The sequence below is a fragment of the Oryx dammah genome, unplaced genomic scaffold (assembly GCF_014754425.2).
Source record: "Oryx dammah isolate SB20612 unplaced genomic scaffold, SCBI_Odam_1.1 HiC_scaffold_25, whole genome shotgun sequence".
Classification (NCBI taxonomy): Eukaryota; Metazoa; Chordata; class Mammalia; order Artiodactyla; family Bovidae; genus Oryx; species Oryx dammah.
In genome coordinates this window covers 97547594-97617128 of record NW_024070209.1, presented here as the reverse complement: position 1 = coordinate 97617128, position 69535 = coordinate 97547594, and the positions used below count along the sequence as shown (strand labels likewise).

General features: G+C 51.5%; 3 protein-coding genes across 12 annotated transcripts; 2 read left to right on the top strand and 1 right to left on the bottom strand.

The window, feature by feature from the left end:
- Positions 1-4091: 4091 nt before the first annotated feature.
- PTGES2 (prostaglandin E synthase 2) lies at positions 4092-10523 on the top strand. The gene is made up of 7 exons (XM_040225200.1): positions 4092-5023; positions 6350-6547; positions 7438-7496; positions 7862-8011; positions 8277-8477; positions 8761-8878; positions 9872-10523. Exons 1-7 carry the CDS (start codon positions 4577-4579, stop codon positions 9992-9994), a joined length of 1296 nt encoding a protein of 431 aa, XP_040081134.1. The 5' UTR covers positions 4092-4576; the 3' UTR covers positions 9995-10523.
- A 10642-nt stretch (positions 10524-21165) lies between these two features.
- On the bottom strand, positions 21166-54505 carry SLC25A25 (solute carrier family 25 member 25). Of its 7 annotated transcripts, none has more exons than XM_040225193.1 (11): positions 53378-54505; positions 27948-28074; positions 27770-27857; positions 27073-27108; positions 26686-26797; positions 25254-25412; positions 23849-24001; positions 23410-23517; positions 23143-23310; positions 22407-22557; positions 21166-22303 (listed from the first exon to the last, which is right to left on the bottom strand). In XM_040225193.1, exons 1-11 carry the CDS (start codon positions 53630-53632, stop codon positions 22119-22121), a joined length of 1542 nt encoding a protein of 513 aa, XP_040081127.1. In that variant the 5' UTR covers positions 53633-54505; the 3' UTR covers positions 21166-22118. The 7 variants fall into 7 exon arrangements, with proteins under 7 accessions (XP_040081127.1, XP_040081129.1, XP_040081131.1 ...); XM_040225195.1 differs by lacking the exon at positions 53378-54505 and adding an exon at positions 37220-38234; XM_040225197.1 differs by lacking the exon at positions 53378-54505 and adding an exon at positions 30438-31586.
- Positions 54506-54596: 91 nt separating this feature from the next.
- NAIF1 (nuclear apoptosis inducing factor 1) lies at positions 54597-59580 on the top strand. Of its 4 annotated transcripts, XR_005718454.1 has the most exons (4): positions 54597-55340; positions 57273-57799; positions 58724-58954; positions 59039-59580. XR_005718454.1 is itself a non-coding variant. In XM_040225224.1 (2 exons), the coding sequence occupies exons 1-2, from the start codon at positions 54830-54832 to the stop codon at positions 57743-57745; spliced, it is 984 nt and encodes a 327-aa protein (XP_040081158.1). In that variant the 5' UTR covers positions 54597-54829; the 3' UTR covers positions 57746-59580. The 4 variants fall into 4 exon arrangements, 1 of the variants encoding a protein (XP_040081158.1); XR_005718452.1 differs by having other exon boundaries at positions 58724-59580; XR_005718453.1 differs by having other exon boundaries at positions 57273-58954.
- Positions 59581-69535: the final 9955 nt, after the last annotated feature.

Genomic DNA, 69535 nt, shown 5'->3' with positions numbered 1-69535 from the left:
TTTGATTTACAGAAAAATTGTAAAGAGTTCTCATATACGCTGTACCTAGTTTTCCATATTATTAACCTCTTATATTGATACGGTACATTTGTTACAGTTAACAAACCACCAATTATACATTATTAACTGAAGTCCATGCTTTATTCAGACTTCCCTTGGTTTGTCCATAATGCCCTTTTTCCTATTTCAGGATCCCATAGTACATGTAGTTGTTATGACTCCGTAGGTTTCTCTCTGCTCTGACACTCTCTCAGATTTCCCTTGGTCTTGATGACCTTGACAGATTGGAGGAGCACTGCTCCGGTAGTGTTGAATGTCCCTCCACTGGGATTTCTTACCTGTTATCCTCATGGTTAGACCTAGTTTAGGGGAGGAAGAGCAGAGAGGTCAAGTGTCATTTTTGCATCACATTCTATCAAGGGTATATACTATCAACATGACTGATCACTGTTGATGCTGAGCTTGGTCACCCGGCTGGGGGGTGAGTGTTGGGCTTCTCCACTGCAGTTGCCCTTCATCCTCCTTCCCACACAGTCCTCATGGGAAGGAGTCAACCTGCACAGCCCGCACCTAAGGAGGGCGGAGTTTTTCTCCACCTTCTTGAGGGCAGGATGTCTACACAAATTATTTGGAATTCTGCACAAGAGATTTTTCTCTTCTCCTCTATTTATTAATTCAATCATTTATATCAGAATGGATTCATGGATATTTATTTTATACTTTGGGTTATAATCCAATACTACTGAATTTTGTTGATCAAATTATTCCAACTTTGGCCGCTGGGAGCTCTGAAGTCCTCTTGCTATATCCCATTCATTGTGGTTTTTGAGCAGTTTGCTAAGTTATGATATATATATAAATACCCCATGGAACCACTGAGGAGGGCATGGCAACCCTCTCCAGTATTCTTGCCTAGAGAATCCCATGGATAGAGGAGCCTGATGGGCTACAGTCCATGGGATCACAAAGAGTCAGACACGACTGAAGTGACTGAGCATGCGTGGAACCACCACCACAATCAACAGTGAACGTATTCATCAACCTCCTCCCCCCAAGATTCCTCATGCTCCTTCCCTCCTGCCCTTCATCACACACTCCATGTCCCACCCCCAGGCAACCTTCAATATGTTTTCTGTCACCAGAGATTAGCTGGCATTTTCTAGCTGTATATAAAAGTGGAATCAAACAGCATATACACCCTATTGCCTGGCCTCTTTCATTCAGCATAATTATTTTGAAATTCATCTCTTTCCTAGGTTTTGGGTGAGATGAAGTGGGACACATTGGTAGAACCCACTGGGGTGGCAGAGAAGTGTAACTGGTGGGGTCAGAGGAGGTGGCAGAGCAGGGAGGGGCTTGGCAGTCGTGGAGGGTGAAGAGGTTGGCAAGACTCTTGGGTTTTCCCTTGATGATAGAGGCAGGAACAGAAGAGGAGAAAATGGTTAGGTGGGAGAGATAGCCAGTTGGGTGCTTGTGCCAGGATGAAGGTGGGGTTCCTGGGGGACATCCTGGTTGTCCCAGAAGCAGGGACAGGATAGAACTGCCCTGAAACCCCAGGCTGGGCATTCACGACACAAATGGTAACAGAAACCAGGGGAGCAAAGAAGCGGCCGAGGCCATATGCCTGGGACCTAGAGAAGCCAGCAGAGAACCTTGAAGAACCAAACTCTTGCGGGGGCTGCTGCAGAAGAGAGGGTGAAGAAAACAGAAAGGGGTGGGGTCTCAGACCCACAAAGGGGCATGTGTCTATCCAGAAGACTGGTCACTAGGGTCAGATACCAATGGGAGGTCATGGAGGCTGGATCCTGGAATGGGGCTCCTGGACTGGCAGGATCTGGGCTCTGCCTGAACAGAGGCTCTGTCTTCTCTGCATGAGAGGCCTGGGTCTTGGCTACCTGTCCCCAGATGTTCCACAGCAACAAGGAAGAGTAAGGCTGTCCCTGGGACTTGCTCAGACTTGGGCTTAGGGACCCATCCAAGTAAGTGACAGAGAGGAAGCTTTTGGCTGGAATGAGATAAGGAAGAGGCAGTATAGGGACTCAGGGCAGACAGCACTGGAAGACGGGCCATGAGACGTGGGTCTGCCCTTACGTCCTGCCCAATCTTGGCCAGGAGAACAGAGAGAGAATTTGCCAAATATTTTGGTGGAGGACTGGGTTATTGGGTTTCCTTCTTATATTTGGCAAAGGTGGAACAAACTGCCAGGTGGGCAAAAAATGCTGCTACTGCTAAGTCACTTCAGTCATGCCCGACTTTGTGCAACCCCATAGACAGCAACCCACCAGGCTCCCCGGTCCCTGGGATTCTCCAGGCAAGAACACTGGAGTGGGTTGCCATTTCCTTCTCCAATGCATGAAAGTGAAAAGTGAAAGTGAAGTCGCTCAGTCGTGTCCGACTCTTAGCGAGCCCATGGACTGCAGCCTACCAGGCTCCTCTGTCCATGGGATTTTCCAGGCAAGAGAACTGGAGTGGGTTGCCATTGCCAGGGGTCTCTAAAACACTGGCCTCTCAAGCTTCCAGCCTCTTCCTATTCATTTCCCCATTGAATCCTGATACATCTCAATGCAGGAGACACTAACCATTATCCTTATTTCATAGATGGGGGAACTGAGACTCCAGAAGGTGAGAAAGGAGCTGATGGTTCTCTCTCCTGACTCTCCCTCCTTCCCTTCCCCTGCAGTGCTATGCAGGCAACAGGATGCTTTGTAAGCAAGTCACTTTTGCCAGGGCTCCAGACCACTACCAGCAAAGGAATGCTGATGCCCACCCAGATAGACGCTCTGGCCAAGCCAAAAGGGTCCACGGCCAGCCCCGTCCCCTCAGGAGCCTCCGTCTCCACCGGGGCTGAAAAAAGTAGCTGAAGCAAATCCCAATCCCAAAGGGCGAGTGACCCTGTAGCGGCCTCAGTATCCCCAGCTGTAAAACGGGGCCGGTTCTCCCATGCTGCGGTTTCCAGGGACCTACTCGCAAGTGCTCGCCCCGGAAACCCCAGAAGGGCGCCGGCAGCCCCAGACCCACCCTGGGGCGGGGGATGGGAGGGCTCTGGGGTTCTTTCCCAGCCTCGATTCCCCTTCCCAGGAGGGCATCCCCGAAAAAGCAAAAGTCGCTTCAGCAGCACCCACGCCCCCGCCTCGAGTCACAGCCTTCCCTGAAGCCGTCGTCCTCGCCTTGCGCGCCCGCCTCCACCGGCGTGCCCAGATCCCGACATTGTAGACACGGGCTCCACAAGGGCCCCGCGAAGATGGGACACGGCGACTGACGCACGGAAATGCCGGCACGGGGCGGAAGGTGGGGGCTGTGGACCGAACGCTGGACCGGAGGGGCGGGACGCCGTAGAGGGGCCCCCGGCCCCGCCCCCACACGCTGGCAGACTCTGCCCCGGGTCGCCACCCCACTCAGAGCCGCGTCCCTGTCCCTCCAGCGCTTTACCCTGTGAGCAGAGCTCTCTGTGCAGCCCCGGCCTTCAACTCCGCCTTGCCCCTCCCACAAGCTGTCCAAGCCCCGCCCCTTTCCCGGTCCCGGGGAGGGGCTATCCCCGGGCTGCCTGCTGAGAAGCCTAGGCGATGGAGGCTCCAGCCCTCAGCTTGGGTGAAAGAGCCCGATAGAGGGGAGGGACAGCTTGGAACCCCCCATTCTGCCCCATCTTGCCCCTGATGACCTGGGCAAATCGGCGACTCTGCACCTCCGGCTGGGCGAAATCCGAGACACAGGGTTTCTAAGGCCCCAGATGTGTATGGAAATTTTTATGGTTCGGGTCACAGAAGAAACAGTGCATCGGCGCGGGAGGGCAGAATAAAAAATCCTGGGGGCGGGGGAGGCGGGGTGCGGAAATCCCGAGTCAAGGGCGTTCGCCTACTACTTGTTGGGATGGACAGTTTCTGCGGCTCTCAGGGACCGGATGCCACGACGCTTTCCCTGACACTGTGAAGGGTTCAGTCTCTTTCGATTGGGTGCCTGTTATGGGTGACACTAAGGGCCACATATTAAAAAGCAGAGATATTACTTTGCCAACAAAAGTCCGTCTAGTCAAAGCTATGGTTTTCCCAGTAGTCATGTATGGATGTGAGAGTTGGACTATAAAGAAAGCTAACCGCCGAAGAATTGATGCTTTTGAACTGTGGTGTTGGAGAAGACTCTTGAGAGTCCCTTGAACTGCAAGGAGATCCAACCAGTCCATCCTAAAGGAGATCAGTCCTGAATATTCATTGGAAGCTGAAGCTCCAATACTTTGGTCACCTGATGCGAAGAGCTGACTCATTGGAAAAGACCCTGATGCTGGGAAAGCTTGAAGGTGGGAGGAGAAGGGGACGACAAAGGATGAGACGGTTGGATGGCATCACCGACTCAATGGAGACGAGTTTGAGTAAACTCCGGGAGCTGGCGATGGACAGGGAGGCCTGGCGTGCTGCAGTCCATGGGGTTGCAGAGTCGGACACGACTGAGCGACTGAACTGAACTGAGGGCTGTATGCCTGAGTTCCTGCATTCGGCTCCGGGTCACTACCGAGACCAGTTACGTCTACACTCTAGAAGCCGGCGGCAGTTAGCAGACAGCCTCAGGTGTTTCTTCGGCTCTGATGGATGTTTTAAAAGTCCGGTGCCGAGGACTCAAGCTCAGTCTCATGAGGGCTGCCCCCGCCCCACTCGGCGTCACCGTCACCTCTGGCAACCGGCTGGCCCCGCCCCTTCAAGGGGAGCCAGAGCCAAGGCTGTCTTTGTTTCTCGCGCCCTTCCGCGGCGCCGGCGGAGCAAACATGGCCCACGGTGTACGGGCGCTGTGGCCCCACGGGCGCGCTCTGGCCTGGAGGCTGGGCGATCGGCCGGCGCTGGGACTCCACGCGCAGAGCCGGGCCGGCTTCACCGGGGCAGCGGGAGGCTCAGGCCCCGCCGCTACGGCCCGCAAGGGGGGTCCACGGCTTCTGGGGGCGGCGGCGCTGGCTCTGGGTGGCGCCCTGGGGCTATACCACACGGCGCGGTGGCACCTGCGCGCCCAGGACCTCCGCGCAGAGCACTCGGCCACACAGGTAAGCCCGAAGTAAGGGCTTGGGTGGCAAGCCGCGCAGGTAAGGACCGAGCCTTGGGTAGGGCCCCTGGGGTGAGCGCGGAACCTCGGGACTTCTGGGAACCGGCGGCGTCAGAAATCACCTCCTCTGTCGCCTCTTGACCTTGAGCGAGTGACCTGGTTTTAAGCCCTCCAGCCCTCAACGTCCTCATCTGTAAAATGGAGCCTTACTGATGCCGTTAAGTGGAACTGCCTCTGTTTTCAAGTCGTTTTACAAACGTGTTTTAAGACTTTTTAATGGGAAGATTTGGAAATAACTAAAAAGGGAAAGTCTCTTGCACGGTTTATCACTTTCCAAACATTTTCCGCCTCCCTCCCCCTGTCTCCAAATCCCGAGGTTGTGTATTTATTAGTATTATTAGTGTTCTGTTTTTACGAAACTGATGGCTGGTAGATTCCAGGCCCTGAGATGAGGAGCAAGGGTATGTCCCTCCAGGCAAGGGGATGGCCCAGCTGCCCTTTGCTATGCTTTGTGCACAGCGCCAGCCCCGCCCCCACCACACATCTACAGGCGCCCCTTTCCTGAACCCCTGGGAACAGGATCGGGTAGATGGGGAGTGGAGTTCTCTGTGTCTCCCTGCCCACCCACTTCCATGGCCCGGCCTCAGTCTCCCATCTCTGAACAATGGGGGAGGGGGACCGCAGCTGTGACTTTCAAACGTGAATATGCGGCAAGCTCACCTGGGGCTCTCCTGCTCTATGAAGGCCAGGGGCCCAGATACCACCCTCTCCTGTTGGCGCTTTGTACATGAGTTTGTGCAAACTCTGGGAGATAGTGAAGGACAGGGAAGCCTGGCGTGCTGCAATCCATGGGGTCGCGAAGAGTCTGACACAACTGAGCGACTGAATGACCACCACCACCACCACTCGGAAACGCTGGGCTCTGCCCCCTCATCCAGATATGCCTCGGGTCGAGGGAGTAGGGGTGGGCACTCCCGAGTTGAAACAGTTGCATCTGGGGGGCACACACCTGCCAGTGTCTGACATTCCCTTGGGACTGGAAGGAGCAGAGAGATGTCTATCTAGCATTGGACAAAGATGAGAAGATCCCTCCTACACAGAACAGACTTTCTGCCTGGGGAGCCCCCTGGATGGGCACTTGAGCCTGACCGGTCTGCTGCAAGAGCCCTTCCCCACCTACCCACCACCCATCCCCCATTCCTCCCGAAGTTCTCAGACACACCCTGGAAAACTCCCCTGGGAAAGGTTTGCTTGGGGGCCGGCCCTGGGCCTGGGAGCAGGGCCTGGGCACCCAGCTTCAGAAGTTCCTTCTCTGCTCCTTGTCCAGCTCTCCTTGTCCAGCCGCCTGCAGCTGACGCTGTACCAGTACAAAACGTGTCCCTTCTGCAGCAAGGTCCGCGCCTTCCTCGACTTCCACGCCCTGCCCTACCAGGTGGTGGAGGTGAACCCTGTACGCCGGGCCGAGATCAAGTTCTCCTCCTACAGGAAGGTGCCCATCGTCATGGCCCAGGAAGGAGAGAGTTTGGTGAGCCTTGGGGAGCTGCCCCCGGCCCAGTGTCCTGGGTTGGCCTGGAACACCCCTGAGTTGTGCCCTGCTCTGCAGCCCCGGGAGGAACATGGGCTCTTTGAGTTTCTGCTGAGGATTATAAACCAGTGAGTCTAAGGGAGGCAGAGCACCACAGAGCTCAACAACGTGGGTTCTGAAGTCTGGGTGGACTGGATTCAAGGAGGGACTCTGCCACTCCCTGGCTGTGTGACTTAGGACCAGTCGCTTAGCCTCTCTGACTTGGCTTCATTGATCAACATAGAACCGTACCCTCCGGGGTGTAGGGCTTGGCTCCTAGTCTGTAGCTTCTGAGTCTACCCAGCCCCTCAGAGTCCAAGAGGCCACCTGAGTGAGGGGGCAGGGCTCAGATCCTGGGTCCTTCCCACTTCCTCCTGTCCATTAGCCACACTTTGTCTCCCTTACACAGGACAGGCTTCCCTGATAGTGGTGGTGGCTCAGAGGTTAAAGCGTCTGCCTGCAATGCAGAAGACCTGGGTTCGATCCCTGTGTCGGGAAGATCCCCTGGAGAAGAAAATGGCAACCCACTCCAGTACTCTTGCCTAGAGAATCCCATGGACCGAGGAGCCTGGTGGGCTACAGTCCACGGGGTTGCAAAGAGTCGGACATGACTGAGCAACTTCACTTCACTTCACACAGGACAGGCTTCCCTGATAGTGGGGACTGCGACCTCGGGGGAGGTAGAACTCAGTGAGCATCAGTTTTCAGGGCAAACCCCCAGGGACAGGGACAGAACACCCAGAATCCCCCTGACCAGTCCCTGAATGTCAGGGTGTCAGGATTGTAGAAGAGCCCCTGGTGACCCAGCCACTGCCCCTCCCAGCCCTGATCTAAACCATCCTCTTCTCCAGCAACAACTGAACGACTCCTCTGTGATCATCAGCGCCCTCAAGACCTATCTGGTGTCAGGGTAAGGAGCCGCTGCAGCCCAGGCTGGCACCGTGACTCATGCCCTCTCCTGTCTCAGGGAGGCCTCCCCTGGGCTCCTCCGTGGGAGTGGGGGCGGGGCTGCAGCTTAGATTTCCAGAATGGGTTGTGGGTGTCACTCTGAGATCCCCTGCTTCCTCTCCTCCATGCATCTCCCTCTGTCCTGGAGGTGCTTCCGGAGTCTGCCCCAAATTCCTCTTGCTGCAGGATCTCCTGTGTCACCCACAAGAGGGTGGGACGCTTCTGCGGGTTGACTCGGGTCGGGGAGGTATTATTCATCCAGAGGAGGTGAGGGCTTAGTCTTTGAGGAAGAGGGAGTCGGGGTAAAACTCTAGATGTCTCCCAAAGGCAACCCCTGGCGGACATCATCACCTACTATCCACCCATGAAGGCGGTGAACGACCAGGGCAAGGAGGTGACCGAGTTCTGCAACAAGTACTGGCTCATGCTGGATGAGAAGGAAGCCCAGCGGATGTATGGGGGGAAGGAGGCCAGGACGTGAGTGGGGCCGGGGCTGGCCCTGGGGATGTGGGGAGGGGGTGGTCTCCCCGCCGAGGGGACCAGGCTGAGCGAGATGCTGTAAGCCAAGAGGGCTGGGGCTGGGCCACAGGCGGGACTGAGTCCCCTTGTGCCTCCCCTGGCCCTGGGCGCTCGCACAGGGAGCCCACCAAGCCAGCCCTCTGCCCCACTTGCCTGCAGGGAGGAGAGGAGATGCTGGCTCAGGAAGCCCACCTGGCCTGCTCTCTGTCCCTCTTGCCCGCAGGGAGGAGATGAAGTGGCGGCAGTGGGCGGACGACTGGTTGGTACACCTCATCTCCCCCAACGTGTACCGCACGCCAGCCGAGGCCTTGGCCTCCTTTGACTACATTGTCAAGGAGGGCAATTTCGGGACTGTGGAGGGCGCCATGGCCAAGTACATGGGCGCAGCTGCCATGTACTTCATCAGCAAGCGGCTCAAGCGCAGGTGATGGTGCATGCATGCGTGGGTACGCGTGCGTGCACCTGGGGGCTTCCCATCCCCCAACATTAGCCCATCTGAGACTCAAACCCCAAAACTCCTGATTGCCTCCTCCAGCCCAGGGGAAGCAGGGCTGGCCTTGGAGTCCAGTTCTGGGCCCCTGTCTTGTACCTTCCTCTGTCCCCCTCCCCGCCTCGACAGCCGCGCTGGTCCCCGGGCCTTCCCATGCTCCCCACCTGTGCCAGGGTTCGGAGTCCCCGTGATAGACTTCTTGTCCATCCCTGCCCAGGCACCACCTCCGGGATGACGTGCGGGAGGATCTCTACGAGGCTGCCAACAAGTGGGTGGCAGCTGTGGGCAAAGACCGGCCCTTCATGGGGGGCCAGAAGCCAAACCTGGCAGATCTGGTGAGTGTGGTGGTGGCAGGGGGTGCACATATTGGAGGGTCTCTCCTTGGGGGCCCAGGCTGGGAAAACCCAGGTGTGGGCAATACCTGCATCTCACAGCTCCTCCATCCCAGGGGCACCTGGCTCCACTGACTGTCAAGGGCCTAAGGAAAACAAGCACTCCAGGCTTCTACCTAGCAAAAAGTACTGTGACAGGGTCTTGTGAGCCTGACCTCAGTGCCAATCCTTGAAGTAATTCTGCCAGGGTAGAATATGTGGCTTGCAAGGTTCAGGTCTTGGAGTAGGTGATGGGGTCGGTCCCCTCTTCTGAAAGCTCAGGAACTGAGGCGGGGGGGAGGGCATTTTCTCAAAGGAAAACTCTGAGTCCGGGGAGGGGGGTGGTTTGTTGCCCAGAAAAGGGGATGTCGGTGCAGGACAGGCAAAACCCACAACCAGCCCACACACTTCATTCAAAGCCCCACGTGCAAAGCTAGCCCATCAGTGGGTGTCTCGCTAATCCTGCTGACTACGCCAGTTCTATCGCTGATCCTGTTCGTGACGCCAGTTGTCTTGTTCACACTGCACTGTTTGCTGAACCCAGGGGAGACAAGGCACAAGCTGAGAGGCTGGAAGTAAGCTCAGGGAGCCGTAGGAACTGCAGACGCGGTTATTCTCTCCTGGCTGGCGCGGCAGCCCTAGCAGCAGACAGTAACATAAGCTCACATCACGCAGCACAGCCTCTGGGGCATTCCAGGTGGAGCTTGTATATGCTTACAGAACACAAGTAGCCCGTGGCCCAGCGAGTGCCTCGTGAGGCTCACGCGGAGTGCTGTAAGTGATCTCGGCCATTACATATGGATTATTCACAAAACATGGGGCGAAGGCGAGAGGGCGTGGGGCGAGAGCCTGACCACACATCTTGGCGAATTTGCTGTTTCCCTAGAGTGGGTCATGGGGCTCTCAGAGAGGGGAGGTGATGGGCCAGTGTGGACACCCCTCTGTACCCACCCCTAGGCAGTCTACGGCGTGCTGCGTGTGATGGAGGGTCTGGAGGCCTTCGACGATCTCATGCGTCACACTCACATTCAGCCCTGGTACCTGCGGGTGGAGAAGGCCATCGCCGAGGCCCCACAGTGAGCTGAGCCTCGTGATCCCTGCCGGGGGGGCGGGGGCGGAAACAGCAGAAGATGCCGGCTGTGAAGGACCAGGGCCGCTGGGCCAGCACTTGGCGACGCTGAGACACTGTGCAGCGGGGGACAGGATCATTCGGCCTCTTGCGCACCCCACCCCGGCAGCCCCCTCGCTTCTAACACTGGACGTCTGCTGCGGCCCTGGGGAATAAAGCCCAGACTTGGTTTCCATCCACAGGGCATGGAAGGCTACCTCCCTCCACACCAGCCCCAGGGGCTGACCCTCCCCAACTCCCTCCTGGGCCTCCCTACTCTCAGCCTTCCCTGGGGCTCTTGAGGCTGTCCTGTCTGTGCCACGTGGTGGGAGTCAGGTCGGGCTCCTGCCCTGAGCGAAGGAAGCAGGGACCCTTTGGTTTTGGGAGACCCCGTCCTTGGCTCCCTCTGGGTCCTGCTGTTCCCAGGTGCCCCCCACACACACACACACACACTGGGACTGTATATCATATTTGCAATAAAGAAAATGTTTGTGGCTCCCCGCGTGGTGGCACTGTAGTGGAGGTCAGTGCAGGTTAGGGAAGGCCGCCCTGGCGGTTAATACTGTTTGTCCAGGGCTTAGTGAGGGTCAGGCCTGGGTGAAAGGCTCAGCGTGCTTTGTGTCCTGGAATCCTGTGTTTGTGGCCACGGAATGCTCAGCAGGGAGGTGCAGAGATGGCCTGGGGCATGGATCCAGTTTTGCTCCCCACTGACTGTGGGACTCTGGGCAGGGCAGCGGCACCCCTCTCTGATCCCAAGTCTCCTCCTCTGTCAAGGGGGCTCAAGGATGGCCCCCACCTCCAGGGACAGTTGTAAGGGCTCAACCACAAGACGCAGGTCAGTGTGTGGAAGGATGCCCGGCCCAGCTGGGGCTGGAGTTGTTCCAGTTCTCTACAGACCAGGAGACCAGGGATCAGAGGACACGGGGCCCTTCGAGGCCCTCTGGCTGTGGATGGCCACCCAGGGCTTCAGTCCCAGGCCTGGGACTTCACGGGAAGGACGGTAGGACAGGAGTCTATAGAGAGAAGCGGCTCTGGGAACAAGGAGGGGCTGTGGGGTCCCTGCTCTCCTGGTTTCAGCAGATGATGGGCACGCTGGTCCCCCGAGATTGCCCTCCAGAGGCTAGACAGCCAGCCAGTGAGCTGATCACTACGTGCTGGGGCCTCCCTGTCAGGGAGTGACAGGCCAACTCCCTCAGAACCCCCAGGAGAGTTTAACTTTTTTCTTTAATTTTTTTTTAAAACATAGAAATAATTCATGGTCTTTGTATTAGCACACATTCAAATAAGGTTGGTGATGGACAGGGAGGCCTGGCATGCTGCAGTCCATGGGGTTGCAAAGAGTCAGGCATGACTGAGTGACTGAATTGAACAGATGAGGCGGCACCAACCTTAAGCCCTCCGGAGGCAGACCGCGCCACGTGGGGAGGCAGCGGCCCCAGCTTCTGCAGGGCTGCCCGCCACCTGCTTGGTTTGGTTCCCGTTGTGAGCATCTGCCCTTGTAACACTGGCTGGGTCTTTGCGTCTGCGGAGTGCTCCTGTGGGAGGAAGGAGGGAAGCTGAGGCCTGAGGTCACACCGCTGAGGGATGAGGCACCATGGGAGCCGCCTCTGAGGGGCCAACAGCCATTCGGGTCTCCAGAGTCACTGCTGGCCGGGACGCTGCTCCCCCTTCACTGATCAGCTTTTAAGTCCCCGAGGGGCCTGTGATGGTCCTAGAGCCTCCCGCAGCAGAGCAGGAACTAGGCCAGAAGCGCCATGGCGCGCTGGGGGAGGCCTTCCTACATCCCTTCCCCTGCCCGCTTTCCTTCTCTTCACAGACGGCCTTTTCCACGTCACCCGCCCGGAGTTACTTGGTACTTTTCCAGCTGTTCAAGGAGGCTGGCTGGCCTTTCTCTGTCTCAATCCCAGAATCACCAAAGGGAGCGTTGGATGTGACCTGCTCGGGATCAGGCGGCCACCTTCAGTCCATGATACTGTGGTCCAGGGAGGGTCTCACGCCTCACAACCTCACCATGTGCTCCTTACCTTTACTGCTGTTCCTGCTGTATCCAGTGATTGAGTCTCCCAGCCTTGGCTTCCTCGGGAGGCCTGGCCTAGTTAAGGAGACCCCCGTGGTGCAGGCCAGACCCCAGCTGCTCATCACCACCCATCTCCTCGTGTTCACAGAGATGTTTTCTTCGGACCTTACGTTTCTCACAGGAAGATACGGTTAACGACAAAGCAGCCATCCTGCAGATAGGGGCCTGACTCCTCACTGGGGTTCATCCCTGAGGTTGCTGCAGGTGGAGAGCCTGTCCATACCCTCCTACCCTCACCCACCTCCACTAAATGGTCACCTTCATGAAAAGTCCAAGTTCCTTGGACTTTTAGAACCACTGATTAGAAGTTCCCTGTAACAGGGACTTGCCTGTGACCGGGACTTCACTGTGACGGGGGCTGGATAATGGCCAGTCAACGCAAGGCCACCAATGCAAGGGGACCCGAGTCCTGCTTCTGTCAGACTATTCCCCCCAGAGGTGACAACCTTGCCTCAGTCACCTTTTCCCATAATCGCCAGAGGGCGGTTGCTGCTGCTAAGTCGCTTCAGTCGTGTCATACTCTGTGCGACCCCAGAGACAACAGCCCACCAGGCTCCCCCGTCCCTGGGATTCTCCAGGCAAGAACACTGGAGAGGGTTGCCATTTCCTTCTCCAATAGAGGGCGGTAAGAGGATGCAAAGCCTAGAGGAGCAGGTCACAAGGCCTGGTGCTGCCACCTTGTGGCCATTTCTGGGATTGCATCTTTGGGCCATCTTCCTTCTCTGAGGACTCTTACTTGCCCATCTGTAAAACGGGCTTCCTGGGTAGTTCAGATGGTAAAGAATCTGCCTGCAATGCAGGAGACCTGGGTTTGACCCCTGGGTAGGGAAGATTCCCTGGAGAAGGGCATGGCAACTCACTCCAGTATTCTTGCTGGGAGAATTCCACGGACAGAGGAGCCTGGTGGGCTGCGGTCTGCGGGGTCACAAAGAGTCGGACAGGACTGAGCAACTAACACACACAACAAAAGTGGGGTTAACCTGCAAGGGTCTGAAGATGAGTGGGTAGGGAGAGTCACGCGTCTCAGGGGAAAGAACTGCAAGCCAGGAACCCTTGCCCCATTTTGGTCAAGCTCAGGTCATGGCGAGTGCCCTGTGGCGGCGGTGGCAGCAGCAGGTTTGAGGTGGGAACTCTCTGCTCTGTGGCCTTGGGCAAGCCCTTGGAGGTCAATTACCCTTCATGAGGTTGTTGTGATCGTGGATGGGAAGGTTGCACAAAGTTGATGTGCCCTGTTGATGGGTGAGGGATGTTTTTCTGCAGCTGGTGAGGTTCGCTGTTTCTTCTCAGAGCACACTCCAGCTCTGTTTCCATCTGGGCTGCAGTTCACACCTGAGAGCTACTGTTTCCAGACAAGAGCTCCAGGAAGTAAGAAGGGGAGAATTGTGAGACTGTGCAGATCAGGAGGGCTCCCCAGGGAGAGAGAGCCACAGCAGAGGCTTTAAGGATAAGGATTCTGGGTTGCTCTTTTGTTAGATTGTTAAATTTTAAAATTTCATTTTCATTATACAAATAACTGTGTATTGTGCATAAACAGATCTTGCAGAGAAGCAAAAATATGATACCAATTATTTATAGACCCATCACTGAGATTTAACATTTTTAAAAACAATTTAAAAAATTCAGGGGGCTTCCTTGGTGGTCCAGTGGCTAAGACTCCTCACTCCCAATTAAGGGGGCCCAGGTTCAATCCCTGGTCAGGGATCTAGATCCCACATGCTGCAATTAAGAGTTCAAAGATCCTGCCTGCCACAGTGAAGATCCTGTGTGCTGTAACTAAGACACAGCAAAGCCAAATAAATATTTTTAAAATAAATACAATAAGAAAAGCTTAAAAACTTTTTTTTTAGAGAATAGCCTTCTAGTTATCTTTTTGTAGGCTGCATTTACTATGTGTATATAGAGACATATAAAATATCTTACATTTTTACATATAATTTATATTTTACACATAAGTATTTATATGTAAATGTTGGAGAAGATTCTTGAGAATCCCTTTGACTGCAAGGAGATCAAACCAGTCAATCCTAAAGGAAATCAAGCCTGAATATTCATTGGAAGGACCGATGCTGACGCTGAAGCTCCAATATTTTGACTACATGATGCCAAGTGTCAACTCATTAGAAAATGCCCTGATGCTGGGAAAGATTGAAGTCAGGAAGAGAAGGGGACGACAGAGGATGAGATGGTTGGATGGCATCATCGACTCGATGGACATGAGTGCATAAGCTCCGGGAGATGGTGAAGGACAGGAAAGCCTGGCATGTTGCTGTCAATAGGGTCACAGAGTTGGACACAACCGAGCAACTGAACGACAACAGATGTACCCCACAGTTGGTGGTGGTTTGGTTGCTCAGTCGTGTCTGACTCTTGTGACCCCATAGACTGCAGCCCGCCAGGCTCCTCTGTCCATGGGATTCTCCATGCAAGAATACTGGAGTGGGTTGCCATTTCCTTCTCCAGGGGATCTTCCCAACCCAAGGATCAAACCTGGGTCTCCTGCCTTGCAGGATTTCTTTACTGACAGCTACAAGGGAAAACCCTCCAATAGTTAAATGGGGCCTATTTTGTGGGCCCCATAGGGGCCCCACAACTGTGTAAAGCACTGTTTTAAGCACTTTACACAGCCTTTCAATATCTCTCTGAGGTAAGTACAAGTATTCCCATTTTACAGATAAAGAAACTGAGGCATCAGATTAAGTGAATTGCTTGGTGTCACACAGTAAATAGCACGGAAAGGATTTGAACCTAAATTTCCTGGGCCCAGAAACAGTGACCTTAATCAGAATATTATAATATTCCTCTCTCTAGAAATATTTTTTTAAATAAAAATTCAGATCACAATGTATTCCAGATCAGCAACCATTCTCCCTCACTGTTTCAAATGACTGCTCCACTCTATGCCACTGCTGCCTAACTTATTTAACCAGTTGGATGTGAAGGGTTTGGACGGACAGAAATGTCTAACAGAGAACAGGGCTGATGGTCGGGTGGGGGGTGGGGATGGTGTGGTGGGCTAAATAATGACCCCCAAATATATCCAGGACCTAATCCCTGGAAGCTGGGAGCATTACCTTATGGTGCAAAGAGACTCTGTTGATGTGATTAAATTAATGATTTTGAGATGGAGAGATTTTCCTGGATTATCCAGCTGGGCCCTATGTAATCACAGTCTGCTTATAAGATGGAGGCAGAGGGAGCTTTGACTAAAGAGATGTGAGAACAGAAGTGAGAGGCTGGAATGACGCCAGGAAGAGGTCACAAGCCAAGGAGAGCAGCCGGTCTCCAGAGGCCGGAAGAGGCAAGAAATGAATTCTCCTTGAGAGCCTCTGGAAGGAAGCAGCCCTGTGGGACACCTAGATTTCAGTCCATTGAGGTTGATTTTGGACTTCCGGCCTCTAGATCTATTGGGAATGAATATGTGCTGCCTTGGGGCGCCACGTTTATGGCGATCTGTAACAGCGGCCTTTTGTTGCTCAGTTGCTGTGTCCAACACTCTGCACCCCACAGACTGCAGCGCACCAAGCTCCTCTGTCCTTTAACATCTTCCAGAGTTTGCTTAAATTCACGTCCACTGAGTTGGTGATGCCATTTAACCATTTCATCCTCTGCCTCCCCATTCTCCTTTTGCCTTCAGTCTTTCCCAGCATCAGGGTCTTTTCCAGTGAGTCGGCTCTTTGCATCAGGTGGCCCAAATATTGGAGCCTCAGCATCAGTCCTTCCAGTAAATATTCAGGGTTGATTCCCTCTAGGATTAAGTGGTTTGATCTCCTTGCAGTCCAGGGAACTCTCAAGAGTCTTCTCCAGCACCACAATTGGAAAGTATTAATTTTTTGACACTCAGCCTTCTTTAAGGTCTAACTCTCACATCGGTACATGACTACTGGAAAAACCATAGTATTGACTATATGGACCTTTGTCAGCAAAGTGATGTCTCTGCTTTTGAATACGCTGTCTTGATTTGTCATGGCTTTTCTTCCAAGGAGGAAGTGTCTTATTAATTTCCTGGCTGCACTCACTGTTTGCAGTGATTTCGGAGCCTAGGAAAATAAAATCTGTCATTAGGACACTAATACAAACTGTACAGTCAGGGAAGACTAAACCTTACTACAGTATAGTCAGGGAAGAGAAGTGCCAAGTGTCAAGTCTGGCACTTGGTTACAGGGAGCCAAGTGCCAGAGGCAAGTCCCTGGCTCTGTGTCAGTGTATTCTCAATAAGCTGTATTCCCAGCAATCAATAAATGGACACACATTAAAAAAAAAAATGCAGGGTAGAGGTTGGGCTCTTTGGTGCAGTCAGGGGCCCCCACCAAACTGGCGGGTGTGGGTGGAGCCAGCTCAGGGCCTTCACAGCTGCTGTGGAGAGATAGTCCTTCCTCCTGGGCCACAGGGACATGCTGAGTGGTGATGGCAAAAGGCCCAGAGAGACCATTCCTTGGTACCTCCCTTCCCCCTTCTCCAGTCCCAACCTCTGTGTTATGGAAACTGAGAGTTGGAGAGGCCTGGGGGCATAGGGCAGCCCTCTGGCCCACCTCTGGCCTCAGTCTCCTCATTCCTGGTTCCTCCCTGCCCTCCTGCATCACTGCCCTCCCACTGGCCTTCTTCCCACCCAGCACTGGCAGCCTCTCCAGCCCCTCTGGCCGGGCCTTGCTGGTCTGCTCCTGCTTCCTCGCTGGCCCTGGGAGGCAGAGACCAAGGTCCATGCTTGGGCAGTGGGGCCCGGCGTGCAGGCTGCCCCTCCTCTCACCCTTCCCCTACATTCCAGTCCGCTGGAGTGAGATGGGGCTTGGGGGCAGCCTGGCCGTGAACCAAGGAGGAGAACCGGGCTTGGGGCTTCAGTCAGCAAAGCTGTTTTGAATCTTGGTTCAACCTATGCCCTTTAAAAAAGAAAAAGAATATATGTATGTTTTAGCTGAGTCGTGGTTTGCAGGATCTTTGTTTCCTGACCAGGGATTGAACCCTGGGCCCTCCACATTGACAGTGCAGAGCCCTAACCCCTGGACCTCCAGGGAATTCCCAACATTTGCCCTTTGGATGAATCTGGCGTTCCACCTGGCCCTGAGCTGTAAGGCAAATACCGTGCCCATCTTCCTCATGAGGAAACTGAGGCTCAGAGAGGCATGAAGCTTGCCTAAGATCACACTGCCAGGTGCCAGGATTCAAGCACAGCCCTGCCTCACTTTCCCCCAGCTCTCTGGGGCCTCCTGGCCAGGAGAGTGGCCAGGGACCAGGTGTCACCTACCTGAGGTCAGGCAAGGAGCCCCTGCCCCTCAGTGAGGCTCCCTGCAGGTGGGTCGTGGAGTGGGTCCAAGGCTGCCAGGCCTCGTGTGGGGGCAGGGCCAGCCGTATCCTCACCCCAAAGCACACAGCCAGAGTGGGTCACTCTGATCTGCTTCAAGGTCTTGTCACCTGTTCCCAGGGAGGCCCTGGGCAAGCCCCTGCCCCTTCCAGGGTCTTAGTTTCCACCTTTGTAAAATGGGGACAGGGCGGCGGCAGCCCTTGTCCCCTCTGTGCACAGAATTGCAGCTCAGTGATGGCACTCCCGGGACTAAGATGAAAGGGTCTCGCTCCAGGAAGGAAGTGCCCAGAACATGGGCCAGGTCCCCCCACCCTCCCACCCCAGCCTCCAAAGCCAGAGATCCCAGACCTCCTCAGCGGGGGCTGGGTTGGGGGTCGGGTGGGCAGGGAGGCAGGGGAGGAGTGGAATGAAAAAGCATTTAGGGGAAATTACTCCGTGTTTGGAATCCAGGATGGGGCCTGGGCACTGCAAGTATTTAAGGACTGGCCATTTCCGTTTCCTGTCTCGTTTCAACGTCCCAACAGCGCTCCCCAGGCGCGTCTGGAGGTCAGAGGTCTGGAGTGTGTCTCACTGGGCTAAAGTCAAGGTCGTCCTCAAGGCAGTGTTCCTTCTGGAGGTTTTCTGGAAGACTCGACCTTGCCTTTTCCAGTTTCTAGAGGCCACAGGAATCTTTGACTCAGGGCTCCTTCCTCCATCTTCAAAGCAAGCAGACCCGGGCTGAGTCCTTTGTCCAATCTCCCTGGCTCTCCCCCTGCCTTCCTCTCCCACAAGGAAGCATCTTGTGATCTTGGGTCCACTTGGATAATCCAGGCTACTCTCTCTCCCTGTTTGAAAGTCAGCTGATTGGCAAACCTAATTCCATCTGTTACCTTAATTAGCCTTTGTTTGCCTTGCCACCTGATGCACTGGTTCTGGGAATTAGGACGTCCATGTCTTTGGGAGGGGATGTAATTCTGCCTCCCACACGACAGGACGTGTGCATGGATTTTATCCAGTGACGAACTACTTGTTAGGCCTGTAGTGGGTGCTGGGCACCTACTGCGACAAGCATATGAGAAAGTTGATCCTCTAGTTGGTGGTGAGAAGTACGAAGGAGAGAAATAAATGGGGAGGGGAAGGAACTGGGCTGTGGAGGGAACAGGGCTGCCCCTGTAAGTAAGGTGGCCAGGGAAAGCCTCCGTAAGAAGGTGACATGTGATTAAAGACTGGATGGAGGAGACTCCCCTGGCCCAGGGGCTGAGACTGTGCTCTCAAAGCAAGGGCACTGGGTTTGATTCCTGGTCAGGGAACTAGATCTCACATGCTGCAACTAAGACCTGGGGCAGCCAACTAAATAATAAGATTGGAAGGAGGGAGGAAGGAACAAGGAGGCAAACTCAGGAAGGTTGGCTTGGTGACCACAACATCGACACCCGCCTCCCAAAACGAACTTCTGTGCCGGAGGAGCCGCTCTCCCAGTGAGTGGGATGGAGCACCTGGGACCCGGCCACCGTCCCAAGAAGCCTGGATGGGGCGGCCGGGGCTGCCCAGTGGTTGGGAAACGGTTTATGCCCGTTGCCCTGGTAACAAGGTGACGCAAGTGGTGTGTTACTTTCCTAGCTGTAACAAACCACCCTGAACTTGGATGGTGAAAACAATGGAATGGAATTTTCTCAGTGCAGGAGGCCAGAAGCCAGAAACCCCTGGCGGCAGGTTTGGCTCCTTCCGGAGGGTCTGAGGCAGAAAGCGTGGCTGCCTCTCCCCTCGCCTCAGGCGGCTGCCCGCAACCCTTGGTGTCTGATGTGTGCGTTCATTACGTCATTCATTCACATGGCGCTCTCTTTCGTGTCGATTTCCCTCTTCTTCAGTCCTTGGACTTAGGGCCCACCCTCACCCAGGACGACCCCATCGTGACTTGATCACTTCTGCAAAAACCCTGTCTCCAAATTAAGCGACGTCTGAAGTTCCCAAAGGACATAAATTTGGGGGGTGTGGAGTGGTGCATTTCACACACTCTTGTGCCCCCTTACGGCCTCTGAAAGCCAGAGCCCCCTGGCACGTTTCCTAAGCTGCTTCATAGTACGCTGCCCCACCCCACCCCTACCAGTGGCACCCAGGGCTTGTTGGGGGACTGGGGTGTGGAGTTATTTAATGAACACTTCTTTACATTGGGCACGGTCTTAGGTGCTGGAGGTACAGCTGCCAACATTCCGTTTCCACAAAGCAAAAAAGTGTTGGGGGGCTCTCCAGAGGGACGGAGAGGAACCAACTCTGCAGCTGGAGAGGGGCGGCCTGCAAGTTTGAGAGGAAGAGGAGTCAGGAGGGGCTTCTAGCAGCATTGAGGGATCAGCTCTGCCCTGGAAAGGCTGAACCAGGTGAGGGCCGACGAAGGACCCCCGGATGCAGCAACTCCCGGGGAACTGGCGACCAGTCGGAGCACCCCAAAGCCAACAAACATCCACTCTAAGGAGAGGGTGTCTTGAGAAGCCTGGAACGGGGAGCTGCTCTGAGTGAGGGAAGGGGCAAGTTTTCTCATGTCCTCTGAAGAGACAAATGGATTTGTACTCTAACACGTGGCCTTCCCTGGTGGCTCAGTGGTAAAGAATCCGCCTGCCAGGGCAGGAGATGCAGGTTCGATCCCCGGTCCAGGAACATCCCCTGAAGGAAATGCCAACCCATTCCAGTATTCTTGCCTGGAGAATCCCATGGACAAAGGAGCCTGGCGGGCTACAGCCCATGGGGTCACAGACAGTCGGACACGACTGAAGGGACTTGAGTGACACAACATTCTAATGAGGAAACAGCCCCCTGCCACCCAAGCCCAGGTCAGCAAAACCATGACTCTGTCATCAGCTCTTAAACAACTTTATTAGAAGGCTGTTTTAAATGACAACTCCCAATTCTTTCTTAATTTGCTTTGTCACCAATTCCAGTTACAACTCTATTTATATATAACAGTAATTTTTGCATTGATCTTTGCATCATATTTGAATTGTCCTCATCGGGCCATTCCGGTGAGTGGAAGTGGCCGTGCACGTGCACGGAGACCAGCATTATTGAGCAGGGGGGGAGTGGGTTGGGGGGGTGGTGGCCGGGACAGAGGGAGCCTGCTTCACAGGGGATGGTGGGGGGAGCTAGTGGCCTTCTCCTCCGGCCCTCACCCCCAAACTCACAGTGATAGGTACCTCACTGCCCTATCCTTCAAAAAGGGGGGAAAATAAAGAAATCCCTCCCCAGTCCAAGAAATGATTTGGACTTCCATCTTCAACAGAGTGGGAGTTTCCCGCCCTCTTCCCGCCCCCTGATCAAACCTTCAGCTCCTAAAGCTTCCTGGGTGCTGGCCCCCTCGCCCCCCAACCTGCCAAGGGCCCGTCTCTCTGTGGTCAGGGCCCTTCTGCCTTCTTTGCCTTCCTTCTGTCACCAGTTCTGAGAGGAATTTCTTTGGACAGGCACAAGAGTCACGCCCACGGCCCCCTGCTTCCTCTCCCCACCTCACCTCACAGGGGCCGGGAAGGTACAATCCACCAGGAACATAAATATGAATAAAAAATGAACTTGAAAATGACAGGCTATTAATTAAACGAATCTATAAAAATAGTTAGGACATAACTCTGTTCAAATAAATACAAAATAAATAGGCTCCAAGCAGTGTGACACATTGCATCAGCGGAATGTGAAGTGGTCCCACTTGGCCCCCCGTGGGGATCGGATGCGAGTCCCCAGGGGCGTCAGAAACAGACTTAAATGCTGTCAGCCAAGCCGCTGGCTCTCTGTCTTCCTTCTGGAAGACCAGAACCTGCATGTTTGTTCAGCTTCTCTTTCTGAACAAAACCCTTCTTCCAACGATATGTAATTATTAAGGCCTTGAACACCTTTTCCTTCTCTTGCCAGGGCATGCAGACGCAGGGCAGACATGGCCTTTCCTCCTTCGATACCATGCCCACTGCCCTCATGCCAGCGGGGCAGAGGGACTTGGTTCTGAGCTGGTGCCAGCCCTGACAGAGTCCGGGCCCAGCTCAGAGGCTCATGAGCCCCGCTCAGCGGCAGGGAGCAGAGGCCCTCTGGGTTCCAGACCTGTGAAGCCATGCACCAGGATGCCAGGCAGCCTGGCCCCATCATGCACACGTGCATCCAGGTGCCCGCCTGCTGGGCAGCTTGGAAGCCCTCTTCCCTGCACCAGCCAGCCAGCGGCAGGGCGGCCAGTTGGGAAGCTGGGCTCAGGTTTCAGGTACAACTACCCTTCCCCATGGACTGAGGGGAGAGGAGCAGCGTGGGGAGAGGGCCGGGGGCCCTCCTCCTACCATTGAAAACAGCAGCGAGGAAGGAAGCGAAGTGGGCCCCCTGGGGAAGACACTCAGCAGGCCAGGAGACGGCCCGCGCCAATGGCCCAGCTGCGAGGATGCGACGAGAGGATGAAGCCGGCCTCCCAGCCCTGCTCTTCTGCAGGCAACCCTGGGCAGTGTTCAGCCCCCACGCGCTCGGGCCCATGTCCTGCTGAGCCCTGAGCCCTGAGGAACACTCAAGTCCTCCCTGGAATGGACACGCAGGTGGGCCGGGGTCAGCAGGACGCACCCGGTGGGCCTGCCAGCTCTGTCCCCCCCAACTTGCGGGCGCACCCCAGGGTTTTCACAGCTTGGCTTCAGTCAGCGTAGTGTTGGTACATTCACAGAATGAGATGGCTACACATCCCAGGGCTGGGAGCCAGGGATCAGCGAGTCTGCGCAGGCAGCTGGCCCCACGCCTGTCACCGCGACTGCACGCCCAGGGTGATCTTCAGGTTCTCGTACACCACATAGCTGATGCTCACGGCTGGGATCACCTTCATGAAGTTGGGGGCCAGCCCCCGGTACAGGCCAAAGGCCCCCTCGGTCCGCAGAATCTGTTTGAAGAGGCTGCTCATGGTCACCTCGGGAGCGCCCTCCATGGAGGCTGCAGTGAGAAAGGCCATCCGTCAGGAGCCTTTCGGTGGCTCCTCCCTACATCCCAACCTGCCCCCAGGGGAGATGGGGCCCTGGGGGCCGACTGGCCTTACCTTGGGCCTGCATCCGGGTCCTGACCAGGGCCAGTGGGTAGCTGGCCAGCTGGCCACAGGTGCTGGACATGGTGCCACAGGCCAGGAGCACAAACACACCAGGGTCTGCACTGTTCACTGCATAGCGCTGCAGCCAGGCATTCTTGAGAGTCTGCAAGGGTACAGGGGGGCGGGAATGAGCTGAAGTGTCTGCAGGCCCCAGGAGGGAAAAGCCTGAGAGGCAGGGAGAGACTAGGGGGGTGGGGGGTTGGGGGTAGATATTGGATCCTCATAGAAGGTGCTGCCCAGTCACATGGATGGGATCCGCAAGGCCACAGTAACCCAACTCGCTTGGCCTGGGCTGGCCCTGGGGGCTGGCTGAGCTCCTGACTGGCCTGCCCTTTGTTTCTGCTGTCACTGGGGATTCCCAGATAGGATGGTTGAGGCGGGGCAGGAAGCAGGGGCAGCAACCCCGTCTTCTCCTCAGAGGGCTGGACCCCTGTGCTCTGGAGCCTGCAGGGGCCCAGGGAGCCCCCAGGGCACCGCGCTCTCCAGATCTGTTAGCCAAGCCCCTGGGGTACAGACCCTGGGGGCTTCCATGGGCAGGCAGTATGGCAGGAAACCCCTTGCAAGGGACAAAGGAATTTGGAAGGAGACAACGCGGGGAGGGGACTAGGGAGGGATGACACATGGCCAGGAAGGGGGTTCTAAATCTCTCCTGCTGCTCAAGGGGCCTGAATCCTCCAGGGGGCCTCACCTCATAGACGGCCAGGTCTATGCCAGCGTAAGGGATGATGCCCAGCATGTTGGGGACGTAGCCTTTGTAGAAGGCAGCCATGCCCTCTCGGGCCAGGATCTTCCTGGCACAGTCCAGCATGCCCGAGTACTGGCCTGTCTTGCGGAGGGCCATCCGAGTCTTCAGGACCTGCAGAGCCCAGGGCGGGTGATGGAAGCCTGAGTAGGGCCCAGTCCGCCCGCCCACCCCCACACGGGCTGCCCGCCCCAGCACTGACGTGGCCCTCACCTCCATCGGGTAGATACTACTCTGGGCGATGGCCCCTGCCAAGGACCCTGCCACAAGCCTCTCGTGAATCCTCAGAGTCTCCTGGTCACTCCCAATGAGACGTTTGATCTGGAATAAGGAGCCAACAAACTGAAACCCCTCTGCTGGAGACCAGCACACCTGTTGCTGCCCCGCCTGTCCTCCTGGAGCCGATCAGGTTTAACCGAGACCTGGTGTCCCTTGGGCTTTCGATGCAGCCCACAGAAGGCAGGCACTGGGCCCCAGTGCAACAGGCGGGGCTCAGACCCAGGCCTCTCCATCCCCAACCTCGCCCGGCTGTCCCTCAGGTTCAAGGCCTGGCTCCGGGTTCCAGGGATCAGCAGGGCAGGGACCTTGTCCCAGGGGGCGTTCAGGATGCAGGTGCCGAGGGGTGACTCTCCCTGGAGAGCCGGGTCCTCACCTGCTCATAGGCCATGAATTTGATGGCCGACTCGGGGGCGATTTTGAGGACGTTGATGCCGTTGCCCCGCCAGAGTGATCGGGCTCCTCCTTCTCGAATCATCTGGGTGAACCCACCCACGATGCACATGTTGTTGCTGCGGGAGGCGTGGACCTGGGGAGGGAAGGACAAGAGGTCGGGAGGAGCCACAGGGAGCCACTGTCGTCTGACCGAGAACCAAGATGGGAGGTTGGCAGGCAAGGCTCTGCCCTCTTGTGCCTGAGACCGACTCAGCACCCTGAGAGTCAAACGTGGCTGTGGGTCCAACCAGACTTTTTGCTGTGCACCCAATGTTTATATGCCAACACCATGCTAAACACCTCTTACACCTCCATGAGGACTACTTAAAAAAAAAATTGAACTTTTATTATGGAAAAACTTTCAAGCATATATAAAAGTACAGAGGAGCTTCCATGAACCCATAATAAGGTTCAGCCATCATCAGACCAGCGAATCTATGTGCTCTCTACCCACGACCCCTCTCCTACTCCCATTAATTGAACGCATTCCCAGCCTAGTCATTTTACCCAAGGACAGCCTTTCATCTCTACAGCATTCCCGGGGATTTGGGGAAGAAAAACAAACTGACGAGGCAATTGGTTCGAGCCTCTTAGTTTCCAGAGGAATAGAAGTGCTGGGGGTGAAGGAAAGTGCTCACGGTCACCCAGATGGGAGGGAGGGACCCCGGATCGGGCCCCAGGCCCAGAGCGCCTCTGCCCAAACCACTCCATCTCCCTAATCTGGCACCTTTTTCTGTCCATAGGCCTTGAACCGAGGCAGAGAAAGGAGGGCAGGGAGAGGCTGACACCTTTTCTGAGCAGGGTTCCTGGCATTAAAAAAATGCCAGAACACCAGCCAGGGAACAAGAGGGTGACTGGCCACTGTTCAGATTACACTGAAGTCCAGTGGTGCGTCCTCAGGCAGGTCGATTTCACAACCCTGCCCCTGACGTGCGTTCAGCTTATCTCTGCCCTGTGGACTTGGAATCGGGCACTCGGCCAAGGGACTAGGATCTGGGCCAGGTGAGGATCAGCTTGCACAGCCCCCCATGCAGTGGTCTACATAAGAGGTACATAAGGCGACAGGTTCCTGCCACACCCCAGTTCTCACCGGGGTCAGCTGCCCACATTACAGCCCTGTAATGTGACTCCTGGCTTAAGAGCCTCAGATAAAATTAGATCAGCAATGCGCAAAAGGTCACCTGGGCCAGGATCTAATGTCACCCTGGTCTGAGCAATAACTCCAATCTGATTTAAGAAAGGTATGGGCCCAGAGCAGGGCCCTAGACAAGGGCAGGGAAGCCAACCGACCAAAGAACCCCAAGGAGGAAACAGGCGGCTCAGGGCCCGTCTTCCTTCGTACATACCTGCATGAGCACCTTGAGTCTGTCCAGGGGGGCCGTGCAGGTTCTCGATACGGCCCCCGCCCCACCGCCGGCCACCAGGTGCCTCCACCACATCCCCGTCTGCCTCTCCTCCACCGTGAACTCATCGGGGACTGTCAGATTCTCACCCACATCAAAGATCTGTGAGGAACGCCAACACCGATAAATCAAGCAGGTTCCCAAAGCTTCTGGCTGAACGATGCCGCCAGCTAGGTCTCCTGCCTTCCACTGTCTAAAATGGAACCACCACTATTCTGCACACCCCCCACCCCCACCCTGTGGAGGTGGCAAAGCTCTGAGCCGTCTATAGCCTTGAAGAGAGAGGCCGAGGTTAGGGTCTGAAAGCAGAGCTGGAAAAATGCGGGTACAAAACCAGGAGGACAGCCCGTCCAGATGCCACCAGGGGCTCCTGCAAGAACAGCTTACAAAGGCATTTCAGCTGAGGATTGCCAGCCTGGCTGTGCTCAAAGGATCAAGTCGGGGGTAAAAATTCTTCTGAAACACGATGTGTAACCGGGGTAAAAATTCTCCTGAAACCCGAAGAGTAACCGGATCGCGCCGGCAGAGCATTATGCAAGGCTTCTGCAAACACGAGGGCTGTGCTGCCTGAGAGGCGCCCTCTCTCCTGGGGCGGCTGGCAGAGCCAGCTTTGCTCCAAGCCCGGGAGGCACAGGCCCAGCCTGGGGGGCAGCCAGCTCCTACCTATGGCGGGCCCACTTAATTTCACCCCACAAAGATGCCAGGCGTCCCCTGAGGGCACTGAGGGAGACGGAGGAGAAGGGGTGCCTGTGGCCTCCCCTCTTAGAGCTGGTGGCATGGGATGGTGCTAGGACTGCGACCAGGGGGCACTCAGCAAGGAGGAGCAGAAAGGGATGCTTGTGCACGGAGGGGGCACGCGGGCAGGAGGGTCAGTGGGGCCACCACCAGTGCGGGTGCTGTGTGCCTCTGATCAGAGGTGAAAGAGCTATGCGTGTGTGGCAGTGGGGAGGTATTCTTTTGCCACAGAGGGAAATGACACAAAAACTGGGGTGGGGCACGGGGAAGACACTTAACAGCTCGGCTATTTGCTCTTTATCAGGCAGCTCCCACTGCCCCCCAGGAGGCTTTGCGAAAACCAGAGGGCTCAACGAGAGGGGTGGACCCTGAAGATTGGGCAGCAACGGGGGCGACAGGAGGGTACCCTTTCTGGCAGAGGGAATCCGTGTTTGGGGAATGGGCGGGGCCGTTTAGGTTGGCTGGCACGTGGGAGACGGAGGGAGCACCTGGAGGGCTGGCAGAGGAGTGAACAGCCCTGCTGCGCAAGAAGGGGCAGGCCGGGAACCCCCAGCAGGATGGGGGCTGATGCTGGGCGGACGGGACCCTCTGGACAGGGGGAAGAAGAGACCGCCTTCCGGCCCTGGGAGGCGGGACTCACCGTGGAGTGTTTCCAGTAGAGGATGATCTCGGGGATGTTCTCCACGGGGTGCAGGAGATGGTAGTCTCGCCACTCGTTCCAGTCAATGGTCATCGTGCCGTTTTTGTCCATGCTGCAAGACACACGCACGGTCACCCACGTGGACGCAGGCCCCCTCTGTCAGCCGCAACCCCCACCCCGCCCCGACCTCCAGGGGAGCCGAGGGCAGGCGCGTGGCCACCAGGAAACCACGGAAGGTGCCCCTGCCCCAGAGGAGAAGGGGCCAGGTGGCTCCACACCCCACCTGGCACAGACACGGGGATGTAATGGCCCACGAGCACCCCAATCTGATCAGGCACAGAAGTTAAGGCGGCAGGAAGAGGCCCCCAGGGTGACACGGATACTTACTAGGTGACAGGGCCCCAGAAGTGGCCCGTTCGTATTCTGACAGACAGACAAAAGGAGGATGCAGAGGAGAGAGGAGAAACAACACAAGTAAGTGCTCTGAGCGGAGGTTAGTGAGGTGAGCACACAGCACAGCATGGCGTGAGGACGCGCTCTGCAGGTGAGGGGAGCGAGGGCCGGGGCTGCATCCCTACCAGCCTGCTAGCTGGCTTTGGACCCCCCGGGACTTAAGGAGGCTGGGGAGGACAGGAGGCGACTGCAGGGCTGCTCTGGTGGGAGTTCCCAGCCCCTAGGATCGCCATTTGCCTGGGGCAGTGCATCTGAGTGTGAAGTTAAGAGGAGGTTCCCCTCACTGGAGGGCGGCCCTGTGAGCCCTGCCCCTCCCTGCACGACCAGCCAGAGAAGAGTGTTCCTTGCTCGCCTTTCACCTACTGAAATCTCCCCACTAGTCTTTGAGAGTGGCTGGCGTTGGGCACCCTGCCAGGGGATTTGCGATTCTTCCACTGGGAGCTGACCTGGACCCTGGGGAACGGCTGGTCTCTGGGAGGGGTTACTTATTCATCCCTTCCAACCACCAGGAGCCAAAGTTCATGGAAACAGGGTTAATACAATGAATGGCACTGCGGAGCGAGTCCAAGAATCTTTCTTTCGTCACACTTTTGTTAAAGCAAACCCAGGGGCTGGTTACGCATGCACTCACCTCTTGAGGATTTTTTCTGCCTGCTGCTCAGATATCTTGACCCCCAGGTCCCGCAGGGACTGCATGATCTCCTGGGCATCAATCCGCCCTGGAACAACAAAGGCCATGAAGCTGGGGCCAGCCTGGCGCAGAGGTCCAGGACTGCCAGGCAGCTGCTGGCCCCGGGGACAATGCTCACCATCATTCTTTTTGTCCAAACTCTTGAACACCAGCCTCAGTTTCTTCTCGTGATCTTGGAGATAGTGGACAAACTCTTCGAAGTCTAGCTGCCCATCGAGGTCTTTGTCGCCAGCTTGTACGATTTTCTAGAAAAGAAAAGAAAGGTTTCGTCCCTGGGCTCAAACACCAGCTTCTCCCGCCTGTGGTGCCCAGTCCACAGGAAAACAACTGCTCATCCATGAGGTGGCCCGGTGACCAGAGACACTTCCCCTCCTCCACTCCCAGGGTCACCCGCCTGGATGCCTGAGGGCCGGCCAGAACCCGGCCGAGAGCCCGCCGTGCTTCCCTCGTGATCGACAAGGGAAAAAATCAGTCCCGGAGAGAAGCCCTTCAGACAGAGGCCAACAATGGTGGGCTTGAGCCTTTCTGGTTTCACCAGGTTAGCTGCCCGGCTCCCTGCAGCACTGTCCCTGGAGCCAGGCCTCAGCCCCACAAGCCCTCTGCCCACATGCGGGGTGGCCCCGGAGCTCCAGATTTCAGCAGGAACTCTGCACCTTGCGCTTTTATTCTTAACGGTGGCACTGGCCCAAGAACAGTCGGGGGTGACCCGGGTAAAGGCACAGGGCAGAGCTGGCCCCCACCAAGGCCTGTTTGGTGGAGACACCGTCATGGAGAACTCTGGAGGCTGGGGAAGTGCTACAACCCACAGGAACTATTTTTGGGCCTGTGCTTGAAGGCGCTGACTGTCTCAGATCTCGGGGGAGCCAGATGCTGTAACCAACCTCAGCTTCCTTATTAACCAGGCCCTGGAAAGCAGGGCAGCTTGACTCAGGAATAGTTCGGTAACCCAAGGGGGCTTTAAGAGACCCTTTCCTTGGCAGTGAGGGTCCAGAAATCTGCACCTGTGCTTAGAGATGAGCTTGGTTCAAGCAGCTGTAGCCCGTTTTGGATGCTTAGCAACTGGAAGTTTTCCACAAAAGCACAAGCACTTGGGTTGTGCCCCAGGTCCTGCTAAATGCTTTACCTTGAGTAACCCGACGAATCCTTGCAAATAACTCTAAGAGGTGGGGGGGGCTACCATTTCCCTCACTTTTCGGAGTCTGAAACAGAAGTTCTGAGAGGCTAAGTAATTTATCCAAGGTCATGCAGCTAGGGAAGTGGTAGGCGGCATTCAAGCCAGGCCTATTGGATTCCAGTCACCTCCCTATTGAGAGAGCCTGCTGCCATTGTAAAGGTTAATCTCAGGAAGGTGGGGAATATACATGAGTCACTCCAACCCAGCAACACCCCAAAACTAGGACCGAAAAGTCTAAAGAAAATGGGTAGAGTCTCCTTGCGTTGCCCAATTCTCTCAGCGAGAAATAACATCCTCTATCTACAAACCATTGTGGGTTTCCAAGTCTTCTGAACTGGTGGATTTGGAAATTGATGGATCATTGGTTAGCTGGTCCTCTCCAGATACCGTGTCACTTAACAGGATCCAAAGACCAGCTCGGGGGTGTGACTGGAATGTGAGACAGACGCTGGGACATGTTCTATCAACTCTGTGGACTCGGGTTAACCTCCTGCAGGCATTTCTGCTCTCCACCAAGAATGACACAGATGACGTACAGGTAATCACCCTAGCTTTATGAGAGGAGTGGAAGTACAACCCGCATACAATTTGGGGAGGAGGCGAATGCGAGGAACGAAGCTTGCTGGGATCTGCGTTGCTCCGGCACCAGTGTGATCCATGTGACTTGTTGGGGTGGGTGCCGGGGTACAGACAACCCAAGAACATGCTCATGCGGCTGGTTTCAAAACAGTCTAAACCCTCGCTTCTACTCTAGGCCGGTCTCCTTTCTAGAATAAGCACGTCATCAGCCCCTGCGCACTCCCTGACTGCCACTGCCACCGCAAGAACCAGGGGACAGCGAGGGGTCTGATGACCGGCAAAGCTGGGGTGTCCCTGTAGGAGGAGACGACCCTCTCAGACGCTGTAGCTGTTTCCCCGTATTTAAAATGGTAATGATCTCTGCTGCCTCTGGCTCCAAAGAGACCCCCTAGGAAGGTCCCCTCACCCCTGCCCATTGGTCTGTTTCACCCAGAGCACAGTCCCGTCACCTCTAGCCTCTGCAGCCACAGTTCCGACTCCTGTGCCTCCAATGAGGGGCCTCTCCCCTCCCCCTCTCTGCCCCCCAGCTCAGAGAAAGACCCCCGCAGCAGCCAGACCACGCCCCCACTTTCTGGACCTGCACTGCCCCACACCCACTCTCCGAAAGAAAATTCCTTTCCCTCTTCCACAAGTGCCTCCCCTATAATTCCAGCCTCCCTTGGAAGTCACATGAGAGCCAGTCTCTCCCGTGACGCAGCCCTGTAGCCAGCTACAGCCATGCGCCTTCTGGGGAAAAACTGGCATGGCTGGAAATCAAGTGAGCTGGAGGCATGGGACCCTCTACCAGCTCGGGCCTTCACTGAGTCAACACTGATGAAATGCCCGCCTGCCTGCCTTCTGCATCCTGGTACAGACCTGCTTCCACTGGCGGTAGGTGGAGAACTCCTGGGAGGGGATAAAGACGCTGAGTTTGAAGATGGACTTCAGCTCGGCGGGAAGCCCCTTGGACTCAAAGTACTGGAACTCGGTCTGGGCCTCCCCGATGAGGGGCACATACAAGCACAGGCAGAGCATGCTGGCGGGAGCTGCTTCAGGCGGCGTGGACGCCGGGAATGCTGCCTGGCCCCGGCACACTTGCACAAGATATGCTGGGGCGCAGCTGTCATTGGCTGCCTCAGCCCTGCCCTTTGGCTTAATTGAAAAAAAAAGTCTGCTCACTGTACTTCCAGCCAACAGCCAATGAGCACACAGCCCCGTGAGGAGGCGGGCACTGCCCCAGTGCCAGGGGAGAAAGATCAGGACTGACGTCACCCGCTCCCTGGTTAACCCTTCCGAGACAGGCAGCGCATTCGGCCCTGCACCCCCAAAAAAACCTTCACCCACCAGCTGCCAACCCCTCCAAACAAACAAACTGCCTTTGGCCTGTTTTTTTCCACAAGGTCCCCAAACGCGTCACACAATACCGTAGTTTCTCCCTTTAGTAAATCATTTCCAGCAGAAAAATTAGTGGAGGCAGAGATCGAATCAGGGCTCACTGAATGGGTCCAGTTTAGCTGTGAGGGCAGAAAGTCTGGTGTGGTGGGGAGATGCTGGGAGGGGTCCCATGGGATTGTAGGGGGGCTCATTCATCTGTCCCGGAGCTGCTCCTGACCTGGCTGGCTCCAGGGACCTTTCTTTCCCAGGCCACCTTGCACATGAGCACCCCTTCTGCGGGTTTTGCCTGGAGACCCCGCCAAGTGTGGAGAGGCTGACGTGGGGGGGGAGGGGGGCAGGAAGAGGACACCCTAGGCCAAGGTCATTGTGCTGAGGGGGACTCCTTAGCAGCACCAATCTAGGGTCAGCCTGAGCCTCACTCAGGACCCACGGAAGTAGTCTTCAGAGTCCACGTTCACTCAGAACACTCCAAAGTTCAGGGGATTGAAGCTTTTCAGCTTAGAACCGTGCTGCTCAATACAGACGTTTTTCAATTTTATTTTCATTAATTTATTTCTGGTTGCACCACAACATGTAGGGATCTTAAGTTCCCCAATCAGGGATGGAACCCTTGTCTCCAATGCAGGGAGTCTTAACCACTAGACCACCAAGGAAGTGCTCAATTTTAAATAAATCAAAATGAAATTAAAAATTCACTTCCTTCTGCATGGGTCACATGGCTTGACAGTCACATGTATTCACCGAGCATTTCCATCACCACAGAAAGTTCTTCTGAACAACACTGCCCTAGAACAATGAGGTCAAGATGAGGAAAAAAAAAATCTCAGGTCCCGGAGAGTCAAGATCTGATTTTTATTTAAGGGCCACCCTACCACCTCCACCTTGTCTCTTCGCACTGAAGTTGTCAGATTCGTGCTGCAGAGGAAGAGCCCACGTCACAGACATGAAAAAGGAATCCGTCTCGCCTTGTTCCATCTACAGTGCGCTACTTCCTAATATAGACAAAACCTCACTACCAGGATGGGTTAAAAATGGATTTTTATCATTTGTTGATCCACAAAAGTGAAAGGAACTTCTTAAATTCACTAAAAATCTTTTTGTTAAGAACTTGAAAAAGGTTCTGAAAACAAGATGCTGATGCTTATGTACATCAGTATAAAACAGATTTTAGTAACTTATATTATGGGGTTGGCCAAAAAGTTCGTTTGGCTTTCCTGTGAGAGGCTACAGAAAAACCCGAAAGAACTTTTTGGCTGACCCCATGTTTCAGCCCTTCTAAAGAGATCTCAGGGTAAGTCTGTAAAAACAGGCCTTGGGCTGTTTTATCCATTCACTTGGGTGGATCCAATGACGTACTCAGAGGCAGCTCAGGATTATTTGGGGAAATGCCGCCTCAGCCTCCACCTAAATCCAAGTCACTAAATTGTCTGTTAAGCCACCCAATCCAGAATGTTCTGCTTTAGAACTATTTTAACATACATCTTATCTCTACTGTTGGGGTCCCCGAAGGCAGGGCTATTATACCTCCTTGTCTGGAATGAGCCCTTGCCTTGATCACGGAAGGTGCCTGCTAGAAGCAGTTTCTGAATGAATGAATCATACTTGGCAGGGCTCTAAGACCCCAAGGAACAAACATGACCGTTCTCAATGAAGACCTTAGGTTTGGTTTCCCAAGTGTCTGCAAATAAAGAGTCCTCAGGGCATTTTGTCTACCTCAACAAGATACTGTATTATTACTTTTATTTTAAAGGAAGTTCACATTTATAAATAAAAGAGCTGAACTTTAACTGCTGATCTTCCTTTTTAAAATTATTCATGTGGGCTTCTGAAATGAAAACAAATTACACAGATCTGTTGAAGTGTCTCATTTCACTGATGACTGTAATCCTTCCAATACAAAATGGCAAATATTTTGACTGAACGAATAAGTTGTTAAATTGGAGATGTTCATTTTCTACTAAACTTGTTTTTCAAATAATGGTGGTAAACATAACTGTACCATTGAGGGCTTTTTTTTTTTGGTACCACTGAGTTTTATGACATATTTACACACCTGAAAAGAGATATGAAAACAAAGTCATATGAAAGTGAAATCAATATTTAACATAAAAGAAATGATCTATATGTAACCTTGTTGTATATTTTCCAAATCTCCTGTAAATGTGTGATCATATTTTCATAATTTAAAAAATAAATTTAAAAAGCATTTTCAAACAAGGGCAACTATCTTCTACAATAAACAGAATGGAATCTTCCTGATCATAACAGAGCTCATCATTCTACAGACCAATGGTACCACCTGGGTCAGAAATGTTCTCCGAAAAGTTCTACATGTGCTTGTCAAGATGTGATCTTAACAACGCTTATATTAATTCTATCCCAATGTTATTCTTAAAAAAGAGCTCCAACGTATTTCTGTTTTGCAACTGTGTTCATGTCCAACAGAATGTCTTCACTGGACAAACGTACACTGGCGTTTGCTTATTTATTTAAACCATCCACCCCCCTGAGTTGCACAGGTCATGCGGAGTTCTTCTGTCACACAGAAATGGCAACTTCCTAGCTGAGACCTCCAGGCACCTGGAGTTCCAAGGCAAATGTTCTTTCCCTGGAATGACAGGCCCTGGGGTGACCTCTTAATCTCTGAGAAGAAGAATCAGACCAGGAGAGGCCACCTGGTTTGCTCAGGCCCCAGAGCCAGCTGGCAGTGGGGCTGAGGCTCACCCGGGGCCTGGCTCTTGTTACAACAGCCACGTAAATCAGCACCCAAGCCTGACACTGCCATAAAGAGATTTTAGAATTCAGTTTCAAAAGAATACTTCCTCAGCCTGACCCTGAGCATTACAATGAGCAGGACCTCACACGGGAGGTGGCAGGGGTGGGGGAGCAATTTTAGCCTTAGCTAAAAAAAAAAAAAAAAGCCGCAAGAAACTCTACCTGTTACAGTGCTAAACACATACGTGGGAAATACAAATAAGGAAGAAGAATAAAGCAGGGCTCGGGACTTGCCTGGCAGTTTGGTGGTTAGGACTCTGCTTCCACTGCGGGGGGCACGGGTTCAATCCCTGGTTGGGGCGCTAAGATCCCACATGTCACGTGAGAGTGAAAGTGGAGTCGCTCAGTTGTGTCCAATTCTCTGTAACCCCATGGACTGCAGCCTGCAGTTTTGTCCTTTGTCCATGGGATTCTCCAGGCAAGAACCCTGGAGTGGGTTGCCATTCAGTTCTCAAGGGGAATCTTCCCAGCCCAGGGATTGAACACGGGTCTCCTGCGTTTCAGGCAGATTCTTTACCATCTGAGCCACCATGGTAACCCACGTCAGGTGGCATGGCCAAAAAAAAGGGTTCATAAAGTAGGATGTTTGACACCAGCCGCAGGCGTTTCTGGACCCTTGAGTGTAATGCACTCTCCCCCTCCTGCCTTCTATGCGTCTTCTCCGCTCTCTTTACCTGCTCTAATTTTGTGACCCAGATCCACGTTTGTCTCCTTTCTTCCAAAGTCCATTCCTCTAACAACTGGTCCTGGGAAATGACAACAGTCACTCCCGACCCCTGAGAATTCAGTGCTATGTCATTTCCCTTAATCTGCAGTTCCGCTCACGAGCATCTTCTCACCTTCAGACCTGCCAGTGCTCCGACCCCACAGGCTTTCCTTGTTCTACTACTGTTTCATACCAGAGAAACAGGTGCTTCCCACAAGAGCTGGAATACCATGAGTAAGAACAGGGCAAGGAGAGTACCTTTGGGAGTGTGGCATTAGCTCATAAAGCATTTCCGCCGCCCCCTCTGATGACTCAGACCAAGCCCAAAATATTAATATGCGAAGGAGCCTTGCCAGCATCCGGCCACTCTAGCCCCGCCCACCCGAAAGGCTCTCAGAGCCTCATTTGCTGCTGCGGTCGCAGTGTCATTTGATGACCGGGTTGCCATGACAGCCCAGTGGAGCTGGTTTCCAGTGAAACCTGTCTGCACTTGGCAATTAGACACACAATGAGCAAAAATTCTCTGAGCTTCTGAGGATACGGCCCCTCAGGATTTGAAAGCTTGAATGCAGCTTGGGGTACCTCCCACTCCAGACTAAAGGCTTTCTTCTCCAACTGCAGATCAACTGGAAGACAAAGATAAACGGTGGAAACTGGAACAGTTCCTAGAATAAAAACTTGCAGGAACCTGACTCACTAGCAGACATATTTAAAAGAGGGAAGTGAGAATTAAACAGAGTAGCAACGCTGGGAAACTGAGAAGCCTGAGAACCAAAGTGAATGTCTCCACCAGTTTCCATGCAGTTGCGGCAGCCTTTGCCTGAGAGAATGGCAGAGAAACAGCGAGCCAGGCCCCATCAGCCAAAGATCACAACCCTCAACCCTCTACCTTCAAGAGCAGCTGTGCTGGAAAAGGACACACTGCTGAACCGCTACTCCAGTTCTTAGTTATCTGCCTTTAAAGGGTCCACACTGCTCAGGTGTGCTTTCCTGCTTGCTTCAAACCAAACCGGCTGATCCACCTCCCTCTCAGGGCTCCCCCGAGCCCCAGCCAGCTGATTCACGTCCCTTTTGGGGAGAAGTGCCAGTGAGAGGTGTGGGTCTTACGTTCCAGCCTGCCTTGCTCCCAATTCCGTAGGTCAGGAAAGAAGCTGTTCAGAACAGAGAGTTCTAATGCCAGCCAGCCCAGGCAGAGGGGGGAGGGCTGGCAAGGGGTGCCAGTCAGTATGAGTCTGGGAAATGGAGCAGTTAATTATTAAAGTAAAAAGTGGGTGAATTTAAAAGGGAGCCGGCCAATCCCATAATCCCTTGACTGTAGGCAAGCAGGTCTGGAGATAAAAGTTCCTTCCAACAGATAACCCTGCAGCCATTTCCAAGTGCCTCTAAAATGATTGAAAGGTAGAGAGGGACACCTGTCATGCCTCAGGCACAGTACAGACACTCAGACCCCTGCTACCAGTGGTTGAGCACAGACTAAAGATTTTTCTCACTGCTTAACCTGCAACCACGGCAAAAGTCGTGTCATCAAAAGTCCCTCCTGGGACTTCCCTGGTGGTCCAGTGGCTAAGACTTCATATTCCCAATGTAGGAGGCCTGGGTTCGATCCCTGGTCAGGGAACTAGATCCCACATACCTCAACTGAAGATCCTGCATGCCACAACTAAGCTCCAGGGCAGGCAAAGAAATAAATTTAAAAAATAAATAAATAAAAGGTCCCTCCCACTGAGCAAAGAAAACGTGAACATCTGTTTCGTAAATGCAGCAATTCAACCCAGTAGAACCTTTTCTGGACTCTACAGTGTGCCACACATAGAGCAGGCTCTCCTTCCTTTCTCCAGGTGATTTTTACCTTGAGAAAGGAGAAAAAATTGAAAGTAACCAAGGCTCGAGAGGTGAACACGGCATTGCTACCTCAGGCGGGAGAAATCACAGCCAAGCAGCTTTTTGGTTCTAATCCTGAACAGAACAGGAGTAGTCCCTGTGGTTTCTTAAGGGAAGGCGAGGCAGTAGAGGGCAAAGTTCCAGGTAGACTAGAGTGAAATCTCACCTCTGCCCTTCCTTTATTGTTTAATCCTGGGCAAATTACTTAACCTTTCTCCACCTCAGTTTCCTCATCTGTGAAATGGGGATGCTACCACTTACTCTGGCTTTTGAGGGGATCAGATGACATAACCCATACTCACGGCGTGAGATGGATGGAAGACCCCCGCACTCAGCAGACCTTAGGACTCCAGAGGACTACCGGCCTCTGTGCCTTGAGCCTCCAGCCTCAATTCTGCCCCCCTGCTCCCCTCCTCCCCAATGGAAAGGTAAGATGGGTCCTCTGCCCACCAAGGCAGAGGGTCTGACCTTTGGGATGCAGGACAGGCTGGTCCTCCCTAGTTCCCAGCACCTGGATTCACCTTCGGACATTTGCTCTGCGGCCCGCTTGAGGTTCGTCCTCCCTGAGCTGTTTAAAATGCTAATACCTAAGACACACTGTAACTGTCCCTTCCTTTCACATGGCTTTCTGGGGCCACAGTGACATATCCTAGGGTGTATCTCCCATTGCATTCCACCCTCCTTCTTCAAATGGCCTCTGAAGTGGTCACATAAGGTAATCAAGCTGGTGCAGCAGCCAAAGGAAAACTGGACTAAAGTTGGGCTTCTTTATTGTCTAACACTTCTCCCCAGGCCCCTGGTACCAAATGAATTCATTCATAAGTTTTCTCTTCCTCCCCCACTTTCCAGCTTTCTCCAGGCCAGCCCCTCACCTAGGAGGTCCTCTCGACATTGCCATTACCTTAGGAAATTGCTCTGCAGGTCCGACCACCAGCAAGATGGTGGGTCTCTTTTCCGTGGCCTCAGCCCTTCCATCCTGCTTCCCCAAAAAGCTTGGCATGTGGTCTCTCCGAGCCGGGGCCGAGGTGCCTCTGACTTCATTCCCGCTGCCCTCTCTGGAGCCTTGGCACCCGGCCCTGGGGAAAAAGCTAGACAGAAAATGCCACAGCATCTGAAACATTCCGGCTTGCTCCCCACGTTGCCGCCAGTGACCGCTCACTTTTGAGGGCTGTGACCACAACACCGAAGGTCTCTGGCTACACAGCTACTTGGATGACTAGCCTGAGAAGTTGGGAGGGCTGGCAGCTCTGCCTGCTGTGGCTGCTTCCTGCCTTCTCACTGCTGTCGTGCCTGGCCTGCGAAGCAGCTCACTCTGAGAGCCCCGTCGGGGGGTTGCTGGCCACGAGAGAGCCGCTGGAGCTTCTTCCAATAAAAATTCACTTTTGCAGGTGGATTGTGATCAAAGGTTTGGCTTTTTGGCAAAAAAGGAAAGAAAGAAAGAATAGGCGGATGGCCCGACAGACCTCTCCCGAGGCAGAAACCAACTTCTTCTAGCTCCCGATCATTCAGCTTGTCCTCTCTGAACTAATGAGCAGCATCACACCGGCGGCGAGCACCCGAGCATCCAAGCCTGCATTCTCACTGCAGCAGGGCGCGGCCAATCGCCTCTCCCGACACTACCGGGTTCATTATCCCCACCAGCAACGTCCCTCCAATCACAACCCGCCGATTTCCCGCATGCGGCCGGCAGTTCTGCAGGGAGGTGCCCGCGGCAACCTCCAGAGGGGCTTCCAGCGGCCCGGAATCCACATGGAGGAGCCCGGCTTCCTCCTCTCCAACTGGCTGCTTCCGGGATGACACTCCCCCTCAGGTTTAACACAATCAAGAGATCCTGGCAACGCTTCCTAAGACATCCGGCAACCCTTCCCCGGTTCAGTTATCCCATCCTCTGCAATTGTGCGGAACACAAACGGCGCGCCCCCTATCACGGTCGTTTCTCCTCTGCGGCTCCCTCTACGCCGTGAGCTGCCTGGGGACTAGGATCAAGTCACAGATCTTTCTAGCCCTCGTACCCAGGACCAGGCATAGGTGAAGGCTGTGGACTCAACTGAGTAAACAATCATGAATAAAAGGGAATTAATCTTTGGTCATTTGTTTCTTCATTTACTAAGACAAACTGCAGTGTCAAGCCATCTCTTGAAAAGGCAACTCTCTGATAGGGTGTTCATAACCATTATTTTAAAAATAAACACAGCATGGAAAAAGTTTAATAGACTGTGTTGGGAAAACATATATCCTGATGTGCTGTTTTAAGAGTGTGAACCAGTGCAGTCTCGCTGGAGGACAATTTAGTCACTGCAGATGGTGACTGCAGCCATGAAATTAAAAGATGTTTACACCTTGGAAGAAAAGTTATGACCAACCTAGACAGCATATTCAAAAGCAGAGATATTACTTTGCCGACTAAAGTCCATCTAGTCAAGGCTATGGTTTTTCCAGTGGTCACATATGGATGTGAGAGTTGGACTGTGAAGAAGGCTGAGTGCCGAAGAATTGATGCTTTTGAACTGTGGGGTTGGAGAAGGCTCTTGAGAGTCCCTTGGACTGCAAGGAGATCCAACCAGTCCATTCTGAAGGAAATCAGTCCTGGGTGTTCATTGGAAGGACTGATTCTAAAGCTGAAACTCCAATACTTTGGCCACCTCATGTGAAGAGTTGACTCATTGGAAAAGACTCTGATGCTGGGAGGGATTGTGGGCAGGAGGAGAAGGGGACGACCGAGGATGAGATGGCTGGATGGCATCACGGACTCGATGGACGTGAGTCTGAGTGAACTCCGGGAGTTGGTGATGGACAGGGAGGCCTGGCGTGCTGTGATTCATGGGGTCGCAAAGAGTTGGACACAACTGAGCGACTGAACTAACTGACTGACCAGCATATCAAACTTCCCTGGTGGCTCAGACGGTTAAGCGTCTGTCTACAATGTGGGAGACCTGGGTTGGGAAGATCCCCTGGAGAAGGAAATGGCAATCCACTCCAGTACCATTGCCTGGAAAATCCCATGGACAGAGGAGCCTGGTAGGCTACAGTCCATGGGGTCGCAAAGAGTCGGACACGACTGAGCAACTTCACTTCACTTCACCAGCATATCAAAAGCACAAACCCTCTGACAGCAACTCCACTTTCAGTGAATTAACCTGCAGATATGTTTGCACATGTGGGAAATCACATATACATATGTTAACATATATGGGATGCATACATCTGATAAAATATAAGAATTTTTTCGCAACCTGATTTACAATAGCACAGGTTAGACACAGGAGAATGCAGGTTCAATCCCTGGGTCGGGAAGGTCCCCTGGAGAAGGAAATGGCAATCCACTCCAGTATTCTTGCCTGGATAATGCCATGGACAGAGGAGCCTGGTGGCCTATGGTCCATGGGGTCACAAAGAGTCCTACACAACTGAATGACTGAGCACAAATGGAAACATTTTAAAGTCCTTTAAAAGGGGAGCAGGTCTAAATTAAGGCACCTCCACACAATGGAGCCCTAGGCAGCTGTCAAAAAGAGTAAGGCAAGGACTTCCCTGGTGGTCCAGTGGTTAAGACCTCACCTTCCAGTGCAGGGGCTGTGAGTTCGATCCCTGGGCTAGGATCCCACATGCCTAAAGACTTTAAAAATGGTCTATATCAAACCACCGCCCCTGCCACCAAAAAAAAAAAGAGTAAGGCAGCACTACATCTATGATTATGGAACAACTTGAAAATATCTTGTTAGATGAAAAGAGCAATGTGCAGAAGGAAGGGGATAGTATGCCGCTGTTTATTTCTTTGCTTGTATACATGAGGAATCTCCCTGGAAGGACATACTAAAACTGAAGAGATGGTCTGGGGTGGGGAGGGAGAGGACTTGGGAGTTTGAGGGGAGAAAGGTAGACGGGATATTTATTTTCACCGAGTATCCTCTTATATCTTGTGAAACCAGATCATGAGCATGTATGACCAGGCACACATGTGTGCATACATACAGCCGTTATTTAAAAAGAAAACACGAGAAGCGAAAGCAAGACTGCCATGCTTGTTTGAGAGCTAAGGAGCCCATGTCAGTGGCCCTCTCGCTGGATACACAGAACAATTTTACCTAGAAGGAGTTTTGTGTGTTGATTAAATGTCTAGTCTTTGGAGCCAGACCCCAGGTTCAATCCTGGCCATCACTTATTGGCTATGTGATCTGGGTCAAGTTACCTTACCCCTCTGTTTTAACAGCCTCATGAGCAAAATGGGGACAGTAACAGGACTGTACTTCATGGAGTTGGTTGAAGACTAAATTAAATAATACATGAAAGCTCTTAGAACAGTACATAATTAGCTATTTTAATCTAGAAAATGACTGTGAGTTCATAGAACTAAATAGTTTTACTACAAAAGAAGGGCCAGTCTAGGGTAAAAATCCCTAAATAAAGATCCACTACTAAAAATTAATCCTTTTTTTTTTTAAGGCACTGAAAATCTGGTGAATTGGGGCAGCTGGTGATCTTTTGGGCCCTCATCTACAAATAAAAGAGAAATCCCTTATTGAGTAAGTAACTGGTTTTTCCTTTAATGGACTCCTCTGTACCACAGAACTAAGCTATGAACTCAGCCCAGGTTCCAGCCAAAATGGAGTAACAGGCACCAATTCACATTATCGACTAAAACAACTAAATGTACAGACAAAATGTGAGACGATGGTTTTCAAGACATTGGGCAACAAAGGACAGGATGCCTTAGATTTCTAAACAAATGAGACCTGCAATTGCCCAGGTTTCCTGCCTAGAGTTTCCAGGCTATCGTGCAGAGAGTGGACACCCAGCAGAGCCCAGCAGTCTCCCCACACTGAAGAGCAGGAGCTGGGAGGCCAGGACAGCTGGAGTTTGTAGGGCAGAGAACCAGAAAAGACACAGCTGCAGAGAGAGTGAGGTGTGGAGCTCTGCTGAGGGCCCCATGTCAGAGCATGTGAGTATGAGGAAACTGCCTGTGAGTGGGGAAAGAACTGGCCAAAGACATCACAGGGCTAGGAACAGTTCCTGTTCCCACCAGCTGGAGTGAAACACCTCATAACATAGGTAAGTTCAGGAAGGGTACTCAGAAGGGTTTGCCTCCATAGCGGGGGCAAAACTGGCCCTAGACTAAATGCTGTTCTTGTTGATCTAACAAAGCTATAAAAAACTGGCCCAAGAGAGTTGAACTGTTTCTAAATAACTGCACCCCAGAATAAAGCTCAAGAATATTAATAGGAATACAAAAATATCCAAGATAAAAATCCCATTAAAAAAATTAACAGCAATGCAAAGAAGCAAGAGAAGATGTCCCACAATGAGAAATCAATCCATTGAAACTGACCCGGAAGGGACAGGTATGATAGAATAAGGACAGAAGGATATTACAAGTCATAACTGTATTCCACATGCTCAAGAAAGATACAGCACGTTAAACAGAGACACTACAGATGCTCTAGATGAAAATTACAATGTCTGAGATGAAAAACACACCTGGATGGTTTTAACAGCAGATGGGCCAATGCAGAAGAAAAGATTAAGGAACTTGAAGACACAGCAGTAGAAACTTTCCAAAAGGAAACACACATAGAAAAAATAAAGCCATAAATAAAAAGAGAGAGAGAGAAATGCATTAGTGACCTGTGGGAGAACTGCTAATAGACTAATATCTACCCATCTGAAATTCATGGAGGTGGGAACAGAAAAGATATTTAAATAAATAATGGCCAGGTTTTATCCAAATTTATTAAAACCTACAGATCCAAGAGCTCAATAAACCTCAAGCATAAGGAACGTCAAAACAAAACAAAACAAAATTACAGTCAGGCACATCACAATTATTTCTGAAAACCAGTGATAAAGAGGAAAATCTAAAAAGCACCTTGAGAAAAACACCCATTACTTACAGAATAAAAACAAGAATGACAGGGGATTTCCATCAGAAACTGTTAACCCAGAATTTTATACCTAGAAAAATACCATCCAAAAGGAAGGCAAAACACTTTCCAGACATACGAAAACTTGAAGACTTTACTGACAGCAGAACTGTATTACAAGAAATGTTAAAGAAGTCCTTCAGATAGAAGGAAAACGATACCAGATGGAGGATGGAATGAAAAGAATGAAAAGCACTAGAAATGGTAATTGTGTGGGTAGAAAGAAATTCTTCTTATTGTTTAAATCTCTTTCAAATATAAGTGACAATTTAAAGCAGAAATAAAACAATGTATTGTGGGTTTATAACATGCATCCTTCGTTTTAGTCGTGTCCAACTATTTGTGACTCTTTGGACTGTAGCCCGCCAGGCTCTTCTGTCCATGGATTCTCCAGGCATGAATACTGGAGCAGGTTGCCATGCCCTCCTTCAGGGGACCTTTCAGACCCAGGGATCAAATCCACGTCCCTGTGTCTCCCGCATTGGTAGGCAGGTTCTTTACCACTAGCGTCACCTGGGAAGCCCATAAAAAGACAAGCCACAGAGGCAGCCTGCGTGGCTTATCACATACATAGAAGTAAAAATGTATGAGAACCATTGCACAAAGGCTGGGAAGAAAGAAACGAAAGCATAATGTTTAATATTCTTAAACTAGGACTTCCCTGGTGGTGGTACGGTGGGTAAGAATCCTCCTGCCAATGCAGGGGACACGGGTTTGCTCCCTGGTCTGGGAAGATTCCACATGCTGAAAGAAACAAAGATAGCGCTAAGTCGTGTCCGACTCTTGCGACCTATGGACTGTAGCCTGCCAGGCTCCTCTGTCCATGGGATTTTCCAAGCAAGAATACTGGAGTGGGTTGCCATTTCCTTCTCCAGGGGATCTTCCTGACCTAGGAATTGAGCCCAGGTCTCCAGCATTGCAGGCGGATTCTTTACCGACCGAGCTAGGTGGGGAGCCCCATGTGCAGAGGAGCAACTAAGCCCAAGTGCTGCTGCAACGACTAAGCCTTTGCCCTAGACCCTGAGCGCCACAACGGCTGAGCCCACACACTGCAGCCACCGAAGCCCGAACTCCTAGAGCCTGTGCTCTGCAACAAGAGAAGCCGCGGCGGTGAGAGGCCCGTGTACCACTAGAGGGCAGCCCCCAGCCTGAGCTCAACCAGAGAAAGCCCGCGCCCAGTAACAAAGATCCAAGACAGCCAAACAAATAAATAAAATGTAAAAAAGAATCTTAAACTGCTTATGAAGGGGTATAATATCAGTTGAGGTAGGTTGTGATAAGTTAAAGATGTATACTATAATTCCAAAAGCTACCACTGAAGAGAGAGAGGTGGGGGAGGGGGAGAGAGACAGAAAGTTATAACTAGTAAGCTAACAAAAGAGATAAAGTGAAATTATAAATACTCTTTGGCCCAAAAGAAGGCAGAAAGAGAAAGGAACATAGAACAGGTGGTGCAAGCAGAAAACAAACAGCGAGATGGCCGATTTATACTCAACCGTATCAGTAACAATAGTAGATGTAAACGGTTTAAACATCTCAGTGCAAAGGTAGAGATCGTCCGGCTGGTCAAAAAAGCCAGATCTAGTTAGATGTTGCCTATAAGAAACACACTTTAAATATAAAGACACACATAGGTTAAAAGTAAAAGAATAGACATAACAATCCTAAATGTTTTAGGACCACATTACAGAGCTTCAAAAGACAGAAAGCAAAAACCCAACAGAACGGCAAGGAAAAGAGTCAAATCCACTACTACAGTCAGGTCTTAACACCCTCGTCTCAGTAAATGGTGGAGCAAGTAGACAGAAAATCTGCGCACTCAGAAAACCTGAACACCACCACAGCGTATCTACCGACCTGACCTAACTGGCCTTCCTAAAACGCTCCACTGGACAAGACTAGAATGCCCATTCTTCTCAAGTACACGCAGAACATATGCTGGCTCATAAAACAAGACTCATTAAATTAGATACAAGTGGATTCAACCTGTACAAAATGTTTTTTTGACCACAGTGGAATTAAGTTAGAAATTAATGATAGAGAACTGGGAAATATTTAAATATTTAGAAATGAAATTTGTTGTTGTTTAGTCGCCATGTCTGGCTCTTTTGTGACCCCATGGACTGTAGCCCACCAGGCTCCTCTGTCCATGGGATTTCCCAGGCAAGAATACTGGAGTGGGTTGCCCTTTCCTTCTCCAGGGGATCTTCCTGACCTGGGGATTGAGCCCGTGTTTCCTGCATTGGCAGGTGGATTCTTTACCACAGAGCCACCAGGGAAACAGAAATGAAATGCAACTTATGTGTTTCAGAAATGAAATAATCTTATGTGTCCAAGAAGAAACCAAAGGAGAAATGAAAAAGTATTTTGAATGGTTTGAAACCACAACACAGCAAAACTTGCGGGATGTAGCCAGAGCAGGACTCAGAAGGGAATGCCTACATCCCAAAAAGAGAGGTCTTAAATCCATGAGCTGTTTCTGCTTACCAGAAAAGAACAAATTACACCCAAAGTCAGCAAAAGAAAAGAAATAATAACTAGGCAAGGAAGAGACCAGGCCTATTTATCCTAAAATTTCCTCTGACCAGCACCTGAGACAGCAATCAATGAAAACATTCAATTTGCATTCTTTGCCAATATTTTGACTTTAAAGCAACCTTTCTAGTACCTTTGACTTCCTTGTGGATTAATGCAGTTCCTCTCTTTCCTTATACGACAGGATCACCAATATCTGGTCGATCATCAATTTCTTTCAGTCACTATAACACAACTCCACCTCACTTAACTTTCTTGGGGGACCCCTGATATCCAGAGACAGGACTGGAGAGTATAACCCTCCTGCAACTGTAGATTTATAAACATCAACAGAGCCTGGTTAAGCTGAGGGTAATCACCTGCAGAAGGAACCCACTCTTCCAAGAATCTAGAAAACAGACTTAGGGATAAAAGTGTGTCTCAGGATCTCCTATACTTTTCAGAGAAAACAACAAATTCTAATGGAATGGATTCCCAATGGGAACCCATTCTACAGTATCCTGATGAATTGCCCTGGGTATAGAAGCCCCTGGGACATCACACAGAAGGACAATTGGAGGTTCCTGAGGGAGTCTTATAACAGGGCAGAGTGCTCTCCCATGACTGACTCCAGGGTAATACCCCTAGTCTGCTGTTTACCAGTTTCACTACCTACAAGCCATCTATCTTAGAATTATAATTAGCATTAGGAAGAGATGTAGTCAAAGGGGCAACTACTAACACTTTTAACCAAAAAAAATGAAGCCAGATTTTATTTGACTGAAAGCCAAAATGATTTGATTTGAAAATGAGGACTGCCTTGGCCAATGGGTTATGTGGAGGGTAACACATGAATGGGTCCAATCTGCAAAAAACTCTAAGGTTTTGACCAAAACTGAAACCCACAAACTAAAACACTGAAATCAGATATACAGTACGCCAGAAATTATATCCTCTGCAGGTACCAAACTTAGGACAAAAATTTTTAGATGCCAACTTAATATGCAATGGGGTACATATTTTTTTATATATCTTTTTGAATGGTGCAGGAGCAAGACTGTGAAGGATCTCTTTATACACTGGTAGTAACGATTTGCTGTTTCAAAGGCACCACTGTGGCACGTGACTTATCCTTCTCCAAAATGAGTTAACTGGAGAATTTAAATGCTTAGATCGCGGGTGTTGTCCCACGCTGACCCATGGCAGAAGGGGTCTTAGGACGTCAGGTAGGACTGTTAAACAGCTTCCTGCCCTCAACTCAGCCCCCAATTAGATGACGAAGAGGAGCCAGGCACTGGCCTCCTTTGGCACTGAAGACGACAAAACTACAGTAACGAAAAAGGTGAAATCCCCTAATCTATTTCCATTTTAGGAAGTAAAACCAGAAAATCTAGCTTTGGCCGAAACTTCCTGAAGGGGACTCCTGTGACTATGGGAAAGAGAAGTGCCCCACAGAGGAAATAGTTTTTTGGACGCTTATTTACTCCTGGTGAAAAGCCAGTCTCCATTGAGGTCCCAAGTTCAAGGTCAGTGCCTGTGAACAAAGATGTCTTTTTCTTTTCTCTAAAAGAAAGTCAGGGGTGTGCAAAACTAACCTGATTTTAAGTGTAGGGTTTTGAGATATAGAATGTAAATTAAAGAGCTGGAGAAACAAGAGACAGGATAGAAACACAGCGTAATTTTTCATCTTTTTCTGCTCTTATAGGAGCCTGATTCTCCTTTCAGAGTCCATAGATGTCAAGTATAAAGTGGGGGAGGGATGGGCTGGTGGTGGTGGGGAGAATATGGTATTAAGGCTGGCCATATAAACACCCTAAGTCACTTAAAGTGATCAGAAATTTCTCAACCAACCCAAATTGACCAGCGGGAGCCAAACCACGGGCACATGTTCAGCTTACTCGTGGAAGCCACACTTTCCTAGTCCTTTCGCTCCCACGTGAAATGGCAAGCCAGCAGATTATTAAAGCAACAGTAGATGTTTGCAGTTTCTTAAAGCTGATTTCAGAATTTCCCTCTAAAACCAATATCATCTGAATGAGTGTGAATGCACGTGCATTTGCGCTAAATCGCTTCAGTTGTATCCAACTCTTTGCGACCCTTTGGACTCTTTGGAGCCCACCAGGCTCCTCTGTCCATGGGATTCTCCAGGCAAGAATACTGGAGTGGGTTGCCATGCCCTCCTCCAGGGGATCTTCCCTACACAGGGACTGAGCTGGCATCTCTTACGTCTCCTGCACTGGTAGGTGGGTTCTTCACCGTTAGAGCCACCTGGGAAGCCCCGAGTGTGAATGTAGCTGTCACCAGTCTCTTCCTCTGTCCTGGGGGAGGACCTCAGAGAGAGGAGCTCACACAAGGGGTGTGAAACCCGCCAGATGGACGGCTGCTGAATAATACACATCAGAGCTGCTCAGGGTGTGAAGGGCAGATGGGAGACCTCCATGTAAGAATGACTGGTTTATATCAAGTCAGCACTTTAGAAACAATTCAGAAAAGGAAGTTTTTAGCTACAGAACCATTTACCAGATCCTATTTTATATTGCTTATATAGGGTTAAAGAAAAGCCTCTAGCCAAAGAAAAAAACCACCCAAGATGTAAAGGAAGAAAGGAAAAAAGTTAACCACGTCCATTAATGTATCATTAAAGGCTTCTATGGGGATGTAATCTCTCCCATAGCAGAGGCCCTACATGACCGCATAAGGTGTTTCAGTAAGACCCTGGACAAAGTTATTTAACGTCTCTGACCTGGACAAACCTCAAAGGCCTTTCCATTTCTAACATCCCAGGGGTTCAACCTCAATCCAAGGCCATCAACTAGAAGCAACAGGAGGGATGGTAAAAAGGCCAGGTGAGGATGGTGAAGGTGGGCATGGTAGTGGGCTGGGTTTAACTAGCAGGACTCTTCAACTGCATCGGACCAAAGACAAGGAGGCAACACTCTGTGCTCATTCTGGGTGACCCAAACCATCCCCTGCTCTTTATTTTCCCACTGGCATTTCAAAATTCTTTTCTTTTTTTGCAAGTTTTCTCACACAACGGAGGTGGTTTTTCCTTGTGTTTGGTAAGAAGACTCCAGCCCAGGAGGAGGGAGGGCTGCAAGAAAGAAGGCAGGAGGCCAGGGGTGGCTGGAATGTGGGAAGCTTCACAGACCAGCAGCAGGAACAGGGAGAGCCACGGGGCAACCAGCCCCCCGCCGCCCCCCCCCCCCTGCCCGCCCCCGACTCTGAGAACGTAAGCCATGAGTCACCTTCTTTTCAAGCTTCCCGGCCAGGAGTTTAAAGCAGATAAGAAGTGCCTTCCGTCCTACCTTTGTTATTCATTTACTTTAAAGGAAGGTGCATCTTAAGTGAACCCCTTCTTTTTTTAGATGCTGTGTTGAGTCTTTTAGAGTCTAGAATGGACCTATGGCTTCCTGAACACCATGGGGGGAGGTCTTAAAACACTCAGCTGGTGTCAAGGCACAGATACGCGCCTGTCACAAACTGTGAAAATAAAGGCTGCAAAGTGTTAAGGGCTACTTAAGTACCGCCAGCCATGGAAGGACAGAGGCCGTATAAGCTTAGCTAAATTGGGCCAAGAACAAATATCCTGGGTTCTGCCATGACTCTGCCTTCAACCAGCCCGACCTCGGAACCTCAGTCCCACTTCTACAAACTAATGAGGTTAGTGAGATCATCTCCAAAGGTGTTAAGCTCTACTCGAAGCTTCCAGATCATCCGTGGCTCGTGAAAGCACAACAGGCTGACAAGAGCTGTGCTCACGGGGGCCCAGGTCCACCCTGGGAAACATCTGGGCCGAGACATCATCATGTGTAGAGTAACACGACCGCTTTTTGGAAATCTCCTGCCAACAGGGTTTCTTTCTCTCTCTCTTTTTTCTGTTTTAATCTTTCTAAAGGCTGTAGGGCCCAGGTTTTCCGCAGCCCCATCAGCTGGCAGGAGACTGTGATGCACACCCTTTATTACTGACACACCCTTTACAACCACATCCCTTCTTTCGAGTCCACTTTTCACCTCAGTAACCTAAGAAAAAAATGTAAATGATTACCCCCAACTCTGGGCATCTTATTTTCAAAGACTCCCTGGGAAAAGGTCATTTTGGGTTGAACCCTGTCGCAGGTTCCTTATGAACTTCTTTTAATTCAATCCCACAACAAGCCCACTGAACTAGGTATTCCTCCCACCAGGATAAGGAGACTGAACCTCCTACTCAGCCTGGAGAGGTTGAGTAACTTGTTCAAGGTCACAGAGCTCGCAAGCAGCGAGGACAATATCCAAACCCAGGTTTATACTGCAAAACCTGTGCTGGGTTATTCAAAAGTTTGATTGAGATATAATTTGAAAACCAAGGAAATCACCCATTTTCAGGGATATTTGCAATCATCAGCAGTTTTAGGCCACTTTCATCACCTCACAAGGAACCCTCGCCAACCCACCCCTCAAAAGAAGCTCCAGACTTATTATTAGTTATCACCGTCCTAGCTCTCCATTGCCCTCCACTCCCTGGCCCAGGCAACCACTAGTCTATTTTCCGTCTCCACTGCTTTCCCTGTTTTGGACTTCCAAGGAAAATCTGTAGTCTTAACTCCAGGGCACACTGCCTCAGAGAAGGGTGCAGGGAAGTGTGGACACGTGAGAAGGGCAAAACTAGTGAGCAGCAGCGGGGATTACAGGAAGACAGCTGCCTTCCGGTAAGACAGCTGTTTCCAAGCACCCTTAGATCCCGTTTCTAGGTTGTTCCTGAAGGTATACCTGGGGCAAATGGGTAATAGACGCAAGGAGACAGACTTCGGTCTGATCTGAGAAAGAACTCAGATGGACCCCAACTCAGTCCACAAAGGAAAGGGCTGGATGGTCCTCTGCAAAGGAGGGTATCACTGGAGGAATGCTGGGTGGGAGGCTGGCCTACTATGACCAGTGACCGTCCAAGACTAAATTCTTTGGCTCTGCCAAATTCACATTAGTGAAAGAAGAAACGGTTAAAAATGAAAAGTCAGCTCAGATTTAATGAGACTAGTCCCCTTGGAGTGCAGTTTTATTCACTGAATTCATCCCGCGGCTATGTACTCAGCTGGACTAGAAATGAATACTAGCAAAATATTTGTTTCCCTCATTCCCCTGTGGTTTCTGTGAGGCTTCAACAATTGATGGCTCTTTGAACATCAAAGGAATTCACCCACTGAAGCTCCAGGTCAGGCCCACTCTGGTATGTTATTTAATACTTGGTCTAAGGATCAGGGTACCGGGCTCCACCTTTCCAGATATCAACTAATTAAAAACAAACATCTAGCCGAGTTGATGATAATTCCTCCAACCCAGGAACCAATTTTACAACATAACATAATCAGTTAATTATGTAAAGTCAATCTAGCCTGCAAATGGCATTTTTCCGTTTCTAATGTGTCATTCTATTATACCGAGTTATGTCTCCGCCCTTTCCACGGAAAAGGGTCTTTGTTCTGTAGAGTCTCTTACCTAAGTGTGACTATTTAGGCAAATACCTGTCCCACAAATGGCCAGACACTGAAAAGGTATACAGTCCAACAGTAGCATATGATCCAGCAATGCCAACTTGACATAATTCCAGGTCAACAGAGATTGCTTCCTATACACTGCTCAGGTCAAGGAAAGAATTAGGAGAGGGCAGGCTCTCATGTTTGATAGGATAATCTCTGAATAATCCTGAAACCTATTTTGGGAATAAAAGATGTGGTTCTAAAAAGATGGGGACTTCCCTGGTGATCCAGTGGTTAAGAATCTGCCTTGCAATGCAGGGGATGAGGGTTCGATTCCTGGTCGGGGAACTAAGATCCCACATGCCAAATAAAGATCCTGTAAGCCAAATAAAAGGATCATTCTTCAAGTTCTCCCCAAAGCCCAGCTTGTGAGGCTCAAACTAGATGGAGCACACGCAAGTCTCTTGGGTCAGCAAACTTGACAGTACCATCATCTAGACTCCTCACTTGTATCAAACACCAGCCGCTGAGGAGAGCCTCTCAAGCCTCAGCTAGAGGAACAGCAGCTGACACGTCACCCAGCTTGGGTTCTTTCCTTAATTGGCTGCCTGAGTTCCAGCCTATGTTTTAAATTTGTTTTCAGACAGAGATTTTGTTTGGTCACATGAAAATGCCTTAAATAGGCAATGCTATAATTAGCTCTCGCTGGAGTCTCATCTCCCAAAGCTGCTACTGTGGTCGTCATCTTCTTTCTGTCTTTAATAAACTCTTCCCTTCTTTTGTCCTGGGACAGGCTTCCTGCTCACATGCCCTTTACAAAGAAAATTTCTCTGGCTGGCTGTCATTGGTGTCTCTGGCCCATTGCCATTTTAAGTAAATTTTCCTCGACTGTTCCAATTACTTCTGAAACCAAGGGAGATGCCAAAAACTGCTGGCTCATTTCTAAAGAAAGCTCGATCCAGTGCTGGTAAGCTAGTGGGAGGCTCTGTGTAGTCACAAGGCCTGGGTTTACCGGCCGCCCACTGATAAACCCTCACGGCTGATTCCTTTGCAAACCCGAGCACCTCAGACTGGTCCTGTGGGTTATATGGGGCAGCTGCCAGGGTTGGATGTTAGTGTTTTTCAGTGCCTATTCCTGTGGCAGGTAACCCATTTTGAACTGAAGGGCACCCCCCCCCCATCACCAATTCTCTCTTGCCTTTGCTACTTCTGCAAAACTGCAGCACTAGTTTTTCTGTGTGTAGCTAATACTGATAACTATTGCAGCAGGAAGTGGTAAGGGGATTCTTGAGGCAGGGTGTCTTCCTGTGGCCCAGCTATTCACAAGAAGGCAGGTTCTCGCTCTCATACTATTCTCAAACTATTCGCCTGCAGGATTAGCCTGTGCTCCTCCACAGGTAATAAACGAATAAAATGAATCATTCCCAATCTCACAAAGCTGTATAATTTCACATTCATCAGCTGAAAGAGTTGGTAGAAGTAGTCAGAGTCTATATGAAAAGCCATACACTGAAAGGAAACTTACTCCCTGAGTTAGAAATTGTAGAGCCACTGTGACTCCAATGGGCTAGGCTCCTTTTGGTTAATCAAAAAAGTTTCAACACTGGAAAGAAAATGATCACTTTCTCCTTATTTGCCCTTAAAATTTACATTTACTACCAAAAAAAAAAAATAGATTTCGATTCACGGCAGATGTGCCATGAATCATAAAAACACTGACTTCAGTGGAGGCGTAAACATTGAATACACTCCTGCAGCCCAAGGCCCTCCATGTAACCTGGTGGCTAGGTTCACAGAAGCAGAAAGGCTCACCTAGGCCCACACCCCCCTGAGCCCTTAAGTCACAGACCCTCTGAGTTCAGCCATTTCATCTTTCCAAGTGATTTATTCATCAGTTATGGATTAGAAAATATTCAGCTCAGTTCTGTGTAACACTCACTTGAAAAGACTTAAAAAAAAAATCTTGCTTCTAAGCCTGTTGGACTTAACCCAATGATTCTACCTTGCATAGTGTTACCCTTGGTCTCCCTAGGCTGATCCTAAGTAGGTGAAATAGCTTGGATGTTGAGCCAAGATACTCTGAACATGAGTTTAAAACTTTATGTACACCTACCTGAAAAATAAATTGCTTAAATTCACTGGCATTTTACCAAAAACTTTTTTCACACTTAGCTATGAGATTCTCTAATTGCGGTATGTACAAATGGACCAAAGGAACTAACTTACAAGAGAACAGGTTGCTAGGTAAAGTAGTCTTCCTCCAGGTTATACATCAGGCTAAGCCACAATAAACAAAATACTTGGAAAAGGGCAGTTACAGCTACAAAGTCAGATAGGAAAACATACCACGAGAGACAGAAGAGGAAGAAAAGCCTCTGGTTGAGGGTTTCATACAGAAAGGACAGCACATCTCTGTCCCTCCTTCCCCCTTGGCCAGGAGGCCACTCCAGAACAAGAGTAGCAAAGTCTCTTTCTAGGAGGGCCAGGCTTTCACTTTTAGGAAAAAATTTCCCCTGGATTCTTTCACTCTAATCTGCAAGCTTTTAAGAGATCTTGATCCCATTTTCTGGATAAGCATGTCAAAGGGGACTGAGCATCACCCACAAGAACTGTCAGTTCTTACCACCCACATGGCACGATCTGCCTGAAACCCCAGTTCCCATTTTTTCCAACTCCCACGTTTCTAAGAGGAACCCGATCAGGTCCCACCGCTGGCATGGAAACGTGGGGCCACTGGAAAAGGATGGATGAAACCATTAATGATGGGTAGAGGGGAGCATCAAAGCTTAAGTCTTGAGGTCAGAAGGTGACATACAGCAGACTCTGGAGACCTAGCCTTCTACTTTGGGGAAAGCGCCGGCAGAAAGGGGGTTTTCGGCCATCAGAATACTTGTACCCAGCGAGAGCCTATCCCCGCACCCTCGTCCCCAGCCCAATCGCCCACAGAGGCCAAGAAGGAGCTCTACTCCTACTAGGGCATAAATGGGGGTGTCCAAGTCTGTCATCCAGGGGTCTCAGCCAGCCCGAGAGGCCTCCAGCAAGCCTGCCAAGCTCCAAAGGGCTGCCAGAGAAGCCGGTCGCACAGACCAGACCTGTCACCTGAACCTCCCAGAGGTGCTGGGGTGCGAAGGGGGGTCCTTTCCCCGCCCGCGCGGAGGGGTGCGCGTTGCCTACCCGGAGCTCGCCCTCAGTGCGGTGTAGTCCCAGGCGCCGAAGTCCCACGGCCAGGTCGTTGACACACAGCCCGCCGTCGCGGTTGACGTCAAGAGTCTGGAAAAGGCTCCAGAGACGCAGCCGGTGGTCCGGCCCCCCGCAGACGGCGCCGCCGCACGGGTCCACGGACGCCGGCGATGAGGCGGACGACGAGGCGGAGGCGGCGGGGTCTGGCGGCGGGGAAGCCACGCAGCGGCACAACACACTGCTCACCATCGGGCGCGAGGCTGGGGCGACGGGCCGGCGGGGAGAGCGCGGACGACACGCCGGGATTCTCGGTCGACTAGCGCGGGCTCTGCGAAGCCGGCAAGCAGGCGGGATGGGCAGCTTCCGGGAGCCACGCCTCGCTGCGCGCCGCCTGGATGGCCACGCCCCCGGGCACGATGCAGGCCAATCACAAGCGAGAACGGCCACCGGAGGGGCGGAGCCACCCCGAGGACTGCCCACGCAGCCCTAGGCTACCCGGATCAATGGAGAGGGAGGGGCAATCTCGGATCAACCTGGGGCCGATTCAAACGGAGGGAGGAGGGAATTGGCTGAGTCGGGCCGGCGAGAAGAAATCACGCTGCGATAGGCAGGAGTCCTGTGATTGGCAGGCGGAAAGCCCCGTGTCCTACTTCCATTTAGCAACGCTGTTTATCCAGCGGAATCCTAAAGACGCGAGGAGCCGTCGTGTACGGAGAGATCGTCATCTCCAATGGGAAATAGGATTTGCTTGAGGAGCGATTGTGATCTGCGGTTGCCAAGGCAAAGTTTTCGCCCTGGGTAGAATAAAAAAAAAGTTCACTGGTCAACGGCTCAAGGCCGAAAGCACTAGGGATCCTCAAGGAAACCTCCGGGTTTTGGTAATCTAACTCCCTAAACCACCAATAAAATAGCTGAATTTAACGGCGTAAAAGTGTAGTCATGTGATTGAACGACAGGACGACTTTCCAATGGGGGTGAGTAAAGACTAGATTGGGTGGGGCGCTCTGTAGCGACAGACACACCCTTAGACCAATGATCAGGCGAATTCCAGTAAGTAGGCGTGCCCTTTAGCTGAGCGACAGGTCAAAAGAACCAGTGATCGATGTGATGTCTGAACCGCGACCAACCGGGAGGGCGGGTCTCCCTAGAGAAGCTCTGGGAGGCGGGAAGAGGGGAATTGGGCGGATCTTCGCACACCCCGGCGGAAGAGGCAGATTCAGGAAGCCATTACGCAGCTGGCTGGCAGCGGCTGGGCAGGTCGGGGCTGGGCCCTACGCACTTTGCGTAGCGAGGGGGGTTACCAAAGGCCTGGTACTTGGCCTTGGACCAGCCCAGCCTATCCCCTGTAGGGGGAGTGGGTGAGTAGCGAGGCTAAGGAAGACAGAAGGCGAATTGGGGCAGTTTAGGGGATTATAGTTTCTTTAAAAAGCCGGATTGGGAGAGGCCATGGCCGTTCCCGCCAAGAAAAGGAAGATGAACTTCTCTGAGCGTGAGGTGGAGATCATCGTGGAGGAGCTGGAACTGAAGAAGCACCTGCTGGTGAACCACTTCAACGCCGGCGTCCCTCTGGCTGCCAAGAGTGCGGCGTGGCACGGCATTCTGAGAAGGGTCAATGCCGTGGCCACCTGCCGCCGGGAGCTGCCCGAGGTCAAGAAGAAGTGGTCCGACCTCAAGACTGAGGTCCGTCGCAAGGTTGCCCAGGTCCGGGCGGCCGTGGAGGGTGGCGAGGCCCCAGGGCCCACTGAGGAAGATGGAGCAAGTGGGCCCGGGACAGGCGCTGGCAGTGGCGCTGGTGGCCCCGCTGTAGCCCCTGTACTGCTCACCCCCATGCAACAGCGCATCTGCAACCTGCTGGGCGAGGCCACCATTATCAGCTTGCCCAGTACCGCAGAGATCCACCCCGTGGCCCTTGGACCCACAGCCACTGCAGCCGCCGCCACGGTCACCCTGACACAGAGTGAGTGACCTCTCCCACCCAGTCCGGCGTTCCTAAATGGGAAGGGCCAGCAAGAGCTAGGGCAGCCCAGGGAAGGTTGGCTGCCAAGGGTCAAAGGTCAGATGGGAGTCTTGGACAACCAGGAGGCCTTCCAAGGGCTCCCCAGACAGAAGTGATCTTGTTTTCTCTCTAAGACTTCCTCAGCACACAGTCTGGACTTCTGAGAGGCTGGCTTGCCCTCCACTGTTCTGCCACCATTTGCGTCCGTGACTGAACTGTTTGGTCCTTGAAGACAGAGACCATGTTTATATCCCCACAGGACTTATCCCAGAGCCTGGCGCCTAGTAGGCAGTCAGGAGATATTTACTGAATGAATAGGCAGATGGACATTGACTCTGGACAAAGACATTGTGGTTTTCAGTGTGAACATCATCAGGCACTGGTGAGGAACCTCCCAGTTTCTGGTGTTAATCTACCCCTCCATTCACTCATCAACCATTAGTGCAATTCTGTGCCAAACTCTGGGCTCGGTGCTGGGATTCCCAAGGTGTCTTAAGAGATAGGCCGGTTATATTCTCCGAGGACAGATAGAGGGACACATATATGAATAACTCCACTGTCAGTCGGGATCACCTAAGGACTCAGAAGAGAAAGGGGACTTTTGGCAGGGGTGGAACACACAGCTGATTTGGGCATTAAAGGGTGGGGAAGAACTGATCTTTCCGACATGCTTGGATGCCCAAACAGCCCCGCCAGAGTGCCTTCAAAGGTTCTCAAGCTAGGAATGACAATGAAACTAGTTGGTTGGATTTTTTAGTTCAGATAAGGTTTGCACCAATGACTGTTAAGTGGTCTTTGTGATGGGCTGGGAACTGGATCGATCGGTGGTTTCTCAACTGGGCTTCGGAGAATTGTGGGTGTGTGTGTGTGTGAGTGCCATACCCCAGCAGTGTCATATTTCTCAAGGATATGGAGGTGGGAAACACTGGTCTAAATCAGCTGCTGTTCTGTAAGAGGAAGGACCATTAGGCATTCCATTGATTAAGGTGATCAAGGAGATAGGGAAGCACTTACTGGGGACTTTAACTGCTGCCTTCCCACTCCTGCCTCCTTTTCTGCTTGGCCATGAAAGACATGGAAATCAAGAAAGCACTGAAGGAGACAGGACCAGTGGGGTAGCAAACCCTCACCCAGGATGTCTGCTGTGTGCTGGTACTTCCAGGAGCATGTAGCCTTGCTTTTATTGGCCAGAAGCAACCCAGTGGGGTGACTGTGAACACCTTGGACACTAGTTTTGGGGGAGACCTGGCTTCCTGTATCTGCTGAATAAGCTGTGTGACCTTAGGCAAGTCATACCATGGTGTCTGAATCTGTCTTATCATCTCTGAAAATGAAAGTGACAGTATCTGCCTCTTGGTGTCATTATGAGGGTTCATGGAGCTAAGGAGGGCAAAGGGTTAGCACCATCTGTGTCTAGCACATAGTCGGTGCTGGTCTTAATATTAGCATCTTTGCTTTTGCCTGATCAGGGGCTGACCCTTTGGTTATTAAGTAAATTAAGATTCTAAATCCTTTAGAGTCTAGATTTATACATGTGTGCTAAGTCGCTTCAGTCATGGCTGACTCTGTGCAACCCATAGACTGTAGCCCACCAGGCTTCTCTGTCCATGGGATTCTCCAGGCAAGAATATTGCAGTGGGTTGCTCTGCCCTTCTCCAGGGATCTTCCTGACCCAGGGATCGAGCCCACGTCTCTTACACCTCCTGCATTGGTGGGCAGGTTCTTTACCACTAGCGCCACCTGGGAAGCCCCAGATTTATAAATAAAAGGCTATAAAGCCAGGGAGGCTGAATTCTCCAGAACAAGGCTTAATGGCCTCCCCCCACCCCATACGGCCAGCCTCACTCTTTCTAGAAAGTGATCTGCCACTGATTTGCTCTTTCTTCCCCACAGTCCCCACAGAGACCACCTATCACACGCTGGAGGAGGGAGTGGTAGAGTACTGCACAGCTGAGGCCCCCCCGCCCCTCCCGGCCGAGGCGCCCGTGGAGATGATGGCCCAGCATGCTGACACCTCGGTCAAGCCGCAGGCGCTCAAGAGCCGCATAGCCCTCAACTCAGCCAAGCTGATCCAGGAGCAGCGGGTCACCAACCTGCATGTGAAGGAGATCGCCCAGCACCTGGAGCAGCAGAACGACCTGCTGCAGATGATCCGTCGCTCCCAGGAGGTGCAGGCCTGCGCCCAGGAGCGCCAGGCTCAGGCCATGGAGGGCACCCAGGCGGCCCTGAGCGTCCTCATCCAGGTCCTCCGGCCCATGATCAAAGATTTCCGCCGCTACCTTCAGAGCAACATGCCCAACTCCGCCACCGCCTCAGAGCCTGGACAGGTGGCCCAGAACGGGCAGCCAGACAGCATCATCCAATGAGAGCAGGGGGCAGGCCAGCCTTCTGCTGTGAATGGATGACACCGCGGAGGTCTTGTAAGTGGCTTGTGTGGTTGGCCTTAGGCTAGGCCCAGCCACGTGAACGGCTCCCAGTTTGACAGACATTTAGGGGTCCACTGTTTCTGGGAGGTGAAGGAGACTGGGGAAAATAATTTGTTGGGTTCCTGGGACCCAAAACTCTTGTTACCCACCCCACCCCTTGAGCTGTCCTGCTAAGAACCTGAAGACTGGATGGGTGGGGGTCAGGTGCTGGTGATGGGACCCATGTTGTCCTGAGCCAGGGCTTGTGACATGACCCAGACTCGGACTAGGACCACCATAAGGAGGGCTCTCACTGCGGGGGGGGTGGGGGGTGGTGCATTTCACAGCTGGAGGCCGGCGCTGAAATACCCGCCCCCCACCCAGGTGCCATCCTTTGGAGTAGCAGCGGTGCTGGCAGGAGCACAATAATGTCTTCTTCCTCCCTTGGGAGGCGGAGTGACCCGGTGGGCTTGAGGAGGAAGCCTCGCCCTTTTCTCCTTCTCACTGTGTCTCAGTTCTCAGGGGACTCTGGTTAGGGCCGTGCACTTACCCCCTACCCCCACCGCACCCGGGCACACCGTGTTAGTGCTCTGGACTGCCCCTGCAATATACCCAGGCTGCAACCGGCCAGGCTCAGGAATGCTGTGTGTGGTGGGGACCAGCCTGACTTCCATCTGGTCTTCCACTGCGTTCCCCGGGCAGCCCTTTGGTGGTTTGTCCCGACAGCTTTTGACTCAGGTCAAGCATCAGGCTTTGGGTGCTGTAAATGTTACTCGTTGCCCCCACTTGCAGTGGCTCTGAGGCCACAGCTTCTTCCAGAAGGCTTTGCTGCGAGCCAGTGGTATTTATGGTACACGAACCCCTCTGGGAAGGCCTCCGGGGCCTCCGAGGGCAGCTCTGGCCACGCCCTTCCTCCTTTCCCCTCTACTGATCGCGCAGTTCCAAAACTCAGTGCAGAAAACAGCCTCCATCGCATCATGCCCTGGACTGCCTTCTCACAGTTCTCGGCGCCACGTGTTCTCGCGAGAGCCTCACTGACTGGTTGGGTGAATCCGAAGGCCTAATTGGCCCTGAACGTCTGCGGTGGGAGAACTGAAACTGACCCAAGAAGTGGGACCTCGGACATCTGTGCTCGAAGGAGAGCCAACCAACCTCGGAGTGCTGGAGGAGGTGGTATTCCCTGTTCTGTCTTGACGCTTTCTCCCCATTTGTAAGGACTTTACCCAGCTGGCATCTGTCTTGTTTCATTTACAGAATCGCCATCAGTTACTGAGACCCTTGCAGCTTCCCCCGTCCTCTCCCAAGTTTGCCATTTTGCTGCCGAGGAGGTCTTGGCCACACGTTGACCGCTGGTTACAACTCAAGGCTCCAGCTCTCAGCTAAACAAAGAAGGTGCTGCCCTTCTGGCGTACGTCTAGAATCGCCCAGCTCCACTGTGGCAGTTACGGGAAGATGCCCCCGAGGACGGTTGGGAGGTGACTCTTTTAGCATCATCCTTATTATGGGGGACAAGGGCGGTGCCAGCTACCGAGCAAAGGAAAACTCTTCTCAGTGACTGGAAAGCAGCAGCCTCCGGCCACTTGGGCGTCCTCCCTTCATGGAGCCTGATGGCCCCTGAACTTAGGAAGTTCGGGAAATTCCTGAGGGGTTTGCAGCTTGGTTTGGTTTTTCTCTGGGGTTGGCAATCTGAGCCAATATTGTGTCTGTTCCAATTGGGTATAAAGAGGAAGTTTGGATCTCTTTGAGTGCCTGGGTCTTTCCAGGTCATAATTTTAAATTAAAGAAATATCACTTAAGAAAAAAAGACATATCTGTGTCTTCATTGGTTATATGTAGAGGAGATAGGGGCTGGCAGAGAGCAGGGCCTCATGGGTCAAATCTTTCCCCCCACGTGCCTTTGTAAATCAGGTTTTACTGGAACACAGCCACATCCCTTCATTTCCTTAATGTCTGGCTGTTTTGCTACAACAGCAGAGTTGAGTGGTTGTGACAGATATCTGGCCCACAAGCCAAAGATATTTACTCTCTGGCTCTTTCCAGAAAAGCCTGCCTGCCTATCCCTGGTTTATGGCAGTGTCTCAGACTCTGGATGAGAATTAGTTGGGAGTGTTTGTTAAATATAACCAATCCCTGGCCCCACGTCAAACCTAGACGAGACTCCTGGAGGGAGAGCGCTAAGAATATGCATTATAAATAAGTTCTTTGGGTATCCTCATCTTTTCTGAAGAACTGTGGCTCATACATAGACTGGAAGAATTCAGTCTATGAATTCTAAATTCAGCTGGAATCAAGATAATGTCCCAGGAAGGACTGGTTCTCAGGAGTTTCTGCTGAACAGTTGAGAAGTCCTGCTAAGCAGTAATTCTCCCTTGAGAGTGGCCCTCATTCTGGAGGGAGCCCAGCCTTCCTGAGCACAGTTAACAGTCTCTCCAGTATTTAGGGAGAATAAAAACTGACAAGTTATCGAGCCCAGGTCTTGTAAGCATTACTTTATAGACTTCTTGCAACAGCCCCATGAACTAGGTAGTAATGCTGTTTTCAGTTTACAGATGAGGCCACTGAGTATCAGAGAGGTTAAACAATTTGCCTAAAGCCACACAGCTGCCTTATACACTGGGGTAGCCTATAATCTTTAACTGCTGTTCTTTAACTTTTACTGCTCTGATCTGGCGGCTGGTGAGATGTGAAATCACTTACAGATGATTTGAACCTGATCTTGAGTTTTTAGGTCAGGTGAGAGGCCCAGGAGGCAACTTATGTTGTTCTTCCTGGCACTTGAAAGGGAACACAGTGACTTCTATTCTTTGTAGGCTTTGAACTTATTCTTGTAATAGGAAAAAGGGTGGTTTTAACAGAATTAAATCCACTGCACCTTGGGACGCCCCTGGTGGTCCAGTCGTTTAAGACTCCACGCTCCCAGTGCAGGGGGCCCGGGTTTGCTCCCTGGCTGGGGAACTAAGATCCTGCGTGTTACATGGCTTGGCCTAAAAATGAAATAAAAAAATAAACCCACTGCACCTTGATGGTGCTGGTGAAGAATGGTCATGTGTATGAGGGTGATTCATTTGGAAACCTTTCCTGAAACGTGTTTTGTGAAAGTGACATCTTCCAAGCTACTGAAGCTTACTACTTCAAGTATTGAAACTTTTAACTTTTTTTTGACCCTGCCACATGCTGGATCTTAGTTCCCCAACCAGGGATTGAACCCACACTCCCTGCCATGCAAGCTGGAAGTCTTAACCACTGAAGCACAAGGAAGTCCCAAAACCTTTTACATTTTAAATCATTCTGATAGAAGTTTCTCATAAAGATTCTCTTTGTGAGCTATATTTTACCTAGATGTTTCCTGTTCAACAGAAATTGCACACCAGATCTGGAGAGGCAGTGTTTCCACGTGGAAAATCCCTGGGACTAGGCAGGTTTGGGCTTGAGATCAACTCCACCCCTTATTCACTGGGTCTCTGAAGTTTTCTGAGCCTCAGTCTTCTCAGTTCTAAAATGATTATGATGAATAATAATCCCTATTTGACCAGGGTGTTACCAAATATTGTACATTTATTGAACACTGACCATATCTAGACCCTGTTCTAAGCCCTGTGCGTATTAACTCATTTCATGAGACCATGTATGTAAAACACCTGGCGTGTGCCTGGGACGGACATAGCATGTGCCAGTAAACACTGGCTGCTGCCATTGTTAGTATTACAAGTCTGATATTCCAGAAAGCTAACTCGTGCATCTTTTCTCGAGATCACAATGGGAGCTTGATGCCTTGATGGACTTCTGGGCCTTCCCAGGTGGCTCAGTGGTAAAGAGTCCACCTGCCAATGCAGGAGATGTGGGCTCCATCTCTGGGTCAGGAAGATCCCCTAGAGGAGGGCATGGCAACCCATTCCAGTATTCTTGCCTGTAAAATCCCATGGACAGAGGAGCCTGGTGAGTACAGTCCATAGGGTCGCAAAGAGTCCGACACAACTGAGTAGCTGAGCACAACAACTCGAACTTCCCAGATGGTCCAGTGGTCAAGACTGCACCTTCAACAGACCCTGATGCTCGGAAAGATTGAAGGTAGGAGAGCGGGCAACAGAGGATGAGATGGTTGAATAGCCTCACCGACTCAATGGACCTGAGTTTGAGCAAGCTCTGGGAGATGGTGAAGGACGGGGAAGCCTGGCATGCTGCAGTCCGTGGGGTTGCAAAGAGACTGAGATGACTTAGCAACTGAACTGAGGTTTATCCTGGTTGGGGAGCTAAGATCCCATGTGCCTCACAGCCAAAACACCAAAACATAGACGCAATACTGTAACATATTCAGTAAACATGAAAAAAAAAATTATCTACATCAAAAAAGTTGAAAAAGTGGCTTGAGTAAGATCAGAAAAGATGTACAAGGAGCAAAGAGTAGGAAGGATTGAAGGGAGAGTGGGGGATGGGAACCAAGGCCAGGATGGGGAGGATCTGCGCATGGTGGTTCAATCGAGGTTTCAGTACCGAGATGGAGTCCCCTGGCGGTCTAGTGGTTGGGACTCTGTGCTTTCACAGCCAAGGACCCAGGTTCAATCCCTGGTTGGAGAACTAAGATCCCACAAGCCATAGAGTGCAGCCAAAAAAAAAACAACCCCAAAACACACACAAAAAAGAGCTGAAATGCCATGAGTCACAGTAGACAACCCGCCCAAATGGGAGGAACAGACAAGGCTTTGATCACTGGCCATGATGACATAAGCAAGAAGGGAAAGTGACAGCTCTTCCAGCGTCACATTTTTGCCAAAGCACAGGGCTGGGCAGGGTCAGATGAGTTTCAGGTGGGAATCATTTCACTGTTGGGAGAAGCCCCTGCTTCATGGACTTGTGTGTGTGTTGGGGGAACGAGAGCAGGAAGGCCAGGAGTGCGAAAGCGCTGAGTCAGAGCAAAAGGTCTCCCCACTTCTCCTGATAAGAAGGAGATGCTTGGCATCTGAGGCCTCCGAATGGAAGCACCTAGGCTAAGAATGCAACTTTGCCTAAGAACATGTAAGGCCTGCCATATAAAGCTTTCGAAATGGCCTACAGTTGTGCCTGGAAGATCACACGTTGGTTTGTGGCCAGGAGCTGGACTCCTCATAAGTTTGTCTCAGGTCTTTGGAGTCAGCCTGCCTCTTACTGGCTGTGTGCCCTGGTATGAGATCATTTACTTTCTCCAAGCCTTGGCTTCCTCATCTAAAAATCCTTGGGACTTCCCTGGTGATAGAGTGGTTAGGACTCCATGCTTCCAATGCAGGGGCTCAGGGTTCCATCCCTGGGTGGGGAACTAAGATCCCACACGCTGGGGGTGGCAGGGAGGTTCAAGAGGGCGGGGATATATGTATACATATAGCTGATTCACTTTGTTGTACAGCAGAAACTAACACAACATTGTAAAGCAATTATACTCTAATAAAAAAATTAAAAAGTTCCCAGGTAAAAGAAAAAAAAACTGAGTTTCCAAAAACTTAGAAAAAAGTTCTCATTCTTATGTATTTGAATCTGTGGAATGAAATTTTGTATCAATGGCAATTATATAAAGGTATATGTATATTTGGATATTAATTATGTTATATCAAATTAATAAATGTAAGCTATCAAAAGATCCCACATGCCTCATGGTACAGCCAAATTAAAAAAAAAATCTTTCTCTAATGAGATTGGTATCAAAAGTTAACAAGCTAATGCTCATATTTAACTTAGATGCAGAGTACATCATGCAAAATGCCAGGCTGGATGAAGCACAAGCTGGAATCAAGATGCTGGGAGAAATACAATAACCTCAGGTACACTGATGATACCACCCTTATGGCAGAAAGCGAAGGACTAAAGAGTCTCTTGATGAAAGTGAAGGAGGAGAGTGAAAAAATTGGCTTAAAATTCAGTGTTCAGAAAACTAAGATCATGACATCTGGTCCCATTACTTCGTGGCAAATAGATGGGGAAACAATAGAAACAGTGACAGACTTTATTTTCTTGGGCTCCAAAATCACTGCAGATGGTGATTGCAGCCATGAAATTAAAAGACACTTGCTCATTGGAAGAAAAACTATGACCAACCTCGACAACATACTAAAAAGGAGAGACAGTACTTTGCTGACAAAGGTCCGTCTAGTCAAAGCTATGGTTTTTCCAGTAGTCATGTATGGATGTGAGAGTTGGACTATCAAGAAAGCTGAGCACCAAAGAATTGATGCTTTTGAACTGTGGTGATAGAGAAGACTCTTGAGAATCCCTTGGACTGCAAAGAGATCCAACCAGTCCAACTTTAAGGAAATCAACCCTGAATATTCATTGGAAGGATTGATGCTGAAGCTGAAATTCCTGATGGAAGAACTGACTCCTTAGAAAAGACCCTGATGCTGGGAAAAATTGAAGGCAGGAGGAGAAGGGGACGACAGAGGGTGAGATGGTTGGATGGCATCACTGACTTGATAGACATGAGTTTGAGCAAGCTCCGGGAGTTGATGGACAGGGAAGCCTGGCGTGCTGCAGTCCATGGGGTCGCAAAGAGTCGACACAACTGAGCAACTGAACAGCAACATCTCTCTCTCCTCTCAACCAACCCCACCTTCTCTCTCACCTGGATTACCCAAAGCAGCCTCTTCACTGGCCTCCCTGCCTCCAGACCCTTCAAGGGATGGTATTTTGCAGTCAATCTAGCCAGGCCCCTCCCTGTTCCACCCCTTCAATGACTTTCCTTAGCTCTTAAAATGAAGTTTAAGCTCCTGAACATAACCTACAGACCTGAGCTGATGCTGGTTCCAACCCTGTACTCCATTCCAGCCACACTGAACGTTTACTTCCTGGTCATTTATATCTCAATGAAACCAGGGGTCAGGGAGAGAAAGTTTACTTCCTTAAAAATGCCAGGCTCTTTCAGCCCTCCAAACCTTTATCTTTGCTGTTCCTTTTGCTCAGAACAACTTTCTTGCTCATCCCTTACCCAATTCCTACTCATCCTTCACATTCAGCTTGGGTGTCACTTCCTCCAGGGAGCCTTCTTTGATCACACCCTGTGTTTCCTCCCTGGAACTGTGCTATAATTGCACTTTTTTAAAAAAAGTTATTTTTAAAATCAATTTTTACTGTGGTGTAGTCTATTCTAAAGGAGATCAGTCCTGGGTGTTCTTTGGAAGGAATGATGCTAAAGCTGAAACTCCAGTACTTTGGCCACCTCATGCGAAGAGTTGACTCATTGGAAAAGACTCTGATGCTGGGAGGGATTGGGGGCAGGAGGAGAAGGGGACGACAGAGGATGAGATGGCTGGATGGCATCACTGACTCGATGGACGTAAGTTTGAGTGAACTCTGGGAGTTGGTGATGGACAGAGAGGCCTGGCGTGCTGTAATTCATGGGGTGGCAAAGAGTTGGACACGACTGAGCGACTGAACTGAACTGATAGTTGATTTACAATGTTATGTTAGTTTCTGCTGTACAACTAAACTGGATCCAAAATGGATCAATTATACATGTACGTATAACCAGTCTCAAGATTCTTTCTCCAGGTGGGTCATAACTGGTAGCTCAGTTGATAAAGAATCTGCCTGTAGTGCAGAAGACCCGGGTTCGATTCCTGGGTTGGGAAGATCCCGTGAAGAGGGAAATGGCAACCCACTCCAGTATTCTTGCCTGGAAAATCCTATGGACCGAGGAGCCTGTAACCCAATGGCTACAAAGTGAAAAGTGAAAGTGAAGATGCTCAGTCGTGTCCTACTCTTAGTGACCCCATGGACTGCAGCCCACCAGGCTCCCCCATCCATGGGACTTTCCAGGCAAGGGTACTGGAGTGGGGTGCCATTGCCTTCTCCAATATATACTCTATTATGTATGAAATAGACAACTGGGACTTCCCTGGTGGTCCAGTAGCTAAGACTCTGCGTTCCCAGTGCAGGGGCCCTGGGTTAGTTTCCTGGTTAGGGAGCTAGATCCCAGATGCCACAACTAGGACCCGTTGTGGCCAAATAAATAAATAAAAATAGACAACTAGGGAGAAGCTACGGTATAGTTCAGGGACCTCTATTCAATGCTCTGTGGTGAGCTACACGGGAAGGAAATCTAAAGGGGAGATACATAGATATGTGTGTGTATGATTCACTTTGCTGAATACCAGAAACTAACAGCATTGTAAAGCAACTGTACCCCAGTAAAAATTAACAGAATAAATAAAGGTCTGGGTCCAGCTATAGAAGGGTTTCTCAACCCCAACACGATCGTCATTTTAGACTGGATCTTTCCGTGTTGTGGAGGGCTGTCCCATGTCCTGTAAGATGTTTCCTAGCATCTTCATCTCTGAACACGATCCCAGCAGCATATCCGCCTCCAGTCGTGACAATCAGAAACGTACCCAGATATCACCAGTGCCCCTGGGGCGGGAGGTGTTGTTAAAACGTCTGGTTAAGGACCACTGTCCTGAGAATTCCCTGGGGGTCCAGTGATCATGTTAGGGGAAGCACACTGACTGAAACCACCCAACCTGACCATGCACCATAGTAACCACTGATGTGAGTTATTTTATGACATGAGGTCCTAGTAAGGAACGTGGAACTAATAAGCCACCACCAACCAGAAGAATTCAGGAAAGGTCAAAAGGAGACATCCCGTGTCCAACCACCTCCCAGAATCCTTCTCGCTGGCATCCATCTTGGCTGAGCAATGTGTGCACCCCTAGGAAGGACTCCGAGTCAGAATGATGGGCCAAAGACAACCCAGAAACGAATCCCATCACCATGAAACCCGAGACTGTGAGCCACGTGGCAGAGCAGTTCTCCTGGGTCCCCTACCCTGCTGCTCTCCGCCCAGGCGCTCTCCCAACAGTCTCCTGCTTTTTCAGCATGCGTGTCTCCTCAGATAATTCATTTTCGAGTGTTAGACAAGAGCCCCCTCTTGGGCCCTCAAGGGGTTCCCCTTTCTGCAACAGTCAGGACTTGACACTTTCACTGCTGTGGCCCGAGTTCACTCCCTGTTCTGGGAACTAAGATCCCGCAAGCTACTGGGCATGGCCAAAGAATAAAAATAAAAAAGAACAACGGTCCTCCAGCAATGCCATCTGTCTCATACTTCCTTGTCTAGAGCATAGCACAATCCCTGGATGTCTGTTTAGTCCACTTTTCATTGCGCTCTTGGTTGCCTGACCGTCAGCAGCATTCCTGTCAGATGTTTGGCGTGGCCCCCATCAGTAGATGGAAGCATTTATGCCAGGACTCTCTTGGGGGCACATCGTTTGCAAGTGGCGGAGCTGGGAGTCTATCTCAGGCGTGTCTGGCTACACAGTCTCCTCCTTATGAGTCAGCCTCCCATGAGAGGCTGAGCATGAGTCACCTTCTGGACCTGTGGCCTGGACCCTGGACCTGTGACAGATGTGTCAGGAATCCCACCTGGAGTGGCCCTGCTCCACCTGAGTGCTGTGACCTCAGGGCAGGTCACACTCCCCACTGGGCTGCAGGGTTTCCCCTGCTGTGCCGCCCCTCTCGCTGAGAGCTGATGAAAGATACGTAGAGTAGGTGAGTGATGGGAGGGCTGTCTGGGCGCGGGGGCTCTCCACAAGACCTGGCCTGTAAAAGGTAAGGGGTATGAAGAGAGGAGGGGGCCCACCTGAGACCCCCAACCCCACCCCCTGACAGCACATTCTCCAAGGATTCTGCTGATGCTGAGGTCTACAGCCACTCAGCTAAGAAGCCCTTGGGTCAGATAACAAGTTTCTGCCTGCATCTGCAGGAGGTCAGATAGAGGTTTAACTGTAGGCTTCAGGCAATCCTGACAGGCAGGAATGTGGGCCCACCTGCCCAATAGTCCTTTTTTTATTTCACAAAAGCAGCCAGAAATCTGGGGCTTTTATGAAAATTTTCTTAGTTGAAATATTTCAAGTACTAAATATTTGTAAACTCTGTGCAAGGCAAGCCAAACGCACCCATTGCCTAGAGTCATGGAAGTCAGCTTGCAGCTGAGGTCAGCCTGCCCTGAGGTCACCCTCCGGGGGCCAGTCTGTATCCCTCAGGAGGAGCCAGAGGAAGGCAGAGGTTGGTAGGTAGGAGGCCTGGGCCCCAGATCCCTCATTCTCTTGTGCCTCAGTCTCGCCATCCATATGATGGGTGTTGAACAGCCTAACTGGAATGGTTCCTAGGAAGGGGCCCCTCCTGGACACCCTTCCTTTGCCCAGGCTGGGCCTGACTCACTGGGAGGATCTGGGCTGGGCTCTTCGTTTGGCTCCAAGATGAGTCAGTCTGGACATATGTGGTAAATGGTACTCACATGCCCCCTTCCTGTTAGGAACCTAGCACAAACAGGGACTGGCCACTGAAGCGGACGCCCACTGGGACTGAGGCTGGCAACGCCACGGTTTCCACACAACCCTCCAACACAGTCCTGTCCAGGTGGGAAGTTGGGCCAAAAGCCCTCCATGATCTCCTCTGGATGGTTATTTATTTATTTGGCTGCATTGGGTCACAGTTGCAGCACACAGGATCTTTGGTTGCAGGGCATGGACTCTCTAGTTGTGGCGTGTGGGCTATCTAGTTGTGGGCTATCAGTAGTTCCTGCACACAGACTTAGTTGCTCCATGGCATGTGGGGTCTTAGTTCCCCAACCAGGGATCGAACTTGCATCCCCTGTATAGCAGGGTGGATTCGTAACCCCTGGATCACCAGGGAAGTCCCACCTCTGGCTGTTTTTAGGGTCTGCTCAGCACCCAGGGCTCCTCCTGGCTGTGGCACTCTGGCTTTCCTTTGAGGAACCATTCCTCCTCCACTCTCAGTCCTTGCAGTTTGAGGCAGAGATCCCAATTCTGGCTGTAGTGGTAAGGATGTGGCCCAGGGCTGGTCCATGAGAGGTGCAACATTCCTCTCTCCACAGTGACTGGTTCAGGGGGAGCATGTGACTCAACTGGACCAATGAGAGTCTGCCCTAGGACTTTTGCTCTTGCCATTGATATGTCTAAGCTGGAGGGATGAAAACTTACCTGAGGCTCTGAGAAGGTCACCTAAGTCTTCCTAATAATGAAACCAATGCAGGAAAGTCTAAGCAGAGGGTGGAGAAAGATTTCAGCCATGGTCTGGGCTCCCCTGGTGGCTCAGACAGTAAAGAATCTACCTGCAGTGGAAGAGACCTGGGTTCGATCCCTGGGTTGGGAAGATCCCCTGGAGAAGGGAATGGCTACCCACTCCAGTTTTCTTTCCTGGAGAATCCATGGACAGAGGAGCCTGGCAGGCTACAATCCGTGGGGTCCCAAAGAGTTGGACATGACTGGGTGACTAACACTTTGAGTACTTGAATCCAGCAATTTCCTTCTTTTTAATGGTTTTTTTTTTTAAATTATTTATTTATTCATTTGGCTGCATCGGGTCTTAGTTGCGGTAGGTGGGCTGACCCGGGATTGAATGAACTGCATCCCCTGCTTTACAGAGCAGGTTCTTAACTTCTGAACCAACAGGGAAGTCCTAAATCCAGCAATTTCTGAAGCTAGATCTACCCTCCTGGGTGCACAAGCGGCAACATCTGCAAATCTGCAGTTTTGCGTCTGTCATTTTAAGCAGGTGTTTGCCATCAGTGTGACTTTCCTGGTGGCTCAGTTGGTAAAGAATCTACCTGCAAGGTGGGAGATCCAGGTTTGATCCCTGGGTCGGGAAGGTCCCCTGGAGAAGGGACTGGCAACCCACTCAAAGTATTCTTGCCTGGAGAATCCCATGGACAGAGGAGCCTGGTGGGCTAGTCTACGGGGTCGCAAAGAGTCAGACACGACTGAGCGACTA

Coding starts and splice junctions, on each gene's coding strand:
- PTGES2 (XM_040225200.1), top strand. CDS start 4,577: ATGGATGTTTTAAAAGTCCGGTGCCGAGGACTCAAGCTCAGTCTCATG. Junction 7,497..7,861: donor AAGACCTATCTGGTGTCAGG/GTAAGGAGCCGC, acceptor TGTCTCCCAAAG/GCAACCCCTGGCGGACATCA. Junction 8,012..8,276: donor GGGGGGAAGGAGGCCAGGAC/GTGAGTGGGGCC, acceptor TCTTGCCCGCAG/GGAGGAGATGAAGTGGCGGC.
- NAIF1 (XM_040225224.1), top strand. CDS start 54,830: ATGGCCGTTCCCGCCAAGAAAAGGAAGATGAACTTCTCTGAGCGTGAG. Junction 55,341..57,272: donor CACGGTCACCCTGACACAGA/GTGAGTGACCTC, acceptor TCTTCCCCACAG/TCCCCACAGAGACCACCTAT.
- SLC25A25 (XM_040225193.1), bottom strand. CDS start 53,632: ATGGTGAGCAGTGTGTTGTGCCGCTGCGTGGCTTCCCCGCCGCCAGAC. Junction 23,311..23,409: donor GTAGTATCTACCCGATGGAG/GTGAGGGCCACG, acceptor TGGGCTCTGCAG/GTCCTGAAGACTCGGATGGC. Junction 22,304..22,406: donor GACCCGGATGCAGGCCCAAG/GTAAGGCCAGTC, acceptor TTCTCACTGCAG/CCTCCATGGAGGGCGCTCCC.